This window comes from Loxodonta africana, chromosome 21 (genome assembly GCF_030014295.1).
Source record: "Loxodonta africana isolate mLoxAfr1 chromosome 21, mLoxAfr1.hap2, whole genome shotgun sequence".
Classification (NCBI taxonomy): domain Eukaryota; kingdom Metazoa; phylum Chordata; class Mammalia; order Proboscidea; family Elephantidae; genus Loxodonta; species Loxodonta africana.
The window spans coordinates 73,513,150-73,585,238 of NC_087362.1; the positions used below are offsets into that span (position 1 = coordinate 73,513,150).

At 42.9% G+C, this 72,089-nt stretch overlaps 1 pseudogene; it reads right to left on the reverse strand.

Moving 5' to 3' along the window:
• Window positions 1-36,931: 36,931 nt before the first annotated feature.
• Window positions 36,932-39,227, reverse strand: LOC100660597 (sphingomyelin phosphodiesterase 2-like; annotated as a pseudogene).
• Between the last annotated feature and the right edge of the window lie 32,862 nt (window positions 39,228-72,089).

The following is a 72,089-nucleotide window of genomic DNA, read 5'->3' on the forward strand; positions in this document are numbered from 1 at the left end:
CAGAGACACAGCTTCAGGCAAGGCTTGATCCAGTAACTCAGCAACGGCTGAGTTTCCCCCCTCTTTCTGTCCTGCTTCTTATGTTGGCAGCTCCATCCTAAGGCTAACTCCCTCTGCAGTTGCAAGTTTTCTACCAGTTCTGCAAAGGCTAGAGGCTTCCTTGTCTAAAGGTAGAAGAAGAAGCGTGTCCTGGCGTTTTCAGAAAAAAGCGTAAGCTTCCTGTAAGCGGGCCAGCTTAGCTCATGATTTTCCTGTTCACCATTGTTCTATGACTGGATTCAGGGGGACAGCTCCCTGGAATAACTGATCAGCACCCTCCACTGGCACCAGAATGAAGCTAAACCCTGTAAAACATGTTTCTGAGAACGAGGGCAAGGGGTCTGTCTCCCAAAGAAATTCGGGGTTGTCTTATCTCAAAGGAGCAGAAATGGACATTAGGCATCACAGGCCACAAAGAAATACCTAGAGGAGCTTTTCTACCTGTGCAAGGCTTCCCAGGAGCCCTTGAGATCCCTGCCCTCGAGAGTGTTGGAGAGTGGGGCTGGCGGGGGAGGTGACCTTTGGCCCACTTGCTTCCACCCTTAGGCCCCTTTCGCAGGACGCAGCGGCGAGGAAGTTTGGGCAGCACTGCTGCAGCCTGCACTTATCCACAGATCAAAGCATCACCAACCTCCTCCACTCCCCAGAGTCCACGCACAGGTTAAAACGTTTCTGCTTCTCCTCCTGCCTTCCTCCCATTTGTTTGATTACTGTGCAAATAGAACTGTGTCCAGAGTACTTTCTGCACAAATGGAGGCTGCCTTGTTCTGTTTGTTTGATTCGTAAAGGCTGGTTGAGCCCGAAGGACCTTGCTAAAAGCAGCTGGTATGATGACAGTCAAAAGTAGATATTTTAGTAGACATGCTGAGAATAAGCTATTCTTGTAAGACATTTCATTCAGATATATTTTACTGACTACTGATTACTCTGGCTCCTCCTGACAAACTTGACCAAGACTACATCCTTCTCATTTCAATGCTACAGAAAGTCCACAGGGCCCTTGTGGGAGAGTGTTGCTGTTGTTAGGCGCTGTCCAGTCGGTTCCGACTCATAGCGACCCCATGTACAACAGAACAAAACACTGCTCAGTTCAGCGCCATCCTCACAATCATTGTTACGTTTGAGTCCATTGTTGCAGCCACTGTCTCAATCCATCTCATGGAAGGTCTTCCTCTTTTTTTGCTGACCCTCTGCTTTACAGAGCATAATGTCCTTCTCCAGGGACTGGTCCCTCCTGATAACACGTCCAAAGTATGTGAGACAAAGTCTCGCCATCCTTGTCTCTAAGAAGCATTCTGGATGTACTTTTTCCAAGACAGATTTGTTCATTTTTCTGGCAGTCCACGGTATATTCGATATTCTTCGCTAACGAGGAGAGCGGGGCTCTAGAATGGGAAGTGGGTGTGTGTGCACGGACATTCTGTTACACGGGGATCTAAGACAGTCTGGGCAGGAAGTTACTTTACAGCCACTCACTGTCATGCGAACATGGGCTGTTCCCTCCCTACCTCCCCACTGCGTATGCTCCCTGCTCTGACTCCTCTGCCCAGAACCCAAAGACCAGAGGTGAGTCAGCTGTACTTGCAGGACATGGCACCACGGGGTGGATCTGGAATCAATGCCAACCAGATCTGGCATTTCCTCCTGCTGTGCATAGGGTCGCTGTGAGTCGGAACAGACTTGACGGCACCTAACAACAAGAGGTTTGGCGTTGAAGTCCTTATGTGATGTAAACGGCTAACGCGCTCTGCTGCTAGCCAAAAGGCTGGAGGTTTGAGTCCACCCAAAGGTGCCTTAGAAGAGAGGACTGGCAATCTATTTCCAAAAAATCAGCCATTGAAAACCCTATGGAGCAGTTCTGCTCTGACACACATGGGGTCGCCCTGAGTCAGAGTCAATGCAAGTGCAAGTGGTGCTGGCATTGGGGCCTGTGGCAAACTGGGCTTTTCCTGTTCTGCCCAAAGGCACTGAAACTGAAATATATATATATATATGTCACATTATTATTCAAAATAGCAAAGATATCTATGATCCCAAATTGCCTCCGCGTTGCTGATTTGGGAGATCTGGACTAAAGGTCTCTCTGCCTCAGTTTCCTGGTCTATTAGTAGAGTCGACATTATATGTTTGTTTTGGCAGCTCAAGAAGCTGGTCGCCATAAATAATTTTGCATAGTGCTCGGCACATAAAAACATGCAATAATGCCAAACCCCAAACCCGTAGCCATCAAGTTGATTCCGACTCAGAGTGGCCCTATAGGACAGAGTAGAACTGCCCCATAGGGTTTCTAAAGCTGTCATCTTTACAGGAGCAAACTGCCCCATCTTTCTCCCACAGAACAGCTGGTGGGCTCCAACCCTGACCTTTTGACCAGCAGCAAGCACTTTAACCACTGCGCCACCAGGGCTCCTTGCAGTAGTGCCAGCTAATACCGTAATCATTGCAATGATTTTTTAAAAAAGAAAAGAAATCCCACCAGCCCCATCCCAGGCCTGCGCAGAGCAAAGACACCACCACTTGGCAGGTCCTACTGCTGAGGCCTGGCTCTGGAAGTCGAGAACCATCACCATAAAGTCTGCTTTGTATGTGTCCTGAACCAATTGATTTCTAACTTCTCTCTTTTTCCCCCTCCAAGTCTAATTGATCTTTTAATTTACTGGGGGTAACAGATCATCACAGAATAAATACTCTGTAATGGAGACCCCATTCAATCACCGCCCTAATGAGCAGAGGTGGAGCCTTTTTCTGGATAAAGTTTTACATTCCTAAGCATTTTCAAAGTCATGTCTCCAGCTCTAAATATTTTTACGGTCAGTTTTAAGCAGCGTTTGGGGTCCAGGTCCCCACGGGTGCCAGCAGGGCACATTAGTGTATGGGAAGCACTTTTCCCAGAGTAATGAGTCCTGCTGCGGCAGCCGGATGCCCGTGATCAGGGAGCAGACACTCTGGGCAAGCTGTGCTTGGTTTCCGGGCCGGCCGGGAGCAGGCCGGGTGACTGTTGCTGTTGGCAAAGCACCTACACAGCCATTTCAAGGGCTGCAGACATGTGAGCTGTAGTAATCACTGCACTTAGCTGGTACCCTGACCCGCAGGAGGCATTTTAGTACTTCCGCACCTTTTCTATCAGGATTCTTCTTGTTATTTTGCAATTAAAATTTTAAAGCTTGTAAACAGGACCATGTAGTAATAGACATGGTTGAGGACCACGGCGTTTCTAGTGCCTTTGTTTTTGATTCTGCCTCTATTATTTTATCAGTTACTTACCCGGAGTTTCGCAGTCAGGCACGAACCTCTGCCTGGCCGGCTCCCTGCCCAGTGCTCCCATGCCGCCAGTGCTGCCTTGCTGATAGACCCCACCTCTGGCTGACAATGCAGTCTGAGCTCTTTCACGTTAGCTGTCATCAAGTCACCTCGACTCACGGTGGCCCCCCGCACGACGGTCCTGCACCACCCTCACGATCGCTTGCCGATCAGACTACTGTGATCCTCAGGGTTTTTACTGGCTGATTTTTGAGAAATAGATCACCAGGCCTTTCTTCCTACTCTGTCTTAGTCTGGAAGCTCTGCTGAAACTGTTCCGCATCATGGCAACACACAAGCTTCCACGGGCAGATGTGTAGTGGCTGTGCATAAAGTGTAGTGGCCGGGAATTGAACCTGGGTCTCCCACAGGGAAAGCGAGAATCCTACCAGGGAACCACCACTGCATCTCAAAGAGCAGACCCTGCCGTGCCCACCCTAGCTGCACCCCGGCTCCCTCCCTGAATTCAAACGCCTGCCTCCCACATTTTCTTGGATGAGGCCACGGGCCACTGCCTCTCTCTTTTGGTAGCTGTCTCTCTGCCCTCACTGCCTGAATATCAGCTAAGATAAACACCAGTCTTAAAAGGCTTGGATTTTATTGTGCATGAAACTTTTTAGAATCCACACCTATATATATTTTCTGCTGACAGCCCGACTCCTTTGTGGGATAATTAATGAGTCACTGGAGAGGATGGTCCTCCTCACCCCACCCTGGGTATTTCACCCACATCAATACTTTCAGTGGCCCAAGGCAAGGCTGCCTTCTGTAGGTGCAGATGAGGCTGAGGTGCCTGGAGGGGGCTCAGCATCCCAGGGGCTCTTCTCCCCTCCTCAGCTCCCCACTTACTGTCACCTCATCTCACCGTGACTTGCCCTCAAGTCTCCTCTCGGGGGTCAGCCTGGGTATCTCTGGGTTCAGTTCCTTTAGCTCACTGTGTAATGAGCTGTGCTCCCTGACCTCTGCCAGACCCCAGGTAAAGGAGGCCTAATAAGTGCAGCAACTATGGCTCCAGGCCGGCCAATGACAGTGTTCTGTGCTAGATGGAAAAAGGGTGATGGGGCACAGAGGAGAAGGGGCTGTCCCCAATCCAGGGAAATGCAGAGGAGGAGGGGCTGTCCCCAATCTGGGGGCATGGCGTAACCGCATGCAAAGATGAAAGGGAAGGGCATTCCAGGCAGAGGTGTCAGCACAGGTACAGAGACAGGACTGCCAGGCCCAGTGGGTATAAAAGACGCTCAGTGGGAGACGAAGTAGAACACATCAGTGCGGGGGACTGACATGGAACAAATATCAGAGGATTGTGTAGTAGGCAAAACTCTAAGATGGCCACCAAGATCCAGCCCCTGCACCCCACCTACCCCGGCCTGGCATACACACCTTCTCCAAGTCATTCTACCAAACAAGAATCCATATGCTGCTGAGAAGGGTTTTGCAGATATAATTAAGGTCCCAAATCAGTTGATCTTAAGAAATTATCCTGGGTGGGCCTGACGCAAACAGCTAAGTGCTTTGATACTAACTGAAAAGTTGGCGGTTGGAATCCACCCAAAGGTGCCCCAGAAGAAAAGGCTGGCAATCTACCTCTGAAAGATTACAGCCACTGAAAACCCTACGGGTTAGTTCAATCAAGTATACAAGACCAAATGGGAAATCCCTGCCCAAAAGCAAAGACGAGAAGACAGGAAGGAACAGGAAAACTGTACAAATGGACACGGAGAACCCAGAGTAGAAAGGGAAAGGGGGAGAGTGCTGACACATTACAGGGATGGCAACCAATGTCACGAAACAATTCGTGTTTAAGTTTTTGAATGAGAAACTAATTTGCACTGTAAACTTTCACCCAAAACACAATTATAAAAAAATGAAGGAGAAGAAACACAAAAAAGAAAACTCTATGGGGCACAGTTCTACTCTGACACACATGGGGTCACTTTGAGTCAGAGTCTACTCCATGGCAGCTGGTTTGGATTCTGGCTTGGGGTGGGCCTGACTTAATCAGGTAAGCCCTTAAAAGGAACTGTGCTGTTGTTGGAGACAGAGATTTGAAGTATGGGAAGAATTTGATGTGACAGTGGCTATGTGTGCTGGCTTTGAAGATGGAGGGGTCACATGGCAAGGGATGTGGGTGGCCTCCGGGAGCTGAGAGTGGCCCCCAACTGACAGCTAGCAAGGAAACAAGGATTTCAGTCCTGCACTTAAAGGAACTGAACTAACAACCTGAATGAGCAGAGAAGCAGATTCTTCCTCAAAGCCTCCAGAAAGCACACCATCTTGATTTGAGCCTTGTAGGACCTTGAACAGAGAATCTACTCACCTTGTTTTCAGACTTCCAGCCTAATATACGAGTGAGCTAGTAAATGAGTATTGTAAGCCACTGGGTTTGTGGTGATTCCTTATGCAGCAATAGAAAACCAATACAGATTGCGTGCCTAGACAGGAAGGCTCCCCAAGGTGATGATCCCAAAGCTGGGACACGAAAGGTAAGCAGAAACAAAAGTTGGTGAAGGTATAAGGGGGTGAGAAGACAGTTCTGGGAGAAGGGGTTGCATGCTCAGAGACCCTGTGATGGACATGAGCAGGGCTTGTTTGAGAAAGTGAGTAGCTGGGTTTCAGAGGGCAAGGGGGAGGCTACTGTTAGGTGACGCTGGAGGTAGCAGGACCAGACCATGCAAGGTCAGGCAGGATCTCATTAAGTGGAAGGATAGGGCCTACTTTGCACGTTTAATGACCCTGTGACAGCAGTGCACTGTCCTTGTGGGTGTGGGTAGAGATGACAGACACATAGAAGGTAAAACCCCCTGGGGCTGGTGGCTGCCTTAGTTATCTAGTGCTGCAATAACAGAAATGTCACAAGTGGATGGCTTTAACAAAGAAAAATTTATTCTCTCACAGTCTAGAAGGCTAGAAGTCCAAATTCAGGGTGCCAGCTCCACGGGAAAGCTTTCTCACCCTGTTGGCTCTGGGGGAGGTCTAGGAGCTTCTCAGTGCAGGGACCCCAGGTCCAAAGGACACGGTCTGCTCCCGGTATTTCTTTCTTGGTGGTAGGAAGTCCCCCTCCTCTTCACTTGCTTCTCTCTTTTATATCTCAAAAGAGATTGACTCAAGATACAACCTAACCTTGTAGATTGTGTCCTGCCTTGTTAACATCATAGAGATAGGATTTACAACACATAGGAAAATCACATCAGATCACAAAATGGAGGACAACCACAAAATACTGGGAAGCATAGCCTAGCAAAGTTGACACACATTTTGGGGGGACACAGTTAAATCCATAACAGTGGCAGACTGGGTAAAGGAAGGGACACAAAACCAAAAACCAAACCTGTTGCCATCAAGTTGGTCATGACTCATAGCTACCCCCATAGGACAGAGTAGTACTGTCCCATAGGGTTTTCAAGGAGCAGCTGGTGGATTCGAACTGCTGACCTTTTGGTTATCAGCCTTAGCTCTTAACCACTGGGCCACAGGAAGGGAGCAAGTTGATAAAAAGAGAGAGGTATCAGGCTTATTCACATAGGTGGATGACGGTGTCATCCAATCAGATCAAGGGCCAGATCTGGGGGAGGATCACACCCAGGACATGTGGTATGCAGGGCTTCTGGGAGATCTAAGCTAGAAGCTAAGTGGACAGCTCGAGACGCAGGCTGGAGTTAAGGGACCATCTGTGCTGGAGTATGAGTTTAGAAATCTTCAGCTGGTGGGCCATAACGACTGCCAGGGGAGAATATGAATTTGCCAGAGTAAGAGGCAAGAGGAGTCCCTACATGGTGCAAATGGTTAATACCCCTGACTGCTAACCCAAAGGCTAGAGATTCAAGTCCACCCAAAGGTGCCTCAGAACAAAGGACTGGAGATCTACGTGAAAAAAATGTCATTGAAAACTCTATGGAGCACAGTTGTAATCCATAGAGTTAGTTTTTTTACCCCTCATGTGGGGTCGCCATGAGTTGGAGTTGACTCAATGGCAGCTTTTTTTTTTTTTTTAAGAGACAAGTATAGCAAGTGGAGAGGGTGGTCCGTGACCGAATGGTACAGCAGCGGTTCTCAGATGTGAAGGTGTGTCAGAATCACCAGGTGAGCGTGACAAAACACAGGCTGCTGGGCTCCTGACGGAGACTCTCTGATTTAGTAGGTCCTGGGTGGTCCCAAGTATTTCTAACAAGTTCCCAGGTGATACTGATGCTGCTGGTGTGGGGATCAAGCTCTGAGAACCTATGCTTGAGCTAATGGCTAATGGCCATGTGAGGAGGAGCTGCAGAGAAAACAGAGAGACAGTGGCCAGAAAGCAGGAGAAAATCAGGGCATTTACACACTTGCCTTTTAGGGTCTGCTTTGGATACAAACAATCTGATCTCTGTTTCTCCAGGCCCCTTGCTTTTATCCATGAATCCCTTTGACCTTCTCTCCTTCTTCACGTGGGTTAATTACGGAAGTTAAAGCTGGATTCATTTTTTCTGCCTCCACTGGCCATGGCTGCGCTGAACCAGGCTGGGGCCCTGGCCCCTCATCTACACCTTCCTTGAGTGACAGCTGGGTGCCAGGTTCAAGAGACTCAGAGACCAGCGAGGCATAGCCTCTGCCTGCAAGCAGCTCTTGGCTAATTCATGATATGTCAGGAAAAAAAAAAAAAATGACTAGTTAGCCAAAATAAAATTTGATTATCACCATGGGAGAAGTAAATTCAATTTATCGCAAGCATTTTTGGACACCCGCTATGGCATGAATTCTGAATTGCACTTGTGTTTGGGGACCTCATGTCCCAGTGGGGAAGGCAAACATACAGGTGATGCCCTTGCTGATTGCTAAACCACAGTGATTTCAAAGCGCATGGCAGGAACAGAGGCAGCATGCAGACGGGGGCCATTGTCTTGACTTGGAAATCAAGGGACAGGGGAAGGCTTGTAGGAAGGTGATCTCTGGAGGTGGTTTTTTTTATGTTTTATGTTTAGAACTCTGAAAGGATTATAGTACAAAAGGAAGATAATAAAGGCCCTGGTTTCCACCATCCAGAAGGATCAGTTATTAGTATTCTGTCATATTTGCATCCATTCTTTTTAAAAGAAATAAAATAAAGCTAAAGCCCTTTGAAAGCTTGCTAGAGTTCCTTTTCTCTTCCCTTCCCCAGAAGCAACCATTGTCATGTACTTAGTGTGTATCTTTCCGATCTGTTTGTGTGATACTATGCCGTATGTATGTTTGAGTATACAAGTATTGGTTTGTATGTGTTTTTACATGCACATAAATAGTATACTGTGCAGCTTGCTCTCACTCAAAATTGTGTTTCTCAGGTCTCTCCATATATACATACACACACACACACACACACACACACACACACACGTATGAGGGCAGTGGTGATTCAGGGGTAGAATTCTTGCCCTCTAACTCTATGGGGCAGTTCTACTCTGTCCTGTAGGGTCACTATGAGTCGGAATCAACTCAATGGCAGCTGGTTTAGTTTTTTTTACCCCTGAACCACCACAGGAGACCCGAGTTTGAGTCCCAGACAATGCTCATGTGTTGCTATGATACTGAACAGGTCTCAGCAGAGCTTCCAGACTAAGACAGACTAAGAAAAAGGCCTCATGATCTACTTCCAAAAATCATCTCATGAAAACCCTGTGGACACAGCAGTCTGCTCTGCAGCTGATCAGGGGATGGCACAGGACCAGGCAGCATTTCTTCCTTTGACCATGGGGTCGCCATAAATCAGGAGCCCACTCAGCCCCGGCCAACAGCAACAGTATGTGGAATGACTGGATCGTAAAATGATGTGTGTTTGCAGTGCGCTAGATCACAGCTTGGCAAACTTTTCCTGTAAAGGACTAGGTGGTAAATGTTTAGGGTCTCTGTCGCAGCCACTCAACCCTGCCACTGCAGGGTGGAAGCAACCATAGACAGTGTATAAACAAACACTGTGGCTCTCTTCCAATAAAGCTGCATTTGCGAAAAAAGGCAGTCAGCCTGGGTTTGGCCTGTGCCAGCAGTTGCTGACCCCTGTTCCAGAGGCTGCCAAATTGCTTTCCAGAGCCGAGGGTGAGCAGAAGCGAGTTTTGAAAGCTGAGAAGGAGTTCACCAACCAGACAAGACTGTGCATGTGTGTGTGTGTGCATGCATGTGTGTGTGCGCGTGCACGCGCTCGCTGAGTCCAGGGGAGAGCTGGTATCCAGGAGGCATCCCGTGCAAAGGGTGCTGCATACGCCAAGGGGACAGAGAGGCTTAGTGCCTTCTGGATCGTGTGGGACACCGTGTGCTCAGGAGGGAGAAGCAGAAGGGGAGTGCCAAGTGAGGAGAGTCGAGAGTTGGGCCTTGGCTCATCCCCGAATTACAGAGCTTGGCCTTTCTCCTACAGGTGAAGGGGCTTTAAGCAGGGGACAAGGGACAAGGTCAGATGTGTGTTTTAAACAAATCACTCTGACCGCGGGGTGGAAAATGGATTGGAGAGGAGAAAGACTGCAGGCACGGAAACCAACTATAACACTGTTGAAATGGTCCAGGAGAGAGATGACAAGCAGCTGACGTAGGGCACTGGCAGTGGGAAAGAGAGAGGAACAGATCTGAGAAATAGTTAGGGGGCTGAACCAGCCAGATCTGGCTGGCTGATTACATATGGAGGGAGGAAGAGAGGCCAGGCAAGGGGAGCTCCCCCTTTTCATTTTCTGGCTGAGAATCCTGGGAAGGTGGTGGTATCCCTAACCAAGAGAGGGACTGTGGACAGAACTGCAGGTTTGTAGAACATGATTAATGCAAAATACACCAAAGAAGGATTTCATAGAGGAAATGGCATTTGGGCAATATTTGAAAGGACAAAATCAACAACAATCAAGGCTGCTGGAGGGAGAGCCGGCAAGATGAATTCAGGGGCAGGAACCAGGGGGCAAAAGCATGAAGGGGTGAAAATCCAACATGTATTGGGGATTGCAGGTTTGTCTGGTGGGTCCGACGTGCACAGGTGAGGCATGGTGATGGGAAAGGAAACGAGAAAGAAGGGCTGCAGCCAGTGAGAATAGGGCCTTCAGTATGTGGCGAGGGGCTGGGACTCCATCCATAAGGAGACGGGAGCGACTGCAATGTAGGTTTACACTTGCAATATACTAGGTGCTGCCAAACCGCTCTTCCGTACAGAGTGAAAACAGAAATGACGAGAGACAGAAGCAGATCTTTGCTTTAGAGAGATTATCATCTTGACTGCCTGACTGAGGCTGAATGAGAATGAAAATAAAGAAAAATATGACAAGAGAAAGAGAGAGGAAATACTTGGAGAGAAGGCCTGGGTGAAGAAAAGCTCTTTTCAGAGCCCGGCAGACAATCACAAATCCAGGAGGCAAAGTGAATTCTGATTTTCTGCTTGTCAGTGTTCACGGCTAATGATAATTGAAAGCTCTGCCTTCAGGCGCCCGGAGTGTGCACAGACTGATGCAAGGGTGAGGCCATTCCTCCCTCTGCGTCTCCCTAACTGCCCCCTCAGATGGCCAGGATCCCCTCCCACAGGAAATGGAATACATGTGAATCCCCCCACAGCGAAAGGATAATTGCTCCAAGTCTGCAGCCAGTGATATTTCCCTCTTGCTGGATGCACTCTCTCCCACGGACCCAGATGTAACACACATGGAGGAGATTCCAACCTCGCCCTGAGGCTGAAAGGGCCAGCCTCTGTCAGGAACAATTTCCTGTGCTCTTCACCTCCCAGCCTCCCTCCCTACTCCGTGGGGGGCAGTCCCCAAATACACCTAGTATTGTCACCCCTCCACGCCTTTGCTCAGACATTAGGAGCCACTAAGTAGCACAAACAGTTAAAAATTCAACTACTACAAGTGAACTTACCCAGAGTGCCTGGGAAGAAAGGCCTGGCCACCTACTTCTGAAAAATCTGCCATTGAAAACCCTATGGAAGGCATTCTACTCTGACCCTCATGAGAGCGCCATAGAGTCAGAATTGACTCCACAGCAGCTCATTTTGTTTTATGAGTTTCTCTTTCCCATTCTCCCCCCAGCAGGCTTTGTTTTTGCTGATTTTCTCCTTCCAAACTTTGCCCAGATGCTACGTCCTTTAGGGAATCTTCACTAACTCCTTTCCTGGTATATTTTGTATTAATCATGTTCTCCTTCAAATCTGCAGTTCTGCCCCTATTGCCTTTCTTGGTTGGGGTACCACCCCCTTCCCAGGATTCTAAATGTCTGCTCTCCACTCCTCTACTCCAGGAGGCTGGACATTGGGTCCACTTCAGCAGCAGGTCACTCTCCTCTGGCTTCAGGTTACGTTCAGCCTCTAAAGAACTAGGGCAGGAAACTGGAGGGAAGAAAGAGATTCAGGTTCCCTACCCACGGGGTTGCCTTGGGATGGTTCTGCCCCCTGCGAAAAGGTCCATGCTCCCCTCAAGGAGCCTGTGCTTCTGGGTTCTGTAACCACCCTCCTTTTGTCCCTTCAGACTTAGGGGTGGCGACCGCGCCGTGCTAAACCGAAAGAGGGGCTAGCCACTCAGGAGCCAGGCTTTCCTTAATTCATTTCCCTCCCCAAGACATGGAACCATTTTGCAGACCTCTGGGGACTGGGATAACCCTACCTAGAAGGTGGCCAGGAGGAGAAGGTGGTGGACCAGGGCCCTCAGGAGCTCTCCACCTCCTTAGGAAATCAGCTCTGACGCACCAACGGTCAGTCTTCTGGGTAGATGTGGGCTGACCAAGGGCCACCTCTGTCTAGGTAGGGGACGCTGGTGCTTAGGGGGGGCCTTCCTCCTCCTTTTCCTCGTCCTCCGCACCTTCTTTCCTCCTCCAACTGATAACAGCTAACGTAGAATGAGCCAGGAGCCAGGCGCTATCCTAGACACTTTCTACAAATCAAATTATTTAATCTTCACCTAATAAGACAGGTATTTTTATCAAGCCCATTTTATAGTTGAGAAAACTGAAATCCACAGACTTCAGGGAACTTTCCAAGGATCATGCAGTTTTTAAGCAGTCGAGCCAAGATTTGAATGTGGGCAGTGGGGCTCCAGAGCCCCTCCTGTGCCGTGCTCAGGTGGGCGGGCCCTGGGTGACAGCAGAGGTGCTGGAGCCCAGAGCAGGTGAGAAAGCAGCCCACTTAACATCTCTGCAGAAGGTCTTTGGTGTAGGACCAAAGCTCAGCCTGGTAGCTCCTTATCAAGGCCTCATTCTAGAGTCGTGGCCTGGTTTTTTCTTAAAGAATAGGAGGAAATTTACCAAAATGACTGAAGCATTCTGTCATTTTTAGTGGGCAGAAATGGGTCCCAGAAGTGGGCTGTTCTGGAAAGACGCAGGAAGAGGTCTTGGTGGCCTGTTTTGCCAGCCAAGCAACACAAAATCTGTTTACCAGCTAGTCACGGCTACAACTGACTCAGTTTCCAATTTCTCTTGCTGTTCCTTCAGCCGGGAGTAGACATTGTAGGAGAGAGATGGTGAGCATATGGATAATCCCAGCCCAAGTAGATAGATCTGCAAGAGAGAGGGACTGACCAAATGCCCTATACACGCAGGGCAGGCAGAGGTTGCCCCTGGAGGACAAGCCTGAAGGAGACGGTGAGGCCTGGGCTGAGCCTGGAGGGTGAATAACTGTGGAGTTCATTGTGAACAGGCAACAATGAGGAAGGGAAGTAGAAGGGGCTGTGGGGAATGTCAGGCAGTTTAACTTGACAGCCTAGGATGCTCAGAGGATCTGGAGAGATGGTGGAAAGGCCGGTGCAGCCCGAGCAGGGAGGGTCTTGAATGCCCAACTGAGGGGCTGTGCTTTCTCCCATACCCGGTGCTCCCAAAGTGGGGACACGGACCACTGGGGGGATGGTACATGATTTGTACAGGTTTGTGGACATATATATCATGGAGCCCTGATGGTGCAGTAGTTAAGAGCTCAGCTGCTAACCAAAAGGTCAGCAGTTCGAATCCACCAGCCACTCATTGGAAACCCTATAGGGTAGTTCTACTCTGTCCTATAGGGTCACTATGAATCGGAATGGACTCGACAACAACGGGCTTGGAACACAGAATTGAAAAGCTGGTAACTTTCACATTATGTGCTCCACTTCCAGTCCTTTCTATACCAAAGGAGGGTGCCTTTAACAGTGCTCTGTTTTTAATCTCCCTTTTTACCAGAGCAATTGCAGACCTCAGATTTAGAGCCTTAAGCAACAATAAAAAAAAATTCAATAACACTGCTTTGTATATCTTCTGTTTATGTTTATGGTTATATTTTATTTACAGCAAGTGATACCTGTTTTTTGTTTATGGCAGTTATACAGTTTCCCTTTGAAACATTTATTGTAGTAAAAAGAGAGAAGCTACAAAAAGGAGTATTAAACAATGGTTCGTGGCCACGGCAAACACCGTGAAAAGGGTCCACATTGGCAAGAAAAGTGGAGGCGAGTCTATGAGTTTAACATGAAGCCCAGGATGGCTTTGGGAAAGGAAGTGTTTCAGTCCAGGGCTGGGCATGAAAAGGATGGTAAATTAAAATTAGAATAATGATAAGATGACTTCATAAAGGGACCGTTAACAAAGGCGTGCTCTGAGTGTTCAGCGACTCCAAGGATAGTAGAGCAACCTGGGTCTAGGGAGGGTCCTAGGCCACAGGGAGCTGGGGAAACAGTTATTCCAGAATCCGCAAGGCGAGGAACTGTGATCTTCGCTGAGGGAGACAACCAGCCTGTGATGACCTTCCAGGAAAGCATCGTCAGGATAAATATCCTGGCCTCATTCTCCTCTCTCGCTCTGCTCTCTGTCAGCCCGCACATCTCCATCAATTGGCCAAACCCAACCTACAGCCAGAATACAAAAGAAACCACCAATGTACCCAGGATGCTGGGCACAGAGGAAAGTGCAGAAGGTAGCCAGGCGACCTAGAGGGACAAGGGAAGTCATCTGGCCCAGCGAGTGACTGGGGATTGTAATCTTACAGCAGTGGGCGTACGGTTTATCAGAGCAAGGATGACATCTTGACAGGAGACTAGGCAAGAGGCCCTGCAATACCCCTGGCTTCTGAGCACCTGAAATAAAGTGTTAACAGTGGGCACGAGGCGGTAGGCAGGAGCTGGACCTATTTCAGAGCAGGGTTGAGAGCTTGATGACAAATCCGATTTAAGGAACATTTCACAACGTGGATCAGTCCCAGTAAGACCCGCAACAGCCCTTGCCGAGCTGTGGAGCTGCAGAACTCAGGCACCCCAGGGCCTGGGGAACAGCATTCCATGGTGCCAAGCAAGGCCACCTGGGGGAAAGCGGCGTAGTTTCTGCCCTCAGAAATGGCTTCCCAATCTTGCTGGTAAATCTCATACACTGTGATTTATTAAGATCTTGTTTTGATTTCATAATATGATTTTACAGAACATTTACTGAATAAATATAGCAGAAACCAGACACAAGCTGCTGTGCCAGCTATAGATCTGCCATCAATTTGGGTGACTAATAGCTCTGAAGAGGCAGCCAGGAGCCAAGCAGAGAGGGCCTGGATTCTGGAGGCTTCCATTCCAAGGCACTTAAATAAAAGAGTGGTTCCTTCCAGTTGGCTTCAACTCAGCCCTGCGGGGGGACATTTTGGGGTGAAGAGGCTAGAAGGAACAGCATCACCCCACCCCCTACCCCTCACATGGCTAGGTGTTGACAATGGGCCCACAGCTGCAGAGCATACGTACCGAATGCAAGCTTCATTGGACTGGAGGATCCACCCTCATGGTAACTTAAGCACAGAGAATGGCTGGTTTCTGTGAACGCAGAGTTTTATGGCTGTCGGCAAGTGTGTGGCAAATACAGACCTCAGCTCTAACTGAAACCTCAGCCATTGGAATGGGAGTATGTCAGATATCACAAGAGCCTGGCTGGCCAGCTTCTGAGCTGGTGAGGACACCCACTCACTCCCAGGTGGGGAAGCTCACTACAGAAAGCCAGAACAGAGATGCATTTCTGCCCCAGCAAGCCTGGGTTCGCTCTCCACCCCCTGAAGGCATCTTGCTCTAGAACTCCTGGTGCTTAAGGACAGGAGGCTTCTCCTCCCACATCCCCCCACAGACAGGGGGTCACAGGGCTGGCAGGGAGCTTAGTGGCAGCTCCGGACATGCACCATGCAGCTGCGTCAGCCTCAAGGGAGTCCCAACCCAGCACCTCAATGACCACCACTTTCCAAGTGACCTGCTTCAGACCTCGCTGGGAGGATTGCCACCAACACAAGATGCCAATATCAACTCAAAGGAGGAGGTACCGGTATGATTGGCTGGTTTTAAAATGTGTGCCCTCTCCATCGCTCACAGGATACCCACCGTCTGAGGAAGTCGAATGCTACATGGGGGCTGCATTCAGTGTGCCGTTCCCTGTTACCCGCCCCCCCCCGCCGATCCTGCCTGCAGACCAGCCAATGCTGACACTGCAGAAAGCAGAGAGTCCTTCAGCTACCTGGGATTGGGTCACCAGGACCCAAATCCTGAATCCCTAGTTCTTTTAGAAGACCTAACTGGCCCTGGAGTAAGGTTGGAACTCAAAATGCCCAGAGAATAATTTTACTCTGGATTTCAAACACAAAGTGGTGCAGTGTATGGGAAGGGCAATTAGTCAGGGCTCAGAACACCTATGTTCTAGCCCCTGGTCTGTCACTCAGTTGCCAACTCTACCCCCTGACCCCTACTCCCTACACACACACACCCTGGAATATGACAGGCATAAGCTTTGCTCTCACAGAGAACATGGTTCCCCTCTTCCCAAAAGGGGTTCCCTTAAGAACAGGGGCTGTGGACTATCCTTCTCTTTATCCCCAGTGCCTAGCAGGGTGCTCTGAACCTAACCTAAGCAGCCAGATTGGGTCACACAGTGGCAGCGTTAGGAGTCGAGTGGTTGAATAAAAACAAGTAACAACAAGGAGCGGAAGACAGCATGTAGGTAACTCTGAGCTTAAACTCCCTGTTCTTCATCGATGTCCTGCTGTAAGAATCACAATAAATGTCTCTGGAGGGCATTACACAGAACAAGTGTGTTCTCCTCTGTAATGGGAGCCTCTCGGTTTTCCATGCCTATAGCACGGTGGTTAAGAGCCCAGGCTGTTAACCAAAAGGTCGGCAGTTTGAATCCACCAGCTGCTGCTTGGAAATCCTGCGGGGCAGTTCTACTTTGTTCTATAGGGTCGCTATGAGCAGGAATCGACTCATTGGTGTATTAGTAGTATACCACCTGTCAGTCTGTTCCACTGTGGTGGCTTGCGTATTGCTGTAATGCTGGAAACTATGCCACCAGTATTTCACGAACCAGCAGGGTGTCCCATGGTAAACACGTTTCAGTGAAGCTTCCAAACTAGGAAAACCAAAATCACACCGGTTGCCATTGAGTCAATTCCAACCAATAGCGACCATATAGGACAGAGTGGAACTGTCCCATAGGGTTTCCAAGGAGCTGCTGGTGGATTCAAACTGCCGATATTTTGATTAGCAGCTGAACACTTAACCACTGTGCCACCAGGGCTCCTCCAGACTAAGACAGACTAGGAAGAAAGGTCTGGCAACCTACTTCTGAAAATTAGCCAATGAAAACCTTATGGATGACAACAGAACATTATCCTGCTCACTTGCTTTGGACACATCATCAGGAGGGGTCAATCACTGGCGGAGGACATCATGTTTGGTGAAGGAGAGGGCCAGCGAGAGTGAAGAAGACCCTCAGTGGGCCAGATTGGCACGATAGCTGCCGCACTGAACTTAAACATGACAGCAGTTGTGAGAATGACACAGGACCAGGCAACATTTTGTTCTGTTGTGCGTAAGGTTGCCATGAGTCAGAGCTGACTCAGTGACAGCTAGCTAACCACTACACTGTACTATCCTAGTAGCGGCATTGCTAATACCTAAATATCCTAAGGAACATTGGGTCACATGGAGACCGGAATAAGATACTGTTAACATCTCAGGGTATGTGGTGCTGGCCAAGAGCTGGGAGATGTAAAACCAAACAAACAGAAAATAAAAACTGGTTGCTGTCAAGTCTATGCCAGCTCATAGCAGCCCCTGCAGGACAGAGTAGAACTGCCCCCATAGAGTTTCCACGGAGCAGCTGGTGCATATGAACTTTTGGTTAGTGGCCAAGCTTTTAAGGACTGCACCATCAGGGCGCCGGGAGACATAAAGTGCACCTTTGAAACACTTCCGATTTACCTGGCTCTCATAAGTATAAGGTTTTCCACACTTCTGAGGGTTTCCCACCGTCTCTCAGGCCCTTTTATATCTCAATGGGAAAAAAAAAAGTACTTTTTCTAGTATATTCTACATTTCTGCAGAACCAGACCAGCCTGCTGCTATAGCCTGGGTCACATTGACAGCAGTGGCATTGACTCCTGGTTCATGTCACCACATGCTTGTACAGTTCAGTTCTTTGAAAGGTCTCTCTAAATTTCCTGGGGGTCCCTACAAGGTGTCACTTCTGAGCACACAAAAAATTCTTCTCTTGCCTGATGCTTTAGTCTCCCACTAGGGGTCACTGTGGAGCCTTGGTGGCACAATGGTTAAGAGCTTGGCTGCTAACCAAAAAAAGCTGGCTGTTCCAATCCACCAGCCGCTCACCGGAAACCGTATGGGGCAGTTCTACGCTGTCTTAGAGGGTTGCTGTGAGTTGGATTAGACTGGACAGCAATGGGTTTGGCCTGGTTAGGGGTCACTGCAGTGGCACCAACACCTTGGTCTTCTTCCCAACTATACCACTGGGATGCTGGGTCCCTGGTGCTGCCCAGGCTCTGGGGTGGTGCTTGGCCAAGTGGGTGAGTTTGTTCTCCCTGTGTTCCTCTCTGTTAGTTGGACTCCATAGTAGTACTGGGTGTGCCTCCACGTCTCACATCGCCTCAGTGACACAGGTCTCTTGGTATTGATTTGTATCCCTTGCTCTCTTCCTAGGACCCAAATGCACTTCCCAGGAGCCGGGATCTGTTCTTTGTTCATAATTAGTTCTTACTTTTGTTGATGCACGTTTTGCATTTGAGTCAAACTGGTTGTGTACGATCCCTCCCTCTTTTAGGACTGTGCCCTTATAGAGGAATTCACACCCATTTTATGGACACGCTCACAGGTGACTGAATCCCAGAAGTGGGCATAGCAGAGGTCCAGTTTAGGATCTTTACTATAGCATTAAGAGGTACACCCACCTACACTCCGTCCACATACACAGTGACAACACATTGTGGCACATTTCCTCTAATATCACAGAATAGCACGTCCAGGAGATCCAAAATAGAACTTTTCTGAGTGTGTGGTGAGTCTTACAGAACTAGTATAAGAAAAGTATGCTTGCTCCCATCTTATTTTCGTAAATGAGCAGAAGCCCCTCTGTCAGTGTCCTGCTGCCTGACAAGTGTACCTGTACGCCATGCATTGAGTATGATGTAAGCCATGCCCCTGGAGGTGGGTAGCATGGAGAGTAGTCCTGTCCCTTTTAAGGAAGCATAAAATGCTTAAATTCCAACCCTTTCTTTGTCTTCTCCTGAAATCTGGCCTAGCCTCTAGTTCAGGCTCTATCTGCCCATCAAAATAGCATCATAGAAATTTCTAAGGATAGACATATGTGCTTTTTCAGCTTTAAATCACCTCTCTATGCAGAGTAATAACACCTTTGACCTCATTAGGCTTTATCTGAGCTGCACTCAAAAAAAAAAAAGAGATGTGAGTTATGAGACTAATTCAATTAGAACAAAAAGACTGAATAGAAGGAAGAGAAATAAGAAGAAAGCAGATGAGCCAAGCTCTCCCATCCATCTATGAAATACTTGATGGTCCATTTGTCTGAGAGGGCCTGTTGGTTAAGAATTTCCCTGGGTAGCAGTGTGGAGGTTGCTATGTTGGAGTTCTTGCCTTAGATCTGTGGAGGATGTGACAGGAGGAGAAAATTAACCCAGGAGGAGAAAATTAGTGTTGCATTAATGAAGGGATCCTGTCCCATAAGGTCCAGCTTTTTATCCGAATCCACCATGGGGAAAGATCAGCTACATGAAACGTAGATTGAAAGGGAAACCGAGAATAACGAGCCACAGAATTAAATCATAATTTACGTGAGCAGAGATGCTGACCGAGAGGAAAATTCCTACAATGGGCATTCTATCTTATAGCTTGTTGTTTGCCATTGAGCCAACTAGTCAGCTACAACCCCTAGTGACCATATGTATAACTGAATGAAACTCTGCCTGGTCCTGTGCCATCTTCCGATTGTTGCTATGTTTGAGTTCATTGTTTTGGCTATGTGTCAATCCATTTCATTGAGGGTTTCCCTTGTTTTCACTGACTTTACCAAATATAATGTCCCTTTCTAGTGATTGCTTTGTCCTTATGATGTGCCCAAAGTAAGCAAGATGAAGTCTCACCATCCTCACTTTTAAAACGCATTCTGGTTGTATTTCTTCTAAGGCTGATCTGTTCATTCTCCTGGCAGTCCATGGTATGTTCAATATTCTTTGCGAACACCACAGTTTGAGTGCATTGATTCTTTTTCTGTTGTCCTTTTTCAGAGTCCAGCTTTCACATGCATATGAGGTGCTTGAAAAGACCATGGCTTGGGTCAGGCGCACCTTTGTCATCAAAGTGACATTTTTGTTTTTTAAAATTTTAAAGAGGTCTTCTGCAGCAGATTTGCCCAATTCAATATGTTGTTTGATTTCTCAACTACTGCTTTCCATGGGCATTGATTGTTGAGCCAAGTAGAATGAAATCATTGACAACTTCAATTTCTTCTTTATTTATCATAATGTTGTTTATTGGTCCACTTGTTAGGATTTTCTTTTTTTTTTTTACATTCTGATGTAACCTTCATCAGTAAGTGTTTTAAGTCATCTTCATTTTCTGCCATGAATTTCCCATTAATAAACAGATCTTCCCAACAATCAGGTTCTAAGATGGTAAGAATGGCCATGTCTTACACAGAGCGAAGGGGTGTATGTGTAAGTACTCAAGTCCAAAGAGCTGTCTGATAAGTGTCTAGCCGTCTTCAATTTCTCTAGGTGGTCCCTTCGTTTACACATCCTGCTCTGATCTAACTCAGCCATGTATTTAGGTGATTTGGACAGAAGTGAGTCATTCATTTGATTTCATTAATTTGCCCATGTGTCTGTGTGGGTGTATACAACCAAAAAAAAGAAAGAAAAAGTTGCCACTGAGCTGATTCTGACTCATGGAGACCACATGTATATATAACATATATACACACACTTAAATGCATATGTTAAAATCAAAATTATGTAGGTTATTATGTATCTGTGAATTAAAATTTCCCATTAATACCATTCTTTTAAGTTATTATTATTATTAATATTATGCTATCTCACCTCTTTACTCTTCAGATAAACTTAAGAATTATTTTGTAAAATTTCTCTAACTCTTATTGGTATTGTAATTAGAATGATACTAAATCTATGTCATGGGTTGAAATATGTCCCCCCAAAAATATGTGAATCAGTTGGACTGGGCCATGATTCCTGGTATTGTGCAATCTTCCTATATGTTGTAAATCCTGCCTCTGTGATGTTAATGAGGGAGGATGGGCAGCAGTTGTGTTAGTGAGGCAAGGACTCAACCTACAATATTGATTGTGTCTTAAAGCAATCCCTTGAGATATAAAAGAAAGAAGTGAGCAGAGAGACAAGGAGACCTCATACCATCAAGAAAGCAGCACCAGGAGCAGAGGGTGTCCTTTGGACGCTGGGTCCCTCTGCCTGAGAAGCTCCTCGACCATGGGAAGATTGAGGACAAGGGCCTTCCTCCAGAGCTGACACAGACAGACAGCCTTCCCCGGGAGCTAACACCCTGAGTTTGGACTTTCAGCCTACTTTACTGTGAGAGAACAAATTTCTCTTTGTTATAGCCATCCACTTGTGGTATCTCTGTTATAGCAACACTAGATGACTAAGATAATCTATAAATTAATCTGAGGAGAGGTGACATTTTTCATTTGGCTTTCCACTTAGGAAAATGGTATTGTGTTGAGTCTTCATATATCCCTCCAGACTCCTTTTCTACCCTTTCCCATCCTGCTGTGCACCCAGGAGGCTTAGTTTTATGAAAGCATCACCAGGCTCCCTTGCTCTATGACTTCCAGTTGGGTTTAGCTACTGGGTGGCTCTGGCGAGACACTGGAAGGTGAGAAAAGAGAGAGATTTACCAACCAGCTTCCTTGATAACAGGCCTTTGCTGGCTGCGTTCCTCTCCTGAAGGCCATAGTTCTCGTCAACTGATCTCTCTCCAGTGGCATCACTAGGGTTGGTGTCACCCAGTACGGTAACTCATGGTGTCACTCCCCGCCATGGACCTCCTCTCATACCAGACCCTACAGAATCCTTAGTAGTGTCTATTGTCAATATTAATAATAGAATAATACATGATACAGTTGTAAATTGCTTAAATGTAGTATTTCCTGGATTATATGAATACTAGCAACAAAATTGTTTTGTAAAATCTTCTTACATTGGATTACATTATTCGTTGCAAAATTGTTAGTAACTGAGCGGAAACCTTTTTTTATTTTTCTCCTCTTCCTTTAATTACTACTTTATTCTCAAAAAAGCTATTGATACAGGTTTATAAATACTAATTACCACAATATTGTAGCTAAAACACCAGAAAATTTGACAAAAAAAGCAACTATAAAAACACCAGCAGCAACAAAACAACCCATGCTGGTAACTTCTGCAGACAAAAAAAAAAAATTTTTTTTGAAGCATCATTGTAATTGAGTAATAATGAGAGCCTAGAGTGCATTATTGTTGTTGTTAGGTACCATCAAGTCAGTTCCAACACATAGGGACCATACGTACAACAGAATGAAACATCGCCCAGTCCAGCACCATGCTCAGAATTGTTGCTATGCTTAAGCCCATTGTTGCAGCCACTGTGTCAGTTCATCTCATTGAGGATCTTCCTCGTTTTTGCTGACCCTCTAATTCACCAAGCATGATGTCCTTCCCAGGGACTGATCCCTTTTGACGACATGACCAAAGTATGTGAGACATAGTCTTGCCATCCTTTGTTCACTCTTTTGGCAGTCCATGGTATATTCAGTAGTCTCCTCCAACACAATTCAAAGGCATCAATTCTTCTTTGGTCTACCTTATTCATCATCCAGGCTTCACATGCACAGAAGGCAATTGAAAGCACCACGGCTTAGGTCAGGTGCACCTTAGTCCTTACAGTGACATCATTGCTTTTTGACCCTTTGAAGAGGTCCTCTGCAGCAGATTTGCCCAGTGCAGTGTGTCTTTTGATTTCTTGACTGCTGCTTCGCTGGGTGCTGATCGTGGATCCAAGTAAAATGAAATCCTTGACAGCTTCAATCTTTTCTTCATTTATCGTCATGTTGCTCATTGGTCCAGTTGTAAAGATTTTTGTTTTCTTTATGTTGAGGTACAATCCATACTGAAGGCTGTGGTCTTTGGTCTTCACCAGTAAGTGCTTCAAGTCCTGTTGACTTTCACCAAACATGGCTGTGCCATCTGCATAACGCAGGTTGTTAACGAGTCTTCCTCCAATCCTGATGCCCCGTTCTTCTTCATATAGTCCAGCTTCTCGGATTATTGGCTCAGCATACAGATTGAATAGGTGTGGTGAAGGGATACAACCCTGATGCATACTTTTCCTGACTTTAAACCATGCAGTATCCCCTTGCTCTATCCAAACGACTGTCTCTTGATCTGTGTAAAGCTTCCTCATGAACACAATTAATTAAGTGTTCTGCAATTTCCATTCTTCTCAATGTTAGCCATAATTTGTTATGATCCACACAGTCAAATGCCTTTGCATATCAATAAAACACAGGTATTCTCTGCCTTTTTTTTTTTTTTTTTTTTTAGCCAGGATTCATCTGACATCTGTAATGTGGTGAAAAAAACACAACTTCTCATTCAACTACCTGGAGTTTTAGTGATTTTAAAAGCTCCTCAGGGGTTTTGGAAACCCTGGTTGCGTAGCCGTTAAGCGCTAAGGCTGCTAACCAAAAGGTCGGCAATTCAAATCCACCAGGTGCTCCTTGGAAACTCTGTGGGGCAGTTCTACTCTGTCCTACAGGGTCGCTATGACTCAACAGCAATGGGTTTTCAGGGGTTTTAAGTACAGATAAGTTGAGAGCCCTAAATCCTGGTACTTTGAAAAAAGTAGACACTTGATGCATGTTCATTGAACTGTACTAAATTTTGTTTTGTAAATTTGGTTATCATTTTTATCAAAGATATATAGATGTTTTATCAAAGATATACATAGTTTAGAGAATTTAAATAGTTAAGAAAGGCTTGTTGAGAGAAACAGCTTGAAGTATTCTGAAATTTTGCAGTGAATCACTATTATGGATTGAATTGTGTCCCCCAAAAATGTATGCCAATTTGGCTAGGCCATGATTCCCAGTATTGTGTGACTACCCACCATTTTGTCATCTGATATGATTTTCTTACATGTTGTAAATCCTACCTCTATGATGTTAATGAGGCAGGATTAGAGGCAGTTATGCTAATGAGGGAGGACTCAATCTACACAATTAGGTTGTATTTTGAGTCTATCCCTTTTTAGATATAAAAGACAGAAGGGAGCAGAGAGACAGAGGGACCTCATACCACCCAGAAAGTAGTGCCAGGAACAGGGCGCATCCTTTGTACTCAGGGTCCCTTCACTGAGAAGCTCCTAGACCAGGGAAAGATTGATGGCAAGGACCTTCCTCCAGAGCCAACAGAGAGAGAAAGACCTCCCCTGGATCTGGTGCCCTGAATTCAGACTTCTAGCTTCCTAGACAGTGAAAGAATAAACTTCTGTTTGTTAAAGCCATCCCTTCGTGGTATTTCTGTTATAACAGCACTAGATGACTAAGACAATCACTTTAGTGTGGGTGTGCTTTATTGCATTGGAGTGGACATCAGACAGCTCTGTACAGTCTGGTAACTCATACCCTAGTTCTAGAAAATTTTCTTGAATTATTTCATAGATGATTTTCTTTCCCCTGTTGTCATTTTTGTTTCATTTTGTTTTCTCTGTCTTTTCTACCTGGAACTTCTGCCATTTGTAGTTGGACCTCCTGGTTGAATCCTATGACTTCCTTATCTTTTCTCATATTTTCCTTTATTTTTTGTTCTACTTTATGGGAGATTTACACTTTATCTTTCAGCCCCTTTTTTATTTCTAATCTTATTTCTTTTTTTCTAGGAGCTCTTGTTTTCTGATTTTTTTTTTTTTTTTAGCATCCTCTTTTTTTTTTTTTATTCACAATGTGATATTTTACCTCTGTGAGCATGTTAATGATTACATTCACTTGTTTGTTATTTTTTAATGTTTTCTTTACCCTGGGCAGTCTCTGCTTTCTGCAAGTTGCTTTTATCTTCTTGTTCGTTTTGGCCACTGCCTCTACTGTTAGAGGCTTCCCGAGAATGTCTGGTGGTTTTTTAAATTCATCTTCAATGTAAGAAAAAGCTAAGTGGGAACCTTCTGAGTGTGAATAGGGCCTGCTGACAGTGGGCTCACTGGACTTGGTGTGTATGGGCCCCATTTCCTTGGTGGTGTCTGGCATCAGCATCTCGAGCTCTCTCACCTTGGGCCCTTCACATTCCGGGAGAAGATACTCTGCTCTCTCGCCTGGAGGCTGGAGGCCTGGCTACCAACGTCCTGGACCAGGAGGCAGGAGAAGGCCAGGGAGGTCGTCTCACCTCAGATGTGAAATCTGATTTGCTCTTGCTCTCCCTGAGGTAGTCCCACTCAGCTGTTCCTGGTAACCTTCAGTCCCTCTATTTTACCCTCTTCAGAGATCAATCTCCATCTTCTTTTTAGGGGAGGGCCAGTCTCCTGGCTACATGGAATGGGGGACTGAATCTGGGGAGGCTAACTGCCTTTGAAATGGTCTGTCAATTACCCTCCCTCACCCCCATTTTCAGAGTTATCACATGCCACCAATTCCAGAGACTTTTGGAGGCTGGGTTTTAAAAATTAGATCTGGTCTCCACTCTTCTCACTGATGTCTTCAAGTTCATCTGTCCCCACTTCCAAAATTGTTTTGCTGGTGTTATCTCTCCTGCTCACTGTCCTTTGGGGTCTATGCCTTTTAAGAGAGATCCCTTTACTGTCATTTTAATTTAGGAGGGAACAGAAAGACATACTGATCCTTGCTTACTCCATGTCTCTGGGGCTCTTGTTCCAGGGGAGCAACCTTTCAAATGTGGAAAAGGCTTTGCCCAGAAGCGCTCCCTGCAGGTCCACACCAGGATGCACATGGACGAGCGGCCCTACACCTGTACTGTGTGCACCAAAGCTGTGACCACCAAGCACTTGCTGCCGGAGCACATGAGCCTGCACTCAGGCAGCCCCACATGCACCAGGGAGCCAACTACCACCAGGCTCCCATTCTCAGGGTGGACATTCCCTTGATCTAAGTGGTATTTTCTAAGCCTGGTGTCATTTCCCACATGGTGTCTTTGAAAGATGGAATTATGCCTCTCACAGTATAGCTTAAAGTTCTGCTCATCATTAAGCCTTAAAAATAGGGCTTGTAAGCTGGCCACTAGGACTTCAGTGTGCGAACATGTTTTGTTTAGCCATAGAGGTTAGAATGATTTTACTTTGAAGGCCTTTGAGGGAATTTCAATTCTCCAGCTTTACCCAATCTCTGCCACTCCCTATTGTCTCACATACTTTTGCTCATCTTTGTTATTGCCATAGATTCTGAAGACATTTGGCTTGGCAGATAAGTCACGTGTATTATTTTGTAGAAAACGGGTACCAGAATTACCTTATTGGTGAGCGTTCTAGTTCTGTACGGTTTTTCTATGTTTTAGTGTTTTGTTTTTTATTCAGCAGAACAGAAGTCCTTTACCTGTGATCATTGTGCACAGTATTTCATCCAGAAAAGGCAATTAAAGGGCCATTACCGAGTTCACACAGATACAATAAAGCAGGAGAAAATTTTGATTGGTGGTGGTGGGAACACAGATATAAACGAATAGTTTCTGAAACATTACATTCAAATTGTAGATGAGAAGGGAGTGTTTAGGGGAAAGGGTCTTAAAAGCAATAAAAATTAGATGGCCTTGCATTGTTCTCTATTGCTGTGTGATTTATATTTAATTTTTATACTACAGTTTCTGTGTGGGGAACCCTGGTGGCGTAGTGGTTAAGCGCTATAGCTGCTAACCAAAAGGTCAGCAGTTTGAATCCACCAGGCACTCCTTGGAAACTCTATGGGGCAGTTCAACTCTGTCCTATAGGGTCTCTATGAGTCAGAATCAACTCAACTGCAAAGGGTTTTTTTTAGTTTTCGTGTGACGCACAGAAGCCCTTCAGAATTGGTATCTTTCAAAAGCACCACTTGCCTAGAAGGGCGCCACCAGGCAATTGGTCAGTGGTGGTGCCCAGACAGAGTCGTCACCGCTCTATGGCTCTAAGTCCAGGCTCTCTCCCACCTGGCTCTACCCGTTGTCCTTTTTACTTTCCTGTCAGCTGATAAGAAAGGATAAAGGGGGTTGAGAGTGCCATTTGAGATCACTTGACTGTAGGCACACCTGTGCTTCAAGAAAAAAGGAGGTTACATTTAGGAAGATTGGGAGGGTCGCAGCTCTCTTGGGGAAGCAGTGCATTCTTGTGGGTTAAAGTGCATAAGAAAATATTAACTGTTACCAAATTAATTTAAAAAATTACTGTTTTTCCATTAAAATACCATATTTAAAGTGATTCTTTATCAGGGAAGTGCTTTAACACAAATCACTGAAGAAACGCAGGGAGAACATAGATGCACTGATACTTTTTTTTTTATTGCTGTGACAAGGCCACTCATTACCAGAATACAACCAGTGCCATCACAAATTCACGGACGTGTCTCAGCTAAGGAAACTTCTGGGAACACACAGGTAAACACCACCTCCCTATTCCATTCTAATAAGCCTTATGTTTGCAGAGTGAAGAGTGAAGCACTCTGAACCTCTTCCGCAGACCAAGAATCACCTGGGAATCTCGTTAAAATATAGATTCTGATTCAGTGTATCTAAGTGTGGAAATGCAAATTCTCAGCAAAGGTTCAAACCGGAATGAACTGGTTCGAAGCCCTAATTTTTGGAGGTTGAAGTAATAGTGAATTCTTCAGATCTGAGACAAGATGAATGCATTATTTTGTAGCATATCCTCCAAGCTATACATTATGGTGTATAATTCACGAAATTTGCAAACTGATACAATTTACATGTATCAACCAAAGTAATGTTAAATCAGACCTGATGAACGCAAAGGTATAAATTCTACAAATACTATTACATCCTAAGTATTATTTCAGGTTCTTGATTTAGTCATTTAAACCGTTTAACCTTATTCTTAAAACAGAAAGCTTTTACAGGCCCACATTTTCTCCAGGAGGTGTACGTGGTATTAAAGTAAATGAATATTTGACTACTCACTCTGAATCGCTAGGTAATTAATCAGGTAATGTGGTTACATGGCTATTTGTAAGACATGTTTGACTAGCCTTATGACAGTCTGCTTCAGTGCTGCCTCATAGACACAATACAGGCAATGTGTGCAATTTTAAATTTTCTAGTAGCCATGTTAAAAACATTTAAAAAAAAAAAGGTGAAATTAATTTTAATAACGTATTTCATTTAACCTGATATTTAAAAAATATAATTTCATTATGTAATCAACATAAAAATGCATTAATGAAATAATATTTTACACCCTCTTTTTCATACTAGTCTTCAGAGCGTGGTGTGTACTTCATACCTACTTACTGCACACCTCACTGTGGATGTAATGTTCATCAGATATACTTGATCTCTATATAAAACCAAAAAAAACCCAAACCCATTGCTGTCAAGTCAATTTCGACTCATAGTGACCCTATAGGTTTCCAACGAGAGATTGGTTGATTTGAAATGCCAAACTTTTGGTTAGCAGCCTGAGCTATTAACCACTGCACCACCGGGGCTGCAGCTGAAACCTAGGTTCAAATGGTCAAGTACTTCCAAACATGTTTAAAATTTTCTTCAATAACTGAAACGAATATCAATTTTTAAATTTATATTAAAATTAAATAAAATTAAAATTCAGTTTCTTGCTCATTTTAGCCATACTTCGAGTTCTCGATAGCCACATGTGGTCGTGGCTGCTGTTTCCAGCTTGAGAGCCAGGCCCAGCCATAAACATATTTTCTGGAAGAGTTCTGGATTATTTGACCAGCTGTCAAAGGGAAGGGAGAAAAGTATGGCTTTATAAATCTAGCATCTTTTCCGTGTACCAAACACACATTCTCCCCTTTGAATGAAATCTCTAAAGTTCAATGAATGCTAAACACAAAGGAAATGTTATATACGTAAAAATGTTTCTAACATATTTTTAGGAGCTTATATTGCCGTCACAATGTTTCACAATTCATTCCCTACTAAATGTGTACAATTTTTTATTTTTTTTAGTGAGTATGGAGATACAAAGTGTACTTCTTAGGAAACAGTAGAGTATTATGATTTCTAGCTAAGGAAACAGAACAAGGGGATACTGTGTGGTTTAAAATCTGGAAGGGGTTGTATCCTTTCACCATACTTATTCAATCTGTATGCTGAGCAAATAATCTGAGAAGCTGGACCATTTGAAGAACATGGCATCAGGAATGGAGAAAGACTCATTAACAAGCTGTGATATGCATATGACACAACCTTGCTTGCCGAAAGTGAAGAGGATTTGAAGCACTTAGTGATGAAGATCAAAGACTACAGTACTCAATATGGATTATACTTACCTCAACATAAAGAAAACAAAAAATCCTCACAACTGGAACAATAAGCAACATCATGATAAATGGAGAAAAGTTTGACTTTGTCAAGAATTTCATTTTTCCTTGATCCACAATCAACACCCATAGAAGCAGCAGTCAAGAAATCAAAGGACACATTGAATTGGGCAAATCTGCTGCAAAGATCTCTTTATAAAGTGTTCAAAAGCAAAGCTGTCACCTTGAAGACTAGGGTGCACCTGACCCAAGTCATGGTGCTTTCAGTCATCTTATATGCATGTGAATGTTGGACAATGAATAAGGAAGGCCAAAGAAGAATTGATGCCTTTGAATTACAGTGTTGGTAAAGAATATTGAATGGACTGCCAGAAGAATGAACAAGTCTGTCTTGGAAGAAGTACAGCCAGAATGCTCCTTAGAAGCAAGGGTGGTGAGACTTTGTCTCACATATTTTGAGCTTAGTATCAGAAAGGACCAGTCCCTGGAGAAAGACATCAAGATTGTTAAAGTAGAGGATCAGTGGAAAAGAGGGGGACCCTCAATGAGATGGACTGATACAATGGTTGCAACAACGGGCTCAAACATAGAAACAATTGTGAGGATGGCACAGGACTGGGCAGTGTTTTGTTCTGTTATACACAGTTTCCCTGAAGGACAGAACCGACTTGATGGCACCTAAAAACAACGACAACAGCTACTGAAACTCACTTTGTCACTTTTTAAGATGAATTCCACTGGTTTGCTTGCAGTAGGGGGCTAGCCTTGGGAAGACTTGAACCGTTATCATCAAAGTAAGTTACTCATGTGCTGGCTCCTATGTTTCTTAAAACCCTTCTCTCCTGTGTATTTTCTGCAGTTGTTTCTTGTGGTTTAAATATTGCAGGCAGCCGGTTAGATAATCCTGAGGAGTAAAATGACACTCTTACATCTTAAATTGGAGCAACAACATTAACATCTGCCCCATATTTACAAATGCTGGAAGCGAAGCTAGTGCATTAGAGCAATGTCTTAGCTGAGCATTTCTCAAAACTTTTTCATGTCCTGGCACACAAAAAAATAGGATGCATAATAGTACCTTGTGTTTAGGGGATGACAGTCACCTCAGGCCATGATTGGCACCCAGAGGGCAGCATCTGGAACACACATGTAACCCATCTGAAGCACATTTATCTTAATCTCCATGACATTCCTGCAATATTATGCCTATTTTACAGATGAGGACATTGAGGCCCAAAGGCATGAAGTCACTGTCTCAGGATCACACACGAAGCAGTAGAGCTAGAACTGGGCATAGGACCACCTAATCCCATTCTGCTGCTTACTCTCACCAGTCTTTTGAAACTTTGAGCTGGCTTTCTCTTGATATATGGTCAGCTTGATGTAATAACACCTTTTTGACTAAAACTGACTTAAAGCTGGACTGAAATTTACCAACTGTACGAAAGTTACTGCTGAAATGAAAATGACTTCGCTAAGTGAGTCCAGTTTTCGAACTTTTGATGGAGAACATTTCACATTTAGAGTACCCATGTTTTATTTTCTCTACACTTACTTGTTAAGCAATGAAGTAAGTTTTCATCCTCAGTTTCCAGGTTTAAATAAACGGAGTTCTTAAGATTTGAAAGAAAACCCCTTTTTGCCTTGCCTTTGTAAATATTAGGTATGGGGGAACGACCCCTAGAAAAGTCCCCTTGCCTTCCTTTTATAAATAGCAGATATCAAGAAATGCCCTCTAAAAGAAGCTGAAAGTTGTTGTGATTATTTGCCTTGCTTTCAAATTCCTTACACATAATTAAGCAGCAAAGGTTTTTGTTGACTGGAATACATCTGTTCATGTGTATTTCATTCTCATCTTGAAACCTGAATCATATTAAGAGAGGTTGTAAACTGAAGCTCATTCAATCAGAATTTTCAACACAGAAACTGTAGGAGCTTAAACACATTTAGATAACAGCAAGAGATTGTCTTAGCTTTTTTTCTTTAAAAACATGAATCTGAAATGTGATACTCTATACAATGTGATTGGAACGAGAAAGTTGGAAACAAAGAATTGGTAGTTGGAAAATATGGCCTTGGTGATAGAAATGATGCCAGAGGTCGCATGATAGAATTTTGCAAGACCAACAACTTCATTGCAAATATTTTTTTCACCAACATAAACAGCAATTATACACATGGACCTCATCAGGTGGAATACACGGGAATCAAAGTGACTACATCAGTGGAAAGAGATGATGGAATAGCTCAATGTCATCAGCAGTCAGAACAAAGCCGGGGCCCAACTGTGGAACAGACCATCAATTGCTGACGTGTAAGCTCAAGTTAAAAATAAAGGAAACTAGAACAAGTCCATGAGAGCCAAAGTACGACCTTGAGTACATCCCACCTGAATTTAGAGACCATCTCAAGAATAGATTTGACGCATTGAACACTAACGACCAAAGGGCCAGGTGAGTTGTGGAATGATATCAAGGACATCATCCATGAAGAAAGCAAGAGGTCATTGAAAAGACAGGAAAGAAAGAAAAGATCAAGATGGATGTCAGGGGAGACTCTGAAAATTACTCTTGAACATCAAGCAGCTAAAGCAAAAGGAAGAAATGATGAAGTAAAGGAACGGAACAGAAGATTTCAAAGGGCGGCTCGAGAAGAAAAAGTAAAGTATTCTAATGACATGTGCAAAGAGCTGGAGATGGAAAACCAAAAGGGAAGAACACGCTCAGTGTTTCTCAAGCTGAAAGAACTGAATTAAAAACTCAAGCCTCAAGTTGCAATAGTAAAGGATTCTACGGGGAAAATATTAAATGACTCAGGAAGCATCAAAAGAAGATGGAAGGAACATACAGAGTCACTGTACCAAAAAGAACTGGTCAACTTTCAACCATTTCAAGAGGCAGCATATGATCAGGAACCAATGGTACTGAAGGAAGAAGTCCAACCTGCACTGAAGGCATTGGCGAAAAACGAGGCTCCAGGAACTGACGGAATATCAACTGAGCTGTTTCAACAAATGGATGCAGTGCTGTAAGTGCTCACTCGTCTATGCCAAGATTTGGAAGACAGCTACCTGGCCAACAGACTGAAAGAAATCCATATTTATGCCTATTTCCAGGAAAGGTGATCCAAATGAATGCAGAAATTATAGAACAATATCACTAATACCACATGCAAGCAAAATTCTGCTGAAGATCATTCAAAAGCAGTTGCAGCAGTACACGGACAAGGAGCTGCCAGAAATTCAAGTCAGATTCGGAAGAGCACATGGAACCAGGGATATCATTGCTGATGTCAGAGGGATCCTGGCTGAAAGCAGAGAATACCAGAAGGATGTTTACCTGTGTTTTATTGACTATGCAAAGGCATTCGACCGTGTGGATCATAACAAATTACGGATAACATTGTGAAGAATGAGTATTCCAGAACACTTGATTGTGCTCATGAGAAACCAGTACATATATCAAGAGGCAGTTGTTCAGACAGAACGAGGGGATGCTGCTGGTTTAAAGTCAGGAAAGGTGTGTGTCAGAGTTGTATCCTTTCACCATACCTATTCAATCTGTATGTTAAGCAAATAATCCGAGAAACTGGACTATATGAACAAGAATGGGGCATCAGGATTGGAGGAAGATTCATTAGCAACCTGCATTATGCAGATGACACAACCTTGCTTGCTGAAAGAGAAGAGGACTTGAAGCACCTACTGACGAAGATCAAAGACCACAGCCTTCAGTATGGATTGCACCTCAAAATAAAGAAAACAAAAACCCTCACAACTGGACCAATAAGCAACATCATGATAAATGGAGAAAAGATTGAAGTTCTCAAGGATTTCATTTTGCTTGAATCCACAATCAACACCCACGGAAGCAGCAGTCAAGAAATCAAAAGACGCATTGCATTGGGCAAATCTGACACGAAAGATCTCTTGAAACAAGTGTTGAAAAGCAAAGATGTCACCTTGATGACTAAAGTGTGCTGACCCAAGTTATGGTAGTTTCAATCACATCATACACGTGTGAAAGCTGGACAATGAGTAAGGAGGACTGAAGAAGTATTGACCCCATGGAATTGTGCTGTTGGCGAAGACTATTGAATATGCCATGGACTGCCAAAGGAACAAACAAATCTGTCTTGAAAGAAGTACAACCAGAACGCTCCTTAGAAGTGAGCATGGTGAGACAGTGTCTTACATACTTTGGACATGTTGTCAGTAGGGATCAGTCCCAGGAGAAGGACATCATGCTTGGCAGAGTACAGGGTCAGTGGAAAAGAGGAAGACCCTCATCAAGATAGATTGACACAGTGGCTGCAACAATGGGCTCAGGCATAACAACAGTTGTGAGCATGGCCCAGGACCGGGCAGTGTTTCATTCTGTGGTACATAGGGTCGCTATGAGTTGGAACTGACTCGATGGCACCTACCAACAACAAATACAATGTGAAGTGGAGAAAGATAGGGAAAAAATCGAGCTGGGGTCAGGACAAGGAACCTCCTCAATCTTACAGCATGGATTTATTATTTATTTTTAATGCTTAATATAAAAAAAATGCATAGGATTAAATCAAATATGAATCTGAATATGATTTTTCAAAAGAATAGCTTTGCTCTAGGTTTTAGCTCATGTTGCTTTTAACCTTGTTAAATGAAAAGTTAAACTGAAGCTTCCTTAGGCTAAATTAGAGTTAATAACAAAACAGTCTACGTTTTTAGAATCTACCTCTCATAGAAAATTTTAGTATGATTAAGTGGCCTCTGGGCAAATTTTTCCAATAATCTTAGTTTTTGAAGCATGTAGGCACTCTCATAACAAAAATACCAGAAAATATTTAAACTGATCCTGAACTTATTTTTATTTTTAATTTTCACAGCCTCTCAGAGTAGAGTTCCTTGTGTTATTTTGGAGTTTATGAAATGATTCCACTTTGACTTCTGAGTAAGGTACTTAAATAAAAAGCAGCATACAGATAAAAACCAAAACCAAACCCATTGCTGTTGAGTCGATTCCAACTCATAGCAACCCTATAGGACAGTAGTAGAACCAACCCACAAGGTTTCCAAGGCTGTACCCAAAAGGTCGGTACTTTGAATCCACTAGCTACTCCTTGGAAACCCTCAGGCAGTTCTACCATGTTCCACAGGGTCCTTGAGTAAAAATTGACTAGACAACAATGTTTTCGTTTTTAATATTTATGGAAGCAGGCTGCCACATCTTTCTCCCTCAGAGAGGCTGGTGGGTGTGAACCGCCAATCTTTCAGTTAGCAGCCAAGTGCTTAACCGCCGTACCACCAGAGCTCCCAGCATACAGATACCAAAAAACCAAACTTGTTGCTGTCGAGTGTATTCCAACTCATAGTGACCCTATAGGACAGAGTAGAACTGCCCCATAGAGTTTAAAAGGAGTGGCTGGTAGATTCAAACTGCGGACCTTTTGGTTAGCAGCCAAGCTCTTAACAACTGTGCCAGGAGGGCTCCAGCATAAAGATAAATAGTGAGAAAGAATGAGGGACCCAAATTTGTGATTCTCCCACCCTAATCAGCCAAGAGAAAAAGCTGGGAGCCATTCTTAATAGCACCCTCTTTACCGCTCGCACATCACACACACACTCACACAACCCATCCCCAGTCATGCCAGTTTCACCTAAGGTACATTTTGAATCCCTCCACTTCTCCCATCCCCACTGTGATGACATGGCTTTTGCTGCACTCCTGCCCAGGCCTGACTGATCCTTTCCAGCCCGCACCCACCTTCTTTCTCTGCTGGAAGCAGTATCCTATTTGTGCACTGCATTGTCCCCTTAGCATCAAGCACAGTGCCTTGCGAAATGAATGGGCCTGCGATCTTACTAATGCGAGTATGATCAGGCCTCTGCTTAAAATCCTTGATCCCACTGCACTTAGAATAAAACCCCAAACCAGCTTCCTCTTGGGCTCTTCTTTCCCCGGCTCACTTCCAGTCACGGCAGCTTCCTTGCTCTTCCCCAAACACACCCAGCTCTTTTCTGCTTCCTGGCTTTGGGGCAGGCAGTGTCTCAGCCTTGAAAGGTCTCAGCCCCCTACTCTCTGACTAATGTCTGCTCATCTGTCAGGATTCATCTTAAGTGTCACTTCTTCAGGGAGGCTCTTCATGACCCCCTAATCTTCATCAAGCCACCCTGTCATATCCTTTCATGGCACCCTGTGTACTTTGGGCTTAGTTTGTAATTCTGTTCACGTCAGGAACTGTCTATCTGGTCACACTGTATCCACAGCTCCTGGATTGTTTGAATGCACTGACCTGCAGGTGCAAGGCCATATTACAGGTTGGCTTAGACATGTCACGTGGAATGCGAGGGGCCTAGTTTCTGGCTCCAAGCCCAGAAGATGGCATTGCAAGAAGACAGAACACAGCGAGGGTTAGGGGAAAGGGGAGCCTGTCTTAACGACTCAGGTTTATAAACGGAAGCCACTGCTGGCATGACTATTGGCAAAAGCACTAGACTGTGATCCTTTCAAGCTGACTTTTCATGTTTCAGCCTCTTCTTTGACTCAATAGGAATTATCCAACATGACGGTGCCACTATTTAAGTTCTATGTACAGATATAATGTGGGTCACGACTCACAGAAGATTCTAAAGAAGGCGAGAAATATCTGCAGATAAATAATAAATTTATTCTTTTAGCTTTAATGGCTTTAATAGAGGTCTTTTTAAAAAAAAAAAATTCTATAAATAGAGCTTGGTTTGGGTTTTTCCAGTCTGTACAATTCTTGGAGCCACTAACATTGAATAAGAGGATTTTAGAATCGAAATGGACCGAGGAGGTTGAGTAATTACATTGCCTCCATTTAGAGACAAGAAGACGGCAGAGTAGTCATTAGTCACTTTTCCCAGGTCAGAAAAAACAGAACCAAACCCATTGCCATTGAGTCGATTCCAACTCACAGCAACCCTACAGGACAGGGTAGAACTGCCCCATAGGGTTTCCTAGATCTCAGGAGGCTTGCATGAAACAAAGGGGAAGCTGACAGAGCTGGGTCCCAGACCTCTGTATTCCTCCTTGCTTTATGCTCTGGCGTGTACCTTTCATTATCATAAAGTGAAACTCCAAGGCAGGGGTTTCTTTGCACTGGTGAAGTCATTCTTGTTCTGTGATCTTTGGAGAGTCAGTTTTACCATTTGCCATTCAGAGAGCCTAATTGTCCTGTTTGGCTATAAGGAAGTTCCTGGGTCAAGGGCCCGACCCTTTTGGGCCCCTGCAAATGCTGGAGCGGCTGGTTGTTAGCAGCTCACGAAAGGGAAGTGAGATGGTCCTAAAGGCTGGTAACCCGTTCGTAGTGGACTTTAGAACATTTTTGCACTATGTATTTAAGTGTGGGTGTGTCTGATTGTAAAAACGGTGGCGTAGGGGAGTTGAATTGCCTGGTCTAACCTCACAAGCAAGGAGGGGAATCAGTAGCAGCATCCACAGCTCCAGGCTGATCCTATGAGGCAGAGGTCAGACAAACCTCGGCCCTCCAACCTTTTCAACAAGTCTGACACCAGCCGTCTCTCGACACCAGCCGTCTCTCCCAAAAAGACAGCAGCTGATGAGCACGCTGAGGATCAGGTCCTGAAGAAGCTGCTGGACGTGGTGGGCCAGCAAGATGCCCTCATGTGCTTCCGGGAAGAACGCAGGCTTGGCAAGCTGTAGGGAAGATGGCCATAGTGTATCTCCCAGAGACGTCTGCAGGACCAGTGCCTGGTATCACAACCTTGCCGAGGACAGTGCCACTCCTGCCTATCTAGGCTGCCTGGGAGAGGGCCTCCTTGTTTACAATAAAAATGTTTCTGCCACAAACAAGGCTCATGCTGCCTGAGGTTGGGGTTAGGGGTGTGCAGAGAGGGCAGAAGATGTGTGGGAGCCTTGTGGCCTACACTGTGACAGTTACACTGACCCTTGGCCCTATCACTGCCCCTTCAAGGAAAAAGGCAGAGCCACTGAAGAGTGTCAAGCTTTATTGCTCTTCAGCTCTGTCCTCCACCTGCTGCCCCAGGAGCTAGGCTGACAGAGGCACTGAGTACAGGTCCTGGGCTTCCCTGGCCCTTCCCAGCACATGCTGGAGCTCAGCTCAGGCCCAACATAAGCCTTTGACCTCTTGCATGTGGAAGAGCTAGAATGCACCTACCACCAGCACCTGTCCCATGCAAGGGCTCAAGAGCAGCAAGCTAACTTCCCTGCCCTCTCCTCTGGTCCCTAGTGCACATTGCAATACCAGAAGAAGCAGCCCCATATCAATTACATGTCTAGCAGAGGCAGCCCACCAGTGAACTTGAGCCACATCCAAGCCCAGCTCCATCCAGGCCTCCTTTAGCACAGTGATCAATGACAACATCTCTGCTGGTCCTAGAACAAGTCAGGGCAGTGGGCAGGAAAGAGAGGGTCAGAGAGGAGGGGCTACCTTGAGCAGGGAGCAGCCAAGGACTCACTGTGAGTAGGGTTCGGGCTGTACTACAGGAGGGGCCTCACACACGGAGTCGCCATCAGAGCCTCATGACCAGAGAGGGGGGTGCCACTGTGAGGGTCATGGCCTGCAGTAGTTTTGAGGGTTTTGCAGGAGATGTAGACCCCAGAAACCGCCTAGGAAGAGTGAGGGCCTAAAGAAGCATCTGTCTGAGGGCCTCTTCCCAGAGAACCAGGTCCTGGCTACCCCACGCTCCAGAGATCAGTTGGCAAGAATCAGCACAGGCAGGTGAGGGAAGGCACACAGTGGTGGAGGCACATTGTGGGGGAGGAACCTGACCTTGTAAAGCACATAGTCAGTGCAGATGCCCCCTGCTGGTTGACATAGCAGTTCTGGGGCACCTTCCTCACAGGTGAATACTTGCTTGTGTTAGGATGAGGGGAAGAAGAGGGAGAGAAGCTAGGGTGTAAGTGGGGAAACATTGGGCCGTGGCCATGCCTTGAAGTCCTGGGTCTCGAAGTAGGCATCTTGCAGCCCTGTCCACTCCTTCAGCAGGCAGCAGGCCAGGTCTTTTGGGTACAAGTTGAGGTCCTCACACAACAGAACCATGTCTGCCCTCTTGGATGTGTGACTGGGGGAAGCCAGGCTGGTGAGGCAGGAATTTCTTCCTATATATGGGGCCTTGGCCACCCCTCAGTCCCTGGGTCCCATCCCACTTCCCCATCTCACACACTGGATAAACTGGGCCAGTTGGCAAGCTTGGGTCATAAGATGTACCAGGTAGATATCCTTCTGTCAATTGTACTCTGGATGGAGCTGAGCAAGATAAATGAGATTATGGCAGATAAGGCTGAGAGTCCAAGGAGCAAAGTCTAAATCAAGCTTGTGTGTCACTTGGCACTATGCTCAGCATAGAATGAGTGAAACTTGCCTGCTGTGACCTTACAAGATCTTGTCCCTATGCCCCACCCCAGACTGCACAGCTAGAGGAGTCCCACTTCTGCCTCTCAGGATTAGGCTTCAAGGGCCACTGCCAATGACTCTATTGAGAACCAAGCCCTGTTAAATAGCCAGAAAGGCAGGAAGAGAAATACCCCACCCCACTTTCCTCCCTCATCCCCTCCCTTGTCTCCCAACTCTGATTGGTTGCTTTCTTTCTCTCTGCTGATGAGACCAGCCCTGGAACAAAGAACAAACCTCCTACGGCCTTTGTAGGAGGATGATGGGGTGGCCTGATAATAAGGCTGAGTTGGGCGGAAGTTCTTCCTGTTTCCACCATCTTCTGCTCCCACACCCAGAGGGAGAGGATGCTGGAAGAGGGTGGGGGAGGGGGGAGGTGGAGGTGCAGGCCTGATAGGAAATGGCTGGCAGGTCCAAGAGCTTCCTGGTCTGAGAACAGGCTGCCAGGACAGTATTCTTCTCGCATCCTGAAGAAACGTGCAACCGGGTAGGTGAGTAACAGCTCCTGTCTCAGGGACTCAAAGTCCTGCTCACTACACACGTGGAGGAAGAGGTGAGGATGCCTGATTGGCCCCTTCTCCTAGGGGAAACGTCCCCTCCTGCACCCCTAGCTGCCCTCCTCCCAGTCTCAGTTTCATGTCAGCTCCCCACAACCCTACCTCCTCCAGTAGAGCCAGATCAAAGCTCTCAATGTTCAGAATGTCTCCCAGGTGCTTCAGGTGGTCTACGTGATGCTTGTTCCAGTAAGGAATGCCAGTGGCTTCACTAGGGTTGGTATCACCCAGTGCAGTAACACATGGTATCACCATCCCATGGACCTCATCCCATGCCAGACCATAGAGAATCCTTAGTAATTTTTATTATCAATTTTAGTCATAGAATAGTATGTGATATGTATAGTTACAAATTACTTAAATGTAATATTTCTTACATTATATGAACACTAACAACAAAATTGTTTTGTAAAATCTTTCCACACTGAAATGGTAACTGAGTGGAAGCCTTTTTTATTTTTCTCCTTCTTTTCTTATAATTACTACTTAATTCTCAAAAAAGTTATTGATGTAGGTTCACAAACGCTAACTACCACAGTATTGTAGCTAAAACACCAGAAAAATTGACAAAATCAGCAACTGAAAAACACCGATGGCAACAAAAACAGCGTGTACAGATGAAACCATGTGATTCAAAGCATCACTGGAATTGGATAATAATGGCAGCTCTGACCAGAGTTCATTAGAAGGTTCAAAAAGTAAATTGGCATAGAGTTTAGCCCTGTGGGTATATTGATACATGTAAGCATTGGGCAAATCTGCTGCAAAGACCTCTTTCAAGTGTTAAAAAGCAAAGATGTCACCTTGAGGACTAAGGTGTGTCTGACCCAAGCCATGGTATTTTCAATCACCTCATATGCATGTGAAAGCAGGACAATGAATAAGGAAGGCAGAAGAAGAATTGATATCTTTGAATTATGGTGTTGCTGAAGAATATTGAATACATCATGGACTGCCAGAAGAATGAACAAGCCTGTCTTGGAAGAAGTACGACCAGATTGCTCCTTAAAAGCAAGAATAGCAAGACTTCCTCTCATGTATTTTGGACATATTATCGGAGGGACCAGTCCCTGGAGAAGGACATTATGCTCCGTAGAGGGTCAGCAAAAAAAGAGGAAGGCCCTCGGCCAGGTGGATTGACACTGTGTCTGCAGCTATGGGCTCAAGCATAACAATGAGTGTGAGGGTGGTGCAGGACCAAGCAGTGCTTTGTTGTGTTGTACATGTGGTCGCTTTGATGGGAACTGACTCGATGACACCTGACAGCAACAACGATAAGTTGGGCTTAAAAAAAAAAATGTTTTTGTTGTTATAACTACCTGTCATGGATTGAATTGTGTCCCCCCAAATATCTGTCAACTCGGCTAGGCCATGATTCCCAGTATTGTATGATTGTCCACCATTTTGTCATCTGATGTGATTTCCTGAGGCGTTGTAAATCCTATCACTGTGATGTAATGAGATGGATTACTGGCAGTTATATTGATGAGATCTACAAGATTAGATAGTGTCTTAAGCCAATCTCTTTTGAGGTATAAAAGAGAGAAGCGAACAGAGGGACGGGGGACTTCACGCCACCAAGAAAGCAGTGCCAGAAGCAGAGTTCATTCTTTGGACCCTGGATTCCTGTGCAGAGAAGATCCTACACCAGAGGAAGACTGATGACAAGGACCTTCCTCCAGAGCCAACAGCCTAAGACATGACTCTCAGAGATATTTTTATTTAAAAAAAATTTCTGCTGAAACACTGCACAAAAATTTTATAGACAGTCATTTTGCAGTCACCCCTTTCTGACAGTGCCACCCAGTACGATCCACACACCTTGTACCCCTCTACTGATGCTACTGTCTGTCTTTTAACTACACCTACTCCCTCCAGGTTTTGGAACATGCTCCTTCTCTACATGCCTTCAGGCCTAGAGGTGGTGGTAACAGCTCCCGGATGTTGGTAGCCTCACAGTGTTTCACCAGCCCCTACATTTCTGTTTGTGTCCTTTACTGAGCTCTCCTCAGCTACCCCATTACAGCATGCCACCTGTTTTCTTCTGGGACCTTGGCTGACTCAGTCAGTCTCTTCATCGAAATTTTAGTTTTTTTTTTTTTTTTTTTCACCCAGTGTAATAACATCTTGTAGGGTTCCCCCCCCCATCTTAGACATAGACGTTTTTGTTAGCTTATTTATAAATATTTTATATGTTTGTAACTGTTTTAATAAATTGGGATTCTTTGTCTCCATATCTTCTAGGCAGTTATTACCATTATAAAAGAAAGCTTCAAATTTTTTATTTCACGTCGTAGTTTGAAAAATAGCTGGCATACTTACCTTGTTACTGCAATTCAATAAATGTATCTTGGGCTTCTCATTAATAATGTTACTAAAGTTTGGTTTAAAATAGTCTCCATTTTTTGTTTGCATTTGTTGTATTACTTTATTTTTGTGTTGTATTTGTTCAGAAAATTACCAATAGCAGCTAAAATAGAAAAGCTGTTAAAACCTCAGTGGTTTATCAACAGTGTACTTCTCACTCATAACCAATTTAATGCCCGTCCATGATGGCAGAGTGGTTAAGTGCTTGGCTGCTAACCGAAATGTTGGCAGTTCAAACTCACCAGCCATTCTGTGGGAGAAAGTTGTGGCAATCTGCTTCCATAAAGAGTACAGCCTTGGAAACACTTTGGTGGCGGTTCTGCTCTGTCCTACAGGGTCACTATGGGTCAGAATCGGTTCAATGATGCACAACGATAATGGGCATCACTCCACCGTCTTGTAGCTACACCACCTGAAACACAGGTCCTCACAGGTCATCTGGCAGACAGAAAACCAAAAGAAAACCAAACCTTAATACATTGCCTTCAAATGAATTCTGACTCATAATGACCCTATAGAACAGAGTAGAACTGCCCTGTAGGGTTTCCAAAGAGTGACTGGTGGATTCGAACTGCCAGCCTTTTGGTTAGCAATTCCACTCCTAGATGTACACCCAAGAAAAATGAAAACATACACCCGGGTAAAATCTTGTACACAAGTGTTCATAGCAGCATTTTTCATATCAGCCTAAAAGTGGAAGTGGCCTAAATGTTTATCAACTGATGAATAAATAAACAAAATGTGGTACAGCCATTTAGTTAAATATTATTTGTAAAAAAGAACGAAAAATTGATACATGTTCCAACATGGATGAATTTTGAAAATATTTGACTAAGTGAAAGAAGTCACTCGCAAAAGACTATATACTGTTTATTATAAACCAAAACCAAACCCACTGCTCTCGAGTTGATTCCAACTCATAGCAACCCTATAGGACAGAGTAGAACCACTCCTCAGAGTTTCCAAAGAGTGCCTGGCGGATTCGAACTGCCGACCTTTGGGTTAGCAGCCATAGCACTTAACCACTAGGCCACAAGGGTTTCCCTGTTTATTATATTAGTATGAAATGTCCAGAACAGGCAAATCTATAGAGACAGAAAGGGTACTAGTGACTGGCTATGGTAGAAGTCATGTGGGTCTAGGGGGTGACAGCTAAGAGGTGTGGGTTTTTTTATGGAGTGATAAAAGCATTCTAAAATTGTTTTGTCTTATCCTTCATCAAAGCTACCACCTATCTATTGTCTATTTAGACAGTACACAATACTGACGAAGCCAGCACAACTTGTTCAAGGCAAGGTCATGGAAGCTCCATAGACACATCCAAACTCCCTGAGGGACTGAATTACTGGGCTGAGGGCTGTGGGGACCATGGTCTTGGGGAACATCTAGCTCAACTGGCATAACATAGTTTATAAAGAAAATATTCTACATTCTACTTTGGTGTGTAACAGCTGGGGTCTTAAAATCTTATAAGCAGCCATCTAAGATACTGCACAGGTCTCATCCCATTGGAAGCAAAGGAAAATGAAGAAAATCAAAGGCACAAGGGAAAGATTAGTCCAAAGGACTAATGGACCACAACTACCATAGCCTCCACCAGACTGAGTCCAGCACAACTAGATAGTGCCCAGCTACCACCACTGACTGCTCTGACAGGAATCACAACAGAAGGACCCAGATAGAGATGAAGAAAAATGTAGGAAAAAATTCTAACTCACAAAAAAGACCAGAATTACTGGCCTGACAGAGACTGGAGTAACCCCCAAGAGTATGGCCCCCAGACACCATTTTAGATCAGTAATTAAATCACTCCTGAAGTTTACCCTTCAGCCAAAGATTAGATAGACTCATAGAACAAAATGAGACTAAAGGGGCAAACCAGCCCAGGGACAAAGACTAGAAGGCAGGAGAGGACAGGAAACCTGATAATAGGGAATTCAAGTTCAAGGAGAGAGAGTGTTGACATGCTGTGGGATTGGTAACCAATGTCACCAAATGATATGTGCACTAATTGATTAATGAGAAACTACTTTGTTCTGTAAACTTTCATCTGAAGCACACACACACAAAAAAAATCTAATATTGATTGTGGTAATGGCTACAACTTTGTAGACTTCAAAAGCCATTGAGATGCGAAGTCAAGATGGCAGAATAGACAGATGCTTCCAGCGAGCCCTCTTTACAACAAAGACCCAAAAAAACAAGTGAAACGAGTATATTTGTGACAAGCTGGGAACCCTGAGCATCAAAGGCAAGCTTAGGCAATGAACTGAGGGGCAGGGGGAGGAAGAGATCATTCAGAAATGGAGAGGAGTTACCAGACCTGAACCACAGGAAGCCCTCAGGTGCCATTCCTGGAGCCGTGGCAGTAGCGGTGGGCTGGTACTAGCATTCGGTTTTGGCTGCAGTTTCCTCAGGGAGAAGCAGCCAGCCACCCAGCCCACTCACACCTCCGGAACCTGAGGAGAACAGCACTCTTGGCAAAAGCTAAGTATTTGCATATGTTTTACCGCGCCCCCCTCCCCCACCCCAGGCCTGAGATAGACCCTGGTGAGCACCTAGAGCTATCCTCTCAGCCTTGGGGAAGGAAAAAATTCGCAATTGGGGGGAAAAGATAATTTGCTAGCTCCATTAACTGGGGGAGATCAGGACAGAAGCAGCTCCTGTCCAGGCATAAAGCATCCGTGGACCTTGAGCACCTTTCCCTTCTGCATGGACCTGTGTGGGCCTATTTTGGGAGAATAGGTACTTGTTGGCAAACTCCAACCATTTCAGCTGTGCGGTAGAGAGGTGGGGGTTTGACGTTTGACATTGCTTTGTCTATTAAACAAGGTCCTCACCTACCCACATCAGGGACCTAAGGACTGGTAGCTCCACTCAGGTCACCCAACCACCTGCGACAAGGGTCCAAAGATAACTGGTACTTCCCAGTCCTTACAACCAAAAACTTTGGGTGCTCACGGTCCCTCTGCAGAACCCACCCACCAGCACGCTCTAGAGAACAGAGATGTGTTTCCTCAGAGACACTCGGGGGTCAGTTCTCAGCCTCCTGCCTTGTTCAGAGCATGACCCCCTGCTGCAGTCAGATACCGGTATATATGCCAATCACCCCTGCCCCTCTAAGACTATAGGACAGAGCCTGTACCACACACTTGATGATCAGCTACCTGGAAACCTGAGCTGAATTCATACAAGAAAACTGAATGGACTCCTAGACTGATATACCTGATAACTGCTCTAGCCATCTGGGGACAGGACACCAGAGCTCCAAAGGCAAAAATAATCAAGCTAGCTCACTCAAGCAACCCATAGGGATATATGAAAACAAAACAAAGCCAGAAGCTATGACACAGTAAGCAAGCATAAACTAATACAATAACTTATAGATGGCTTGGAGACAACAGTCAATATCAAGTCACATAAAGAAACAGACCATGATCACTTCAACAGGCTCTCAAAACAAAGAAACCAGGGATCTTCTAGATGAAAGAGCATTCCTGGAATTACCAGATGCAGAATACAAAAGTTTAATATACAGAACTCTTCAAGACATCAGGAAGGAAATGAGGCAATACACAGAACAAGCCAAGGAACACACAGATAAAGCAACTGAAGAAATTAGAAAGATAATTCAGGAACATAACGAAAAGTTTAATAAGCTGGAAAAATCCATAGACAGGGAAAAATCCATAGACAGATAGCAATCACAAATTCAGAAGATTACCAATAAAATTACAGAATTAGACAACTCAATAGAAAGTCAGAGGAGCAGAATTGAACGAGTAGAAGCTAGAATTTCTGAACTTGAAGATAAATCACTTGGCACTAATATTTTTGAAGAAAAATCAGATAAAAGAATTTAAAAAAATAAAGAAGCCTTAAAAATCATGTGGGACTCTATCAAGAGAAATAACCTATGAGTGATTGGAGTACCAGAATAGGGAGGGATAACAGAAAATACAGAGAAAATTGTTGAAGATTTGTTGGCAGAAAACTTCCCTGATATTGAGAAAGATGAGAAGATATCTATCCAAGATGCTCATCAAACTCCACACAAGGTAGATGTTAAAAGAAAGTCACCAAGACATGGTATAATCAAACTTGCCAAAACCAAACATAAAGAGAGAATTATGAGCAGCGAGGGATAAATGAAAAGTCACCTACAAAGGAGAGCCAATAAGAATAAGCTCAGACTACTCGGCAGAAAACGTGCAGGCAAGAAGGCAATGGGATGACATATTTTAAAAAAATTGAAGGAAAAAAATTGCCTACCAAGAATCATATGTCCAGCAAAACTGTCTCTTAAATGTGAAGGTGAAATTAAGAAATTTCCATATAAACACAAGTTTGTGGAATTCATAAAAACCAAACCAAAACTACAAGAAATACTAAAGGGAGTTCTTTGGTTAGAAAATCAATATCAGGTATCAACCCAAGATGAGAACACCGGGCAGAGCAAGCAGAAGTCAACCCAGACAGGGAAATCCAAACAAACAAAGATTAAATATTAAAAAAAAAAAAAAAAAAAAAAGCCCAACACAGGGTAACAGCAATGTTATTATATAAAAGAAGACAATATTAAAATAATAAAGAGGGACTAAGAAATGTAATCACACACCTTCCATATGGAGAGGAAGATATGGTGATACAAAGAAATAAAAGTTAGTTTCAAATTGAGAAAAATGGGGGTAAATAATAAGGTAACCACAAAGGAGACAAACTATCCTACTCATGAAAATAAAATGCAAGGGAAAAATACAGACTCAGCAGAAACAAAATCAACAACAAATATGAGGAAAGGACAATATATAAAGAAAATCTACGCAACACAAAAAATCAAGTGGGAAAAAGAAACTGTCAGCAACACAGGTGGGAATGTAAACTGGTACAACCACTTTGGAAATCGATTTGGCGCTTCCTTAAAAAGCTAGAAATAGAACTACCATACAACCCAGAAATCCCATTCCTCGGAATATACCCTAGAGAAATTAGAGCCTTTACACGAACAGATATATGCACACCCATGTTTATTGCAGCTCTGTTTACAATAGCAAAAAGCTGGGAGCAACCAAGGTGTCCATCAACGGATGAATGGTTAAATAAATTGTGGTATATTCACACAATGGAATACTACGCATCGATAAAGAACAGTGACGAATCTGTGAAACATTTCATAACATGGAGGAACCTGGAAGGCATTATGCTGAGCGAAATTAGTCAGAGGCAAAAGGACAAATATTGTATAAGACCACTATTATAAGATATTGAGAAATAGTATAAACTGCGAAGAACACATTCTTTTGTGGTTATGAGAGGGGGGAGGGAGGGAGGGTGGGAGAGGGTTATTTACGGATTAGTTAGTAGATAAGAACTACATTAGGTGAAGGGAAGGACAATACTCAATACAGGGAAGGTCAGCTCAACTGGACTGGACCAAAAGCAAAGAAGTGTCTGGGATAAACTGCTTCGAAGGTCAGCAGAGCAAGGGCGGGAGTTTGGGGACTATGGCTTAAGGGGACTTCTAAGTCAATTGGCAAAATAAATTCTATTATGAAAACATTCTGCATCCTACTTTGAAGTGTGGCGTCTGGGGTCTTAAACACTAACAAGCAGCCATCTAAGATTCATCAATTGGTCGCAACCCACCTGGATCAAAGGAGAATGAAGAACACCAAGGTCATAAGAGAATTATGAGCACAAGAGACAGAAAGGGCCACATGAACTAGAGACATATCATCCTGAGACGAGAAGAACTAGACGGCACTTGGCTACAACCGATGACTGCCCTGACAGGGAACACAACAGAGAACCCCTGAGGGAGCAGGAGAACAGTAGGATGCAGACCCCATATTCTCATAAGACCAGACTTAATGGTCTGACTGAGACTAGAAGGACCCCGGTGGTCATGGCCCCCAGACCTTCTGTTGGCCCAGGACAGGAACCATTCCCAAAGACAACTCATCAGACATGGAAGGGACTGGACAATGCGTTTGAGAGAGATGCTGATGAAGAGTGAGCTACTTGTGTCAGGTGGACGCCTGAGACTGTGTTGGCATCTCCTGTCTGGAGGGGAGATGGGAGGGTAGAGAAGGTTAGAAACTGGCAAAAAACAGTCACGAAATGAGAGACTGGAGGGAGGGAGCGGGCTGACTCATTAGGGGGAGAGTAAACAGGAGTATGTAGTAAGGTGTATATAGGCTTATGTGTGATAGACTGACTTGATTTGTAAACATTCACTTAAAGCACAATAAAAATTATTTTTTTTTAAAAAGGACAAATATTGTATAAGACCACTATTATAAGAACTTGAGAAATAGTTTAAACTGAGAAGAAAACATTCTTTTGTGGTTATGAGAGGGGGGAGGGAGGGAAAATGGGAGAGGGGCATTCACTAATTAGATAGTAGATAAGAACTACTTTTTTTTCTTAGGTGAAGGGAAAGACAGCACACAATACAGGGGAGGTCAGCATAATCGGACTAAACTAAAAGCAAAGAAGTTTCCTGAATAAGCTGAATGCTTCGAAGACCAGGGTAGCAGGGGCAGGGGCCTGGGGACCATGGTTTCAGGGGACATCTAAGTCAATTGGCATAATAAAATCTATTAAGAAAACATTCTGCATCCCACTTTGAAGAGTGGCATCTGGGGTCTTAAACGCTAGCAAGCAGCCATCTAAGATGCATCAATTGGTCTTGACCCACCTGGATCAAAGGAGAATGAAGAACACCAAGGATACAAGGCGATTATGAGCCCAAGAGACAGAAAGGGCCACATGAACCAGAGACTACACCATCCTGAGACCAGAAGAGCTAGGTGGTGTCCGGCTACAACCGATGACTGCCCTGACAGGGAACACAACAGAGGACCCCTGAGGGAGCAGGAGAGCAGTGGGATGCAGACCCCAAATTCTTATAAGACCAGACTTAATGGTCTGACTGAGACTAGAAGGACCCCAGTGGTCATGGCCCCCAGACCTTCTGTTGCCCCGGGACAGGAACCATTCCTGAAGCCAACTCTTCAGACACGGATTGGACTGGACAATGGGTTGGAAAGGGATGCTGGTGAGGAGTGAGCTTCTTGGATCAGGTGGACACTGGAGACTATGTTGGCATCTCTCGCCTGGAGGGGAGATGAAAGGGTGGAGGGGGTTAGAAGATGGTGAAATGGACATGAAAAGAGAGAGTGGACTGTCTCATTAGGGGGAGAGTAATTGGGAGTGTGTAGCAAGGTGTATATGGGTTTTTGTGTGAGACACTGACTTGATTTGTAAACTTTCACTTAAAGCACAATAAAAATCATTTTTTAAAAAAGCCATTGAAATGTACACTTAAATGAGTATGTGAATTATATATCAATAAAATGGTTTGAAAAATAGGTGTTAAGGTTGTGTCAACAGCCCTTTGAGCAGTTATTGGGTCGACATCAAAATTTTTATTAGGTTATTGGTGTCCACAACCTCTGGTCTGTGTGACTGCAGACATGTTATTAAAACTTTCTGAGTCTCCGTTTCTTTACTCATTAAATGGAGATCATAATACTACCACCTATTGGGCTATTTTGAATTGTAAACTGAATAATACAAACGAGGTACTTATAACAGTGTCAAGTACATATTAGGAAATCTTTTAGAATAATAACAACTAATATTTATCATGTACATATTATGAAATAATTTCTGTATTCTTGGGCATAATATAATATTCTTTTAATATACTAATGGGTTTATTTGTTAATATTTTTAAAACTTCATAAAATTACTATATTTTAAAAACATGTATGTCATGAGGCCTCTCTTGAGGAAAGCCCTAGCTATATACCGTGGGATTAGATACATAGTGTTCACATTTTTGTCAATTGCTAAATAAAATGGTAATGCAGTTTCTACTTCCTTCTGGAATCAAAAATCATCTCATAGAGCACTCACAATGCTCAGGCAGGGTCAGGTATTGCCTCTGCTCACAGTGGCCTCAAAAACTTCCTCCAGAGTGATGCACAAATAGTATCAGCTCTTCTGTGTTTCATTACAAGAACACCCAGGCTAAGGTGCATCCTCTCCAGCTATCTTTCTAGCAGTTGAAGTCTTCTAATGGGTTTATATTTGCTTACTTTAAGAGAATTTATAAGAATTAGTATAATCTTGGAAACCATGGTTAAGTGCTATGGCTGCTAACCAAAAGGTCAGCAGTTTGAATCTACCAGGCACTCCTTGGAAACTCTAAGGGGCAGTTCTATTCTTTCCTACAGGGTCACTAAGAGTCGGAAGAGACTCGATGGCAACGGGTTTCTTTTTGGTTTTAGTATAATCTTAACTAAAAATGTGGTTTATTTATTGCTAGAAAGAGAAAACAAACTTTAACCCTAGAGAGCGCCATTCTCATCATTTGTCTAGGCTCAGCCCCTCCAACCTTCTTCTTTACATCTGTAGGTCCAGCTCCTCCCTCCACCTCATCTGCTTTCTCTCACTTTCTGTTGTATTTCGGGGAACTGGAGTCCACAGAAAGGGACGGGTAATGAAAGAGTTCTGGCCCCACTCGCTCGGTGTTGGGGGAGATTTGGCTCCAGAAGGTTGTTTATGACATCTTCTCTGTGAGACAGGCGTCTAAGTAAGAACAATTTGACCAAAATATCTTATCATCTTTGTCCTAATTTGCCATCCTGTCTTGACTAAATGTTTCATTTCCACATTAATTAGTGGCCTTATTTCTGGCCTTAATTCTAAATTGAATGGATTTGTCGATATTCCAAGTCTCTGTTGGTGTGTAAACTTTATACCTCTCTTTATGGTTCCATGACTACTTAATGGAAAAGTGAAGAAAAGGGCGTGCATTGGTAGTTGTGCTGGCAGAAGGAGTTGTGTGGCTTGTGACTCTGCAGGCTGAGGAGAGAGAAATAGGCCTTCTACAGAGTAATTCAAAACAAATGAACTCATTCATCAGAAAGTGATTATGTCAATTTTCTGACACAGACCTTAAGCTTTAATGGTTCTCCACAGGCCTGCCTGCCTCGACCCATCAATGACTTAAGAGAAAATAATTCTTGAATTCCATTCACCCTCTAAACATGTGATTTATAATATGTTATTAGCACTTTAGGCCACAGCTGAGATCATTTAGTTCTTAATAGGAGAATCACATTCTGTTTTAACTTGTTTTATGGGTACAGAATTACTTAGGGATCTACGTCAACACGTTCATCTCTATACCCCATTCTCTTTGTCACCTCATCTACTACTGTAGGAATTATGGGAATCTCTCTTCTCAAGGGCTTAAGTAAATCCACCACAGCAGACATCAGTGCTATTCCTTATTAAAACCAATGCTTCCCTTCTTGTGCATTATATACTGTGTGCTCTAGTGAAGGGTTGTCTCGGAGGTCTTGAGCTATGTTTTGCAACTGTATTGGGGTCTTTTCCAAGTTATTGGAAGGAAAAAAGTCTCGTAATGTTCACAGTTACTAGAAATGAGGAGGGTCTACTGACCATGCTTTTTCCAGAAGTGCTTGGAGCCAATGTGAGTCTTCCCAGAATTTATGAGAGTTTGTTAAATCCCAGCCGGAAAAGAGGAAGAGAGGGGGAGACTGGTGTCACTGAATGATGAACGATCAAGTCATTGTGATTTACTCTCCCCATCAGTTGAGAAGGCTACAGTTGCAGCAGAATTAATACCATCAATCTGCTCAGAAACTGAGATAGTATCTATGGCACTCTGATTGGAAGGGAAGATTTCATCATTCTGGCTCATTTCAGCATGAAGTGGTCTCCCTTTGAAAGTTGGCAAATCTGACTCTTGGAGATAGAGAGCACAGAGGTGACTCCATCAGCATACACATCATCTCTCATGGATGTTGAAGGCTCCCACCACTCCAAGCTGGGACCTAGGATAACAAAACGGAGGCAATTCAATGGTTTGCTGGGACAGGAGGCCCGGAGCTGTCTATGGCCACTGAATTCTGGGAAAATGGCCTCCAAACCCTCATCAACCACTCATACTCCACCAAGTCCCCAATTTGGTTTCAAAAGTGCATTATTAAAAGGCGTCATTGCACTCTCATTGATCCATCATCAATTATCTTTCCTTAGTGGCATGCAATGTATCTTTTATCCATAAAAACTGATATCGATTTTCAGATTAATGGAAGTCATCAATTTGTGGTTCTTTGTATGAAGCCAAAATCACTTTTGGTTTCAAGCCCACAGAAATCTAGTTTTACTAAATCCGCCTTTGCACGCTCTTTTCCTGCTGATGCCATTTACTACACCATGGCCTTTGAGCAAGTCCTCTCCATTAGAGCCTTTTTCTCCTAATTTGTAATTTAATAGTAATAATAATAGTGCTTACCTAAGTGGACCCTTGTGAGGGTTAAACATGTAATGGAGCTAAAACCTTAACACATTTTCTGGCACAGACCAAGAGCTCAAAAGCAGTAACTTTATTTATTTCTTTATCTATACCCCCTCTGAGTCACCATCTTTCCAGACTGAAGACAATTCATCTGCTTGGTATGATTTTGTAAGAAAGCTCCTCCCTCAATCTCTTGACCCTTTAAATTCCTCTTCTTTATACTGGTTTGAGTTCGGCAATGTCACCTCATGGGGCAGCATACCAACCAAAACCAAACCTGCTGCCAAGGAGTAGATTTCAATTCATAGCAACCGCATAGGACAGAGTAGACTGTCCCATAGGGTTTCCAAGGAGCAGCTGGTGGTTTCAAACTGCCAACCTTTTGGTTAGCAGTTGAGCTCTTAACCACTGCACCACCAGGGCTCCAGGAGAACATGCAGTAGGTGCTAAATAAGTGTTAGATAAGTATCAAGGACTGGACTGGTAGTCTTGTATTAGTGAAGAAAAATGTTTTTGTCCTAGGGTAGTCTGACATAACTGCAATCGGGGGCATCAGTGGACTTCATCATCTGGGACCCACCTGTTGTTAGTTGACATCAAGTAGACTCTGACTCATGGCAACCTTGTGTTTAACAGAACGAAATGCTGCCAGGTCCTGTGCCATCTTCATGATCATTGGTATGCCTGAATTCATTGTTGTGCTGTTGTGTTAATCCGTCTCATTGAGGGTTTCCCTCATTTTTGCTGACTGTCTACTTCACCAACCATGATGCCCTTTTTTTAGCAATTGGTCTTTCCTAATGATGTGTTCAAAGCAAATGAGCTGAAGTCTTGCCATATTCTCTTCTAAGGAATATTCTGGTGGTATTTATTCTAAGACTGATTTGCTCATTCTCCTGGAAGTCCACGGTATATTCTACACTGTTTGCCAACTCCACATAAGGATACGTCAGTTCTTTTTCTGCCCTTTTTTGATTTTCCAACTTTGGCATACATATGAAGCAATAGAAAAAACCATGGCTAGGGTCAGGTGCACCTTAGTCATCAAAGCAACATCTTTGCTCTTTAAAACTTTAAAGAGGCCTTTTGTAGCAGATTTGCCTAATGCAATACATCTTTCATTTCTTGACTGCTGCTTCCATAGACATTGTTGATTCAAGCAGAAGGGAACTGTTAACAACTTCAGTTTATTCTCCATTTATCGTGATGCTATTTTAGTCTGTTTTATAAGATAACTAAAGTAATAATTTTCTTTATTCTCCACTAACTGTACATTGGCATTTTGCCAAGTAGTCTACGTATGATATTACATATTATCCTCAAAGCAGAGAGCTCCATTATTATTACTATTTCTGTTTATCAGTGTGGAGATTGAGGATTGGAAAAATTAAACTTTTCTGAAGTCTCAGTGCTGGGAGAGGCAAGAAATGAACCCATGTGTGCCTGGGGCTCTTACCCCACTGCTAATTAGATGCCATCCTCCAAATCTCACCGGACAATGACACTCAGGTATCCAGGCTTTCACCTGGCATCTGCCACACGCATTAAGGAGTGGTCTCTGAAAGAGTCTGCTGAGAACAGGGCACAGTGTCAATCATCTTAAAAGAGTAGGTGAACACTTTGCTGAGGGGAACTAGATTGTTTGCTCACATAGCTCATGGTCCGGGAGCTGGAAGAGGCCTCAGTAAGTCAACAAGCCTAACATCTGATCCGTGATGGATGTGAAGTTCAGGAGAGGTCTGTAGGGGAGACAGAAAATTGCCTAAATAAAGCTTTCACTCTGTTTGCCCAGGTGAAAGATATCCATAGGTTTCAGTAGAAGCTCAGAAATGGAGACAATTACATGAACAGGAGCAAGTAGAGAAGAAGTCTATGAAGTCTATGAGTAGAAAAAAAGGTTAGGGTAGAAGTGGGGTCACAGGGTGAATGATATAGGGTACACAGACTAGGGTGGTGTAGCTAGATCCAGTGTAATTCTTCTTCTCCCCCAAGTCATTGCCTCAGATTCATCTTTTGAGATCCCTTAAAAAAAAAAGAGTCTCAAATCATTAAGTAGCCAAATGTACTTTTGATATTAATCTGATTCATAATTACCTGGTCTTTCTCCCTGAATAACTTTTACTCTACTCCTTCACCCTGACTAAAGATAATCCCTTCAAAAATAAAACTTCTGAGTCCAGGGACAGTGGGGGAAAGAAAGGGATGGCAGATCATAGCCTCTGACAAATACTACATTTCTCTTGTCTAACAGTTTCTGATCCAGACTTCTTTCAGATCCTTAAAACATAGCTATTGACCATTTTTATTGTAGCTATAACAGATTGCATCCCTCCGGAGAAGGACCCAGTATTTTCTCCTCATCTCTAAGTAGAGTCTTTGAAATGTGGGATGTCTTCTCCACTGGGCACTAAAATCGTGGTGTAACACATGGGGTTTTCCCTTTCTACAATTTTTTTTTTTAATCCATAGTTCTCTTCTGTGAAGATGCAGATAAATGAAAAATGTCCCCCATTAGCAGAGCTGTAATTAATGAGAAACCAACCAGTAGAGGTATAATTACAGCCACCTTCACGATTCACTACTTAATTAAACAATCCAGGGTACATCTAAGGTGCTTCATCCCTTGAAACTCCTCTTGACTCTTCTCCAACATGAGAACAGGACAAGACAGTCTGAGAACTGATCTTCCTTCCATTGTTTAATAAATAGAGCCTACAATTATATCCATAAAATAAGAGAAGTGTTTAAACACTTTGCTTCAAACTCTATTCATATGAAAGTAAGACTTCAAACATAAGTATGGTTAAAAACGATTCAAATAGCTAAAAAGGAACTTTTCCCCCCCAATATTTGGTGATTTTTAGAGCTAACTATGGATGCAGATATACAAGGAACAGAAATGTTAACTTTCTGTTAAAATTTACAAACTCAATACCTCCTTTCTCACAGTTCCTGCGAAACACAATTATCAGAGACATCAGATCAACAGATCACTAGCTCCCAGGATGGAAAAGAGTCATCGCTGGGAATGATGTCAGCTCACAGATGGATGTTCAGAGCTGTATCCTGATCCCTTTCCCTCAAGCTTACCTTCCTCCAAAGACATTATAAAACACATTACTCGCACATGGTTTTCAATCAGAGTGTTAAAAACACATTGTGATGACTTGAGTAGCTGTTGTGAGGTGAGTTGCTTTTCCAGTAATTAGTACAGAAAAAAAAAAATTTTTTTTATATTTATAAATCCAAGATTTGAGAAAAAAATTTTAAATTAAAAGTATGAGGCTTCCAGTTTCAGCTCCAACATGCAGAGATTAGAAGTCATCACTTTCATCCATACAAGAAAAAAATAGCTGAACAAACTGAAAATCGATGTCTTTCCTCCAACCCATCACAGAATTCAGGTTGAAGGCCAAATCACCACTCTGAAATCTAGAGAGACAGGCATATACAGAGTCATAGCTGAGACGTGCTTCCAAGAGAAGTCACCGGAGCTGTAATCAGGTAGGAACACTTCAGCGGTAATTTTGACAAATTTATGGAGGCTGCATGTGGACTAGCATGAGAGTGAGAAACCCCTTGAGACCACAGTCTTGTGGGGAACACACACTTTCACAGGTTTTAACTCCAGGAACACCACCAGATTCTCACAGTGAAAATCAGAGAAAAAAATCCCCTTTTGATTCTGGCTGGTAGAAGGGAAAAGAAACCCTTCTGAAATATACCAAAAGCCTTCTCTATAGCAATGGTCTATTCTTCAGGGGAAAAGACTTTACAAGAGCCTTGTATCACCTAGGGGAAAGGACATTTATCTAACTCCAGCTTTCTTGTCTGTCCTAAGTGTGTGTGCGTGGTGGGGGGAGAGGTTGGGGAGATAAGAAGCACTTATGAAGGTCTCAGCCCAGGGATACAGGTCTACGAAAAGTGTGAGATATAATCTTGACATTATTGAATGCTTTCTCTCTCCCATACCTTTCCAGCACGTGAATGGATCCAATATCATAAAAGTGGATTATAGTTGAAAGAGCTGCAAAGTGCAGACTCTATGTAAGGAGGCATTCTCAGGGAAGCCCAAAGGTAACAGGGGAGACTAAAACAAGGATGCTAGAGGAAACTAGATCTACAGAAAACATTCAACACAGCCCAATTCCTAGCCAGACTAACATAAAACTTCACACTAAGCGCTGTTCCCTCAGTTCCTGTCACCCAATACATCATGTCTGGCTTTCAACAACAACAAGAAAAAATTACCAGGCATGCTAAAAAGCAAGAAGAAAAAAAGTCTGAAGAGACAATGTAAGTATTAGCATCAGATTCAGAAAGGACAAAGGTTTTGGAAGTATCAGACAAGGAATTTACAGTAGATATCTTTAATATCCTAAGAGCTCTAGTGGAAATAAACTGAACATATGCAAGAACAGATGAGTAATGTAAACAGAAAGATGGAAACTCTAAGACAGAACCAAAAATAAATGCTAAAAGTCAAAAAACGTTGTACAGAAATCAAGAATGCACTTAAAGGGTACATCAGTAGAATGGACATGGCAGCTGACAGAATTACTGACCTTGAAGATATGTCAACAGAAACTCCCCAAGCTGAAATACCAAGTAGACAAACGAAGAAAAAGCAAACAAACAACAACAAAAAGGCAAAAACAGAAAAGAACATCCAAGAACTATGGGACAATTCCAACAAGTGTAACGTAGGCATATTTGGAATAGCAGATGAGAAGGAAGAATGAGGCAGGAGAAATATTTGGCATAATAATACCTGAAATTTCCCAAATTAAAAAAAAAAAAAAAAGACTCCGGATCACAGATACAAGAAGCTCAGAGAACATCAAAAAAGATAAATACCAAAACAAAATCTATGCCTAAGCATTCATATTCAAACTTTAGAAAACCAAATAAAAGGAGAAAATTCTGAAAGAATCCAGAGGGGAAGAATATCTTCCTGTAAAGCAAGAAGGATGAGAATTACAGTGGACTTATTGCCAGAATTCATCCAGCCAAGATGATAATGGGGTGAAATAATTAAAGAGTTGGTGAAAGAATAGATACACAAATCAATGGAACATTACTGAGAGCCTGGAGATGGACTTTTACAAATACAGTCATTGATCGTTGAAAGAGAAGCAAAAATTAAATGGAAAGAGGATATTCTTTTCAACAAAAGATACCAGAAGAATTAGATGTGAATATGCAAAAATAAATTTGAACACAACTTTACATCTTTCACAAACCTTAAATCAAAATGGATCAGAGGTCAAAATGTAAAACAGAAAACCATGAAAATTAAAGAAGAAAACATAGGTGAAAATCTAGGTGATATAGGTTTGAAAGAAAAAAATTTATAAGATAAGCTTCAGTAAAATTAAATTTTCTTCTGTGCAAAATGCAGTGTTAAGAGAAGAAAAAGACAAGCCACAGACTAGGAGAAAATATTTGAAAAACACATATCTGATAAAGGACTTGTACCCAAGCTACAAAAAGAACTCTTAAAACTCAATAATAAGAAAACAACAAAATTAAAAACTGGACAAAATATCTGAACAGAAACCTCACCAAAGAAGATGTACAGATGGCAAATAAGATACAACAGGCTGACGTCATCTGTCATTACGGAATTTCAAATTAGAACAGAAACAAGATACCACTGCACACCTATTAGAATGGCTGAAAACCAAGAAGCTGACAATGCCAAATTATGGCAAGGATGAGGATCAACAGTAACTCTTACTCATTGCTGGCGGGAATGCAAAATGGTACAGACACTTTAGAAGACAGTTGGGCAATTTCTCACAAGGATAAACAAAGTCTTGCCATATGAGCCAGAAATAGAACTTCTAGGTATTTACTCGGCTGATTGAAAAACTTAGGTTTACCCAAAAACCTACATGTGAATGTTCATAAAGTTTTATTCATAATTGCCCCAACTGGAAGCAACCAGCGTCTTCTTCAACAGGTGAATGCATACCGAATTGTGGTACATCCTTATGACAGAATATTATTCAGAAATAAAAAGAAATGAGCTATCAATCCAGAAAAAGACATTGGAGAATCTTAATTGCACATTACTAAGTAAATGAAGCCAGTCTAAAAAGGTTAAATACTTTATGATTCTAATTATATCATGTTATGGAAAAGTCAAAACTATAAAAACTGTAGAGTTAGTAAAATGATCAGTGGTTCCCAGGGATTCAGGGAGTGAGCTGGATAGATGAAATGCAGGAGAGTTCTGAGGGTGGAGAAACTATCCTTTATGCTATTGTAGTAGTAGATACATGATGTACGTATTTGTCAAAACCTATGAAACTTTAAAGCACAAAGAGTGAACCTTAATATACGCAAATTAAAACAAAGAATTTTGGCTAGAGAATCCCGGGATGGAATGCAGACAATGACAAAATAGTCTAACTATACTACAAATTTGCTAAACAACCTCACAGAAGATGATGGGAGAAAAAGGTGCTGTCTCAAGTAGCTTTGAAAATGAATGAGTCTTTAAGACTAATGGCAAAAGGAACTGCACACAAGCATTGCACTCTAGTTGATACAACTGTTTCTCACTGGGGTATTGGTTACCAATTCTGATATGGCTATATATGTATACTGTAATTGAACAATTAAGTAAATGGATGGCAGATGGTGGGAAACAGAGTTCTCACTGTTGGAGTGGTAACTTATAGATAAGCAAGGGGAGGAGGATAGAATCATCTATGTGGTAGTAGCTTAGAGTTAGAGACATTAATATGCACTCATGTTTTATTTAATATGGATGGATACAGATAATTAGAAATCAACATATTTACAGACATATGTATATACACAAGGTTCCTGGATGGCGAAAATGGTTTGTACTGCACTACTAACCTACGTAGGCTGGCCATTTGAACCCACCCAGCAAGACTGCCAAAGAAAGGTTTGAAAATCTGCTTCCATAAAGATTACAGCCAAGAAAACCCTATGGAGCAATTTTACTCTGTAATACATGGGGTTTGGGGGAATACATGGGGTTGCCATGAGTTGGAATCAACTTGACAGCCACGGATTTGTTTCTTTGGTTTGGTATATAAATGGAGCCCCAGTGGTGCAGTGGTTAAGGGCTCAGTTGCTAATCAAAATGTCACAGTTCGAATCCACCAGCTGCTCTTTGGAAATCCTACGAGACAGTTCTACTCTGTCCTGTAGGGTTGCTATGAGTCGGAATCGACTCATCAGCAACAGGTTTAGTTTTTAGAGCACGCACTCTCACACACACACACGCACGCATGCATGCACACATTTTATTGCTCTGTCAGTTGAAAGAACCTAGAAACAATGGCACCCCAGTAGCAATGAGCACACCTAGTGCCTGTATCTTGATGTCTAACGTTCTTGTCCAATAAAAGGAATCAGGGCTCCTTTGAGATATGGTTGAATATAGAACTGGGGTAGAAAATAAGCAAAATGAACCTGATGCATATTGTAGTACCAGAAAGAAATGAAATGCTAAAAAATAATTAATGAGAGTATGTCAAAGGAACTCAGGAGCCAACTGAAAGACTTCCCAATAGTCAAAGCTGTAACAAAAGATAAAGTGAAATAGATTTGGGTTAGAACCCAAAGTATAAAATAAATATCCACGAGTCCATACTGGTTAAGAGCTCAGCTGCTAACCAAAAGTTCAGCAGTCGAATCCACCAGCTGCTCTTTGGAAAGAAGCCCTGTAGGGCAGTTCTACTCTGTCCTATAGGGTGGCTGTGAGTGAGAATCAACTTGAAGATTATTTACTCACCATACAGATTGAATAAGTATGATGAAAGGCTATAACCCCGACACACACCTTTCCTGATTCTAAACCATGCAATATCCCCTTGTTCTGTTCGAACAGCTGACTCTTGGTTTATCCACAGGTTCCATATGAGCACACTTAACTTTCCTAGAATTCCCATTCTTCTCAATGTTATCCATAATTTGTTATGGTCCACAGAATCAAATGCCTTTGCATGCTCAATAAAACACACATAAACATTTTTCTTTCATTCATGTGTTCATCTGACAGCAATGATATCCCTCTTTCCATGTCATCTTCTGAATCTGACTTGAAGTTCTATTAGTTCCCTGTTAATGTTCTGATGCAACCATTTTTATATTATCTTCAGCAAAATTTTACTTGGGTGTGGTATTAATGACATTATTTGGATTCTGTTGGAAATGGTAAATGTACATATATAAGTGAAAACCAGGTCAGCAATGGTAGATGGGTACCAGTCTCCTGTTGTCATCTTGGTAGCCTTGGGGGTATGGTAGTAAGGGAATTCTAAGTGTGATGTGCCCGTAGGAGGTGGTGGCAGATCCAGGCCTGGTTCAGGGCACTGCAGTGCAGGCCAACAGCAGGGCAGCCTGGTCAGAAAGCCTGGCAGCTCCTCCCCTGATGCCTCCATCTCCTCCTCACTTTCCTCTGCTGTTATCCACTCCTCTTTCTCTGTGTCCTTGTCCTCTAACTGTGTCAGGGAGGCAGTGGTGGCTGCCATTCCCCTACCTGACAGCCCCTGGGTGCATTCCACCTGGGTGTGCCCCACTGGTCCCCAGGCAGCTGGCCCCACTGGGACCATCCTCCACAGTTCTGCCCTGGTTCTATGTGTTATTTGATATGATTGGTAGGTTAAGTTTTGGGTCTGTGAACACTCAAAAAAATTTCCCATATAAATTAATGATAATTACTTCTTCCCTTTACTAGAAAGTTTTCATAGGAACACTCTACTTTCAGAGAGCAGGGGAAACTTGCATATGGAACAAGTAGCATGAAATAGCCAAAGCAATCTTGAAAAATAACAAATCGGGAAGACTCACACTTCCTGTTTCCAGAATATATGATAAGGTCACAGTAATTAAAGCAGCCTGGTATTGGCATAATAATATACATGAAGACCAGTGGAATAAAATTAAAAGTCCAAAAATAAACTAATACCACTATAGTCAATTGATTTTAAACAAGGGTGCTAAATCCACCCAGTGGAGAAAAAAGAGTCTCTTCAATAAATGGTACTGGGAAAACTAATTTTCACATGCAAAAGAATGAAGCTGGATCCACATCATATATAAAAACTAATGCAAAATTGACCAAGGACTTAAATGTGAGAACTAAAACCATAAAACTCATAGAAGAAAACACAGGGGTGTTGTTTTGGGGCCTAGTTTTTAACAGTGGATTCTAAGATCAAGAACCAATAGTATTGAAGGACGAGATCCAAGCTGCACTGAAAGCACTGGTGAAAAACAAAGCTGCAAGAATTGACAGAACACCAGCTGAGATGTTTCAACAAACGGATGTGGCATTGGAGTTGCTCACCAGTCTATACCAAGAAATCTGGAAGACAACTACCTGGCCACCTGACCAGAAGAGATTCATATTTATGCCTATTCCCAAAAAGGGTGATCCAACCAAATGTGGAAATTATTGAACAATATCATTTGCTGAAGATAATTCAAAAGTGGCTGCAGCAGTACATCGACAGAGAACTACCAGAAATTCAAGCCAGATTCAGAAGAGGACGTGGAATGAGGGATATCATTGCTGATGTCAGATGGATCTTGGCTGAAAGCAGAGAATACCAGACAGATGTTTAGCTGTTTTTTATTGACGTGCAAAGGCATTTGAATGAGTGGATCTTAACAAATTGTGGATAACATTGCAAAGAATGGCAATTCCGGAACTCTTAATTGTTCTCATGAGAAACCTGTGCTTAGACCAAGAGGCAATCATTTGAACAGAACAAGGGAATAGTGTAACAGTTTAAAATCTGGAAAGGTGTGCTTTAGGGTTGTATCCTTTCACCATACTTATTCAACTTGTATTCTGAGCAAATAATCTGAGAAGACAGACTATATGAAGAATGGGACATCCAGATTGGAGGAAGACTCATTAACAACCTTCGATATGCAGATAACACAACCTTGCTTGCTGAAAGTGAAGAGGAAATAAAATGCTGATGAAGATAAAAAATTACAGCCTTCAGTTTTTTTTTTAGTATGATTACACCTCAACATAAAGAAAACAAAAATCCGTACAACTGGACCAATAAACAACATCATGATAAATGGAGAAAAGATCTAACTTGTCAAGGATTTCACTTTTACTTGGATCCACAATCGACATCCATGAAAGCAGTTGTTGAGAAATCAAACAAGATATTGGGTAAATCTGCTGCACTCAAACAAAGAGCAAATCTATAGCAACCCTAAAGGACAGAGTAGAACTGTACCTAACAACACAAGACTGAAAAACTTGTAACCTTCATTTTAGAGAGGAGAGTTTAAAAACTTTGTAAAATAGGGCTTTAGGTGAGTATGAAGCCTTACAAAGTTGTTTCTCTTAACAAGTGTGTTTTGTTGTTGTTGTTGTTATTGTTAGATGCCATTGAGTCAGCTCTGACTCATAGCAACCCTATGTACCACAGAACAAACACTCCCCGGTCCTGCACCAACCTGAGCCCATTGTTGCAGCCACCACATCAATCTATCTCATTGAGGATGTTTCTCTTCTTTGCTGACCCTTTATTTTACTGCATGATGTTCTTCTCCAGGGACTGGTCCCTCCTGATAACATGTCCAAAATATGTGAGATGAAGTCTTACCATCCTTGCTTCTAAGGAACATTTTGGTTGTACTTCTTCCGAGACAGATTTGTTCATTCTTCTGGCATTTTTTAAAAGTATGAGCCATTCTCTTTAGAGAGATTCAATTAAATACATGTTAAAGAGTGCTTCTTGTTAATAAGAAGCCTTACAGAGACATCTCTGTAAATGGGTGTCTTTAACACATGAAAATCATGTTTAATCATCATTAGAGAAGTGTGTTTATATGTTTTAAGAGTGCTTCTTGTGATTAAGAAGTTTTACAGTTTTCTCTGTAAAAGTGTGTTTTTAACACTTGGGAAAATGTGTAACATTCTCATTAGAGAGGAGTATTTATACACTTTGTTAAATAGGGGTATTATAAGTATGAAGCTTTGAGAGGTATCTCAGAGGAAAAAGAGTGTTTTTGATTCTAGAAAGCACAGTTATCTTTAGAAAGATGAGTTTACATACTGTGTCTCAGAGTGCTTCTTGTGAAAAAGAACTTTACAGAGTTATCTCTGTTAAAAATGCATGTTTAACACTGTGGAAATCACATAACGTTCTCTTTATAGAGGAGTGTTTAAACACATCGTTAAATAGGGGTTTATGTGAGTATGAAGTTTTACAGAGTTACCTCTGTAAAACAATTTGTTTAACACCCTGGAAAGCACCTAACATTCTCTTTAGAGACGAGTGTTTACATGCTGTGTTTAAGAGTGCTTCTTGTGAATAAGTGTCTTTACAGGACTATTTCTTTCTAATTCTCATGGACTCCAGATGTCCTGGAGCCATGAAGGTTCAATGAACCCATGAAACTATTATCTTGAGATAATCTTTTTAAACCTTTAACCAAAAATATCCCCTGAAGTCTTCCTAAAATCAAACAGTAGTTTAGGTTAACTAGTAAAAATTGTCTGCCTTGAGTACTATGCTTTTTTAAGAGCAGTCTGTATGGGATCAAACTGACAACAGCAACTTGACAGACTACATAGGAACCTTAGGAGGTAGTGAATCTAAGTTAATGGAGGAGGAATAGCCACGGACAAAATGCGTGAGAACCGTTGCACAGCTTGAAGAATGTAATCAAAGTCACTAAATGGTACATGCAGAAACTGCTGATTTGGTGTATGTTTTACGATGTTTATTCTCAACAACTTTTTTTTTTTTTAAAAGAATGTATTTAATACTCTGGAAAGCATGTAACATTTTCTTCAGAGAAGAGTGTTTGAACACTTCATTTTTAAGAGGTGCTTTTGTGAGTATAAAGCTGTCTTTGTTAAAGAGTCTGTCTAGCTTTCTGGAAGATGTGTACACTCTCTTTAGAGGGGTGTGGTTACACACTATATTTAAGAGTGCCTCTTGTGAATAAGAAACCTTATAGTGATATCTCTGTAAATGTGTAACTTTTATACTCTGGAAACCAAGTACAATTTTCATTAGAGAAGTGTGCTTACATAGTATGCTTAGTAGTGTTACTTGTGAATAGGAAGATTTACAGTGTTTTCTGTGTAAAAATGTATTTTTAACATTCTGGGAAGCGTGCAGCATTCTCTTTGGTGAGGCGTGTTAAAACACATTGATCCATTATTGTACTGGAAGTCCTAGCTAAAGCAATAAGACAAGAAAGGGAAATAAAGGGCATCCAAATCAGTAAAGAAGAAGTAAAATTATCCCTATTCACAGATGATGTAATCATATACATAGAAAATTCTAGAGACTCCACAAGAAAGCTACTGGAACTAGTAAAAGAATTCAGCAAAGTGGCAGGGTACAAGGTCAGCCTACAAAAATCAGTGGGATTTCTCAGCTCTAAAAAGAGAACTCTGAAAAGGAAATCAGGAAAACAATATCATTCAACACAGCCCTCAAAAAAAAAAAAAAAAAAAACTTACAAATAAATCTAACTAGAGATGCAAAAGACTTATACAAAGAAAGCTACAAAACACTACTGCAAGAAACCAAAAGAGACCTACACAAATGGAAAAACATACCATGCTCATGGATAGGAAGACTTAACATCATGAAAATGTCAATACTGCCCAAAGTGATCTACAAATATAATGCAATACCAATCCAAATTCCAACATCATTCTTTAATGAGATTGGAAAAATAATCACCAACTTTATATGGAAAGGAAAGAGGCCCTAGATAAGCAAAGCATTATTGCAGAAGAAGAACAAAGCAGGAGGCCACACACTCCCCGATCTCAGAACCTACTATACAGCCAAGGCAGTAAAAACAGTCTGAGACTGGTACGACAACAGACACATAGAACAATGGAACAGAACTGAAAACCCAGAATTAAATCCACCTACTTATGAACTTTTACTTACGAACTGCTGATCTTTGACAAAAGGTTAAAGTTCATTAAATGGGGAAGAGATGAGTCTCTTTAATAAATGGTGCTGGCAAAACTGGATATGCATGTGCAGAAAAATCAAACAAGATCCATACCTCACACCATACACAAAAACTAATTCAAAATGGATTAAAGACCTAAATGTAAAACCTAAAACTATAAAGATTATGGAAGAAAAAATAGGAACAAAGCTCAGGGCCCTAATATACAGCATAAATAGAATATCAAACATAACTATAAATGCACTAGATGACTGGGATCTTCTAAAAAACACCTTCACCAAAAGACTTCACTAAAAGAATAAAAAGAGAGCCTAGAGACTGGGGGAAAAAATTTAGCTACAGCATATCCAAAAGAGGTCTAATCTCTAAAATGTATAGAAAATTTCAACACTTCATTTTTTTTTTCAACAACGAAAAGACAAACACTCAATTAAAAAATGGTCAAAGGACATAAACAGACACTTCATCAAAGAAGACATTCAGGTGGCAAACACATAAAGAGATGCTCAATGATCATTAGCCTTTAAAGTAATTCAAATCAAAACTACCATCGCACCCAGGCAAAACAGAACTGATATAAATAAAAAAATAAATAACCGAAAACAACAAATACTGCAAGGTTGTGTGGAGACTGGAACTCTTATACACTGCTGGTGGGAATATAAATTATTACAACCACTAAGGAGAACAGTATGGCACTTTCTTAAAAAGCTAGAAATAGAAGTACCATATGATCCAGCAATCCCACTCCTAGGTATATATGCTAGAGTACTAAGAGTCATGATAAGAATAAACATATGCACACCCACGTTCATTGCAGCATTGTTCACAATAGCAAAAAGATGGAAAAAACCTAAGCGTCCATCAAAGGATGGATGAATAAACAAACTGTGGTACATATATACACAATGGAATACTATGCAATGATAATGAATCTGTGAAACATCTCACAATGTGAATGAACTTGGAGGATATTATGTTGAATGAAATAATTCAATCACAAAAGGACATATATTGTATGAGATCACTGTTATATGTAGTCAAGAAAAGGTTTACACTGAGGAAGAAATATTCTCTGATAGTTACCAGGGAGCGGGAGGGAGGGAAAATCACTAACTAGACATGTAAACCCCCACGTGTCCGTCAGTTTGTCATACTGTGGGGGCTTGTGTGTTGCTGTGATGCTAGAAGCTATGCCACCAGTATTCAGAGACCAGCAGGGTCACCCATGGAGGACAGGTTTCAGCTGAGCTCCAGACTAAGACAGACTAGGAAGAAGGACCCGGCAGTCTACTTCTGAAAAGCATTAGCCAGTGGAAACCTTATGAATAGCAGCGGAACATTGTCTCATATAGTGCTGGAAGATGAGCCCCCCAGGTTGGAAGGCACTCAAAAGATGACTGGGGAAGAGCTGCCTCCTCAAAGTCGAGTTGACCTTAATGACAGGGATGGAGTAAAGCTTTCAGGACCTTCATTTGCTGATGTGGCACGACTCAAAATGAGAAGAAACAGCTGCAAACATCCATTAATAATTGGAACCTAGAATGTACGAAGTATGAATCTAGGAAAATCAGAAATCATCAAAAATGAAATGGAACACATAAACATCGATATCCTAGGCATTAGTGAGCTGAAATGGACTGGTATTGGCCATTTTGAATTGGACAATCATATAGTCTACTATGCTGGGAATGACAACGCGAAGAGGAATGGTGTTGCATTCATCGTCAAAAAGAACGTTTCAAGATCTATCCTGAAGTACAACGCTGTCAGTAATAGGATAATACCCATACGGCTACAAGGAAGACCAGTTAATACAACTATTATTCAAATATACACATCAACCACTAGGGCCAAAGATGAAGAAATACAAGATTTTTATCAGCTGCTGCAGTCTGAAATTGATAGAACATGCAATCAAGATACATTGAAAATTACTGGTGATTAGAATGCGAAAGTCGGAAACAAAGAAGAAGGATCAGCAGTTGGAAAATATGGCCTTGGTGATAGAAACAATGCCAGAGATCGAATGATAGAATTTTCCAAGACCAGCGACTTCTTCATTGCAAATACCTTCTTTCACCAACATAAACGGCGACTATATACATTTTTTTTTTATATACACATGGACCTCGCCAGATGGAACATACAGAAATCAGATTGACTACATCTGTGGAAAGAGATAATGGAAAAGCTCAATATCATCAGTCAGAACAAGGCCAGGGGGCGACTGTGGAACAGACCATCAACTGCTCATATGCAAGTTCAAGCTGAAACTGAAGAAAATCAGAGCAAGTACACGAGAGCTGAAATATGAACTTGAGTATATCCCACCTGAATTTAGGGACTATCTCAAGAATAGATTTGATGCATTGAACACTAGTGACCAAAGACCAGATGAGTTGTGGAATGACATCAAGGACATCCATCATACATGAAGAAAGCAAGGGGTCACTGAAAAGACAGGAAAGAAAGAAAAGACCAAGATGGAGGTCAGGGGAGACTCTGAAACTTGCTCTTGAGCGTCAAGAAGCTAAAGCCAAAGGAAGAACTGATGAAGTAAAAGACCTGAACAGAGGATTTCAAAGGGCCTCTCGAGAAGACAAAGTAAAGTATTATAATGACATGTGCAAAGAGCTGGAGATGGAAAACCAAAAGGGAAGAACACGCTCAGCATTTCTCAAGCTGAAAGAACTGAAGAAAAAATTCAAGCCTCGAGTTGCAATAGTCACGGATTCTATGGGGAAAATATTAAATGATGCAGGAAGCATCAAAAGAAGATGGAAGAAATACAGTCATTATACCAGAAAGAATTAGTCAATATTCAACCATTTTAAGAGCTGGCATATGATCAGGAGCCAATGGTACTGAAGGAAGAAGTCCAAGCTGCAGTGAAGGCATTGGCGAAAAACGAGGCTCCAGGAACTGATGGATTATCAACTGAGATTTTTCAACAAATGGATGCAGTGCTGTAAGTGCTCACTCGTCTATACCAAGATTTGGAAGACAGCTACCTGGCCAACAGACTGGAAGAGATGCATATTTATGCCTATTTCCAAGAAAGGTGATCCAACCGAACGTGGAAATTATAGATCATTATCATTAATATCACATGCAAGCAAAATTTTGTTGAAGATCATTCAAAAACGGCTGCAGCAGTATATCGACAGAGAACTGCCAGAAGTTCAGGCCAATTTCAGAAGAGGACGTGGAACCAGGGATATCATTGCTGATGTCAGATGGATCCTGGCTGAAAGCAGAGAATACCAGAAGGATGTTTACCTGTGGTTTATTGACTATGCAAAGGCATTCGACTTTGTGGATCACAACAAATTATGGATAACATTGCAAAGAATGGGAATTCCTGAACACTTAATCGTGCTCATGAGGAACCTTTACATAGAACGAGAGGCAGTTATTCGGACAGAACAAGAGGATACTGATTGGTTTAAAGTCAGGAAAGGTGTGCATCAAGGTTGTATTCTTTCACCGTACCTATTCAATCTGTATGCTGAACAAATAATACAAGAAGCTGGACTGTATGAAGAAGAATGGGGCATCAGGATTGGAGGAAGACTCATTAACAACCTGCATTATGCAGATGATACAACCTTCCTTGCTGAAAGTGAAGAGGACTTGAAGTACTTACCAATGAAGATCAAAGACCACAGCCTTCAGTATGGATTACACCTCAACATAAAGAAAACAAAAATCCTCACAACTGGATCAATAAGCAACATCATGATAAACAGAGAAAAGATTGAAGTTGTGGAGGATTTCATTTTACTTGGATCCACAATCAACAGCCATGGAAGCAGCAGTCAAGAAATCAAAAGACGCATTGCATTGGGCAAATCTGCTGCAAAGGACCTCTTCAAAGTGTTGAAGAGCAAAGATATCACCGTGAAGACTAAGGTGCGCCTGACCCAAGCCATGGTATTTTCAGTCACATCATATGCATGTGAAAGCTGGACAATGAATAAGGAAGACTTATTCTGGTGTTGGTGAAGAATATTGAACATACCGTGGACTGCCGAAAGAACGAACAAATCTGTCTTGGAGGAAGTGCGGCCAGAATGCTCCTTAGAGGCAAGGATGGTGAGACTGCATCTTACATACTTTGAACATGTTGTCGGGAGGGATCAGTCCTTGGAGAAGGACATCATGCTTGGCAGAGTACAGGGTCAGTGGAAAAGAGGAAGACTCTCAATGAAGTGAATTAACGCAGTGGCTACAACAATGAGCTCAAGCATAACAGCGATTGTAAGGATGGCGCAGTACCGGGCAGTGTTTCGTTCCGTTGTGCATAGGGTCGCTATGAGTCAGAACCGACTCGACGGCACCTAATAACAATGACAACGGACATGTAACTTTGGTGAAGGGAAAGGCAGTACACAATATGGGACAACCCAGCACAACATAACCACGGCAAGGGAAGACACTGAGAGGTACACAAAATAAAGGCAACAACAACAAAAAAAATACTATAACACACATAACCTTGCAACAACAGTAATAATAGACAATAATTTATGAGTGGATACATGGGGAGATAAGTATGCTGAAATAGGTGTGGGAGGGTGCATGGGAGTATGACCACATGCATATATAGGTTTGGCTGTGGAGCTTTCTACATACATATTTGTACGTGTTGCATGTATATTCATACATATAATAGAGCTCACAGTGGGCACAGTCAGGAAAACAGCCTAGACATAACTAAACACTTCATGGGACTGAGTTACTAGGCTTTAGGCTTTAGGGCTAAGGACCATAGTCTTTGGGGACATCTAGGTCAACTGACACAATGTAGTTCATAAAGAAAATATTCTACATCCTACTTCAGTGAGTAGCATCTGCGGTCTTAAAAGCTTACTAGTGGCCGTTTAAGATATAGCTCTTGGTCTCTTTCTGTCTGGAGTGCAGGAGGGTAAAGAAAACCAAAGACTCAAGAAAACAATTAGCTCAAAAGACTAACATACCACAGGAACAGCCTCCACCAGACTGATAACCAAAAGAACTAGGTGGTGTCTGGCAACCACTGCCAACCGCTCTGACCAGGATCACAACAAAAGGTTCCAGTTAGAGTGGGGTAAAAAAAAATTAATAACGTAAAACAAAATTCAAATTCATAAAAAAGATTAGATTTACTGGTCTGAGAGAGACTGGAGGAAGCCCCAAGACTATGGCCCTTAGACACCCTTCAAACTTGGAACTGAAGCCAATCCCAGTGATCACCTTTCAGTCAAATAATAGACAGGTCTATAAATAAACAATAACACATGTGAGGAAAGAGCTCCTAGAGCAGTCATCCACATGAGACCGAAAGGACAGCACACAGCCAAAAGGAAAACATACACCCAAAAGCAAGAATGAGAAGAGAGGAAGGGGCAGGAAAACAGGAAGAATGGAAATGGGGAACTAAGGGTGGTAATGGGGAGCTTGTGGACACATTGCTGGGATTGCAACAAATGTCATGGAACAATTTATGTAAAAACTATTTAATGGAAGACTAATTCGCTCTGTAAACCTTCACCTAAAGCACATTTAAAAACTACATTAAAATGAAAGCATATTACAGAGAAAGTTAACTCAGAAATTGAGGATACAATCTCAGGTATTTCTTTCTTTACTGAATAAAGGATGAAGATCAAAGACTACAGCCTTCAGTGTGGATTGCGCCTCAACATAAAGAAAACAAAAATCCTCACAACTGGACCAATGAGCAACATCATAATAAAAGGAGAAAAGATTGGAGTCATCAAGGATTTCATTTTACTTGGATCCACAATCAACAGCCATGGAAGTAGCAGTCAAGAAATCAAAAGGCACATTGCATTGGGTAAATCTGCTGCAAAGGACCTCTTTAAAGTGTTGAAGAGCAAAGATGTCACCTTGAAGACTAAGGTGCCCCTGACCCAAGCCATGGTATTTTCAATAGCATCATATGCATATGAAAGCCGGACAATGAATAAGGAAGACTGAAGAAGGGTTGACACCTTTGAATTGTGGTGTTGGTGAAGAACATTGAATATGCCATGGACTGCCAAAAGAACCAACAAAATCTGTCTTAGAAGAAGTACAACCAGAACCCTCCTTAGAAGCAAGGATGACGAGACTGCGTCTTACATACTTTGGACATGTCATCAGGAGGGATCAGTCCCTGGAGAAGGACATCATGCTTGGCAGAGTACAGAGTCAGCAGAAAAGAGGAAGACCCTCAACAAGGTGGATTGACACGGTGGCTGCAACAATGAGCTCGAGCATAACAATGATTGTAAGGATGGCTCAGGACCAGGCAGTGTTTCTTTATGTTGTGACAGGGTTGCTATGAGTCGGAACCGACTTGACAGCACCTTACAACAACAACAAGTGAATAAGCAGGTTTGCAGACTTTTCTCTGTAAAAGACTTTAACATTCAGCAAAGCATGGCAGATTATCTTTAGAAAAGTGTGTTTGCATGCTGTGTTTAAGAGTGCTCCTTGTGTTTAAAAAACTTTACAGAGCTGTGATGGTTAATGTTATGTGCCACCTTGGCTAGGCTGTGATTCGCACTGGTTTGGCAGACATTGGACTGATTGCTCTACCATACACAACATAATGCAATCACCTCCATGATGTGATCTGATGTGATCAGCCAATCAGCTGAAACGGAAGTTTCCTTGGGAGTATGGCCTGTCTCCTGTACATAAGTGGATGTTCTAGCAAGGTTCTCTCTCTCTAGACCCTGCACTCTCTGGTCATCTGACCTTACATCTTGTTCTTGGGATGTGTTTGCCATCCCCTGCAACCTTATAAGTCAGCATAGGCTTTCAGCCTACACGTGACCTGCAGATTTTGAGCTCATCAGCCCCTGAAGCCACATGAGCCAGCAGAAGCCTTCAGCCCACCACCTGACCTACAGATTTGGGACCTGCCAGCCCCCACAATTCTGAGCCATTTCCTTAAGTAAATCTTTTCTCTACATATTTATATATACGCTTCATTGGTTTTCTCCCCTAGAGAACCCAGACTAAGGCAAAGGCTATCTGTGTAAAAGTGTATGTTCAACAGAATGGAAAGCATGCGGCATTTTCCTTAAAGAGAAATGTTTAAACGATTTCTTATATAAGGTTTTTTCTTGTCAGTTTGAAGCTTTACAAAGTGTGATCATTAAGGTTGTGTGTCAATGTGGCTGGGCCATGATTCTCATTGGCTTGGCAGTTACATAGTTTGGCAGTCATATAATGATGTAATCCCCTCCATGATGAGATCTGATATTATGTATTCACCTCCATGACGGGATCTGCTGTGAGTAGCCAGCCAGTTGAAAGGGAGTTTTCTTGGGGATGCTGTCTGAATCCAATATAGGTGAACTTTCTGGCAAAGCTAGTGGGCTTTTGCTTGCTCTGGGCCCTGCAGCTGGCTCCTGTTCATCTGATCTCCGGTTCTTAGGACTTGAGCTAGC